Source organism: Cetorhinus maximus, chromosome 24, assembly GCF_964194155.1.
Source record: "Cetorhinus maximus chromosome 24, sCetMax3.hap1.1, whole genome shotgun sequence".
Lineage (NCBI taxonomy): Eukaryota > Metazoa > Chordata > Chondrichthyes > Lamniformes > Cetorhinidae > Cetorhinus > Cetorhinus maximus.
The window spans coordinates 11,589,190-11,661,278 of NC_135902.1; the positions used below are offsets into that span (position 1 = coordinate 11,589,190).

Sequence of the window (72,089 nt, forward strand, 5' to 3'; positions counted from 1 at the left end):
AAAGTTTGCAATATCTCCTAATAAAGCTGGCAACACCATTGATAGAAGTCAGTCCTCAGCACATGCATTACTAGAGGTAATATAGAGTCAGAGTTACACTAACATCAACACAAAACATTGCCAAAATAAGCTGAATAGTAACATAAGTAACACACTGTCTCTTTAACCATGTCTAGACCAAGGACAGTTTCACAAGTGAGATTAAGGATGGCATTTCTGTCTTACATGTGCTAGAGGCTTGACTTGAACACTAATAGTTGGACGATACTGGTGAAAATCTGTTTGAATCACACAAACTTTCCTCTCCATCCTCCCAGACAGTAGCCTCTCATCCCGCCATCACTCAGGCATGTAGAGGAAGCGTGCGAGACCAGCACTGGCAGTTTGGTGTTACCTGACCCTTCAGAAGTACTGAGAGCGAGAGAGAGAGAGAGAGGAGTGGTGAGAGAGAGAGAGAGAGAGAGGGAGAGAGGGGGGGAGGGGAGAATTGCTGAGAAAAAGAAAAGCTTCAGCCAAGCCCTAAAGCCAAATTGGGTGGAGAAAGCCTCCCTCTGCCTTATAGCTTAAAGAAACCCCGCCTGCAAGGAGCCAGCCAGCCCAGGCGTTCAATTCCTCCCTTATCTGATCAAGAAACCTCAGTTGTATTAGCTTTGCAGCAGAGCTGACGTTTGTAGCCACACGTACTGCACTGTATGCTTCCGAACAGAGGAGCAGGAGAGCTTTCTATACAGTGACCTGCGTAACCTTTTCAACTGCCCCTTTTCACTCTAGCCCTAACAGTCAAGGAGGGAAAGATTGGCAACCATTTCCCTGCCTCACTGAAAGGGTTAAAAACAGGACAGTAGCTCTAAGCTTTCAGAGCTGGCTGGCTGTGGGTTGTTAGCAGGCTGCCAAAAAGCGTAGAAGAGCAAGAATAGAATTAGGAGCGAATCTTTTACTGCCAATGTTTTTCCTTCTCTTTAAAAGGCTGACTTAAAAGAACAGTCCTAGCTACAATGGGTGACCCAGCCAACCCCATACACTCAATTACTGATAGTTCTTGACCTCAACCACAACTCACAATTTTTGGTACAAAAACAAAAATACCTGGAAAAACTCAGCAGGTCTGACAGCATCTGCGGAGAGGAACACAGTTAGCGTTTCGAGTCCAAATGAAGAGTCATTTGGACTTGAAACGTTAACTGTGTTCCTCTTCGCAGATGCTGTCAGACCTGCTGAGTTTTTCCAGGTATTTTTGTTTTTGTTCTAGATTTCCAGCATCCACAGTATTTTGCTTTTATCATCATTTTTGGTATTTTTTTTCGAGATAGCTGCACCTGGCTGTGAGTGTCCTTGATTCACTTTGTTAATTGGATAGATGAGTCAAGAAATTACAGTACAGTATGTGATCTTGGGGCAACATTTCCTGTATTACAGTAATAACTACTAAGATGACTACACTTCAAAGTACTTCATTGGCTATAAAGTGTTTTGGGACGTCCTGAAGTCATAAAAGGATCTCCACAAGGGAAAATGTTTCATTCTTTCCAAATCTGTGCTATAGTTAGATATACTGGTATGTCTGTGCTCCTCCAATTCTAGCTTTTTGCAGAGCCCTGACTTCCTTCCTTTCATCATTGGCAGATGTGCCAGTGGAGGGCTGTAAACTCTGCAACTGATTTCTTAAACATCTCCCTACTCTCTCTTACCCTTTAAGTTACTATTTAAAGCTTATTTCTTTGACAAAGCCTTCAGTCACTTATCCTAATAACTCTTTTTTATATTTTTGGTTATTGGGTTCGCTTTGCCCGGCGAATGCTAGCTGTGCCCTTGATATTAACACATTAGTTGGTGCTTGAAACAATATAGGCAGAGGGATTGATTGACTGAATAAACTCTGGTGGTTTATTGGAACTAAGAACAGAACACTAACACCATGTGTGCTTCTTCAATCACCTCCAGCTCTCGACTTACAGTTACCTAAGTAGCCCACGCTGTGTAGTGAAGCCCCTAGTCGTGAGGGCAGACACGGGAGCCTTGACCACAGTGGTGGGGGAACACATATTTCAATACCTCAGTGAATGTATCCAGCCACTGAATCTGGAGCAAACCCCGGCTCAGCTGAAGATGTACGCTGGAGAGGCAATACAGATAAAAGGCAATGCCACTGTTGTCAAGTGAGAACAGGAGGAATTCCTAAGCTGTTAAGGAAGTATGACAGCATATTTTGTGATGAATTGGGAAAGGTAAAAGGCTTACAAGGAAAAATATATGTAGATTCGGAGGCAACACCCTGTTTTATTAAGGCCAGACCTGTGCCTTATGCCCTAAATGAGAAGGTGGATGCAGAATTGTGCCACTGAGAGAAGTTAGGCATCATCCAGCCCGTCCAATTTTCAGAATGGGCAGCACCCATAGTCCCTGTGATGAAACCAGGCCAAACTATTCACATTTGCGGAGACTACAAATTAACTGTGAACAAGGCTGCTAAATTAGATAAATATCCTATCCCGAGGATAGAAGATTTGTACGCTAAGCTAGCTGGAGGAAAATCCTACACCAAACTGGACATGAGCCAAAAGCTAGAGCTAGACAGCATACCTAGAGGATATATAACAATCAACTTGCACAAGGACCTGTAACTACACAGACACCTAACCTTTGGTGTATCATCTGCATGTGCAATCTTCCAAAGGATCGTGGAAAGCCTATTGCAAGGACTTCTCCGAGTAGTAGTGTGTTTGGATGATGTCCTGATCACAGGATCAACGGAAGCTGAATATTTGGCCAACCTAGAAGAGGTTTTAAGATTTTTGGAAGCTGGTGTTCGACTGAAGAAAGAGAAATGTACCTTCCAAATGACTTGGGTCACCGAGTGGATGCTAAAGGGTTGCATCCAGTAGAGGAGAAAGTCAGGGCTATCAAAGAGGCGTCCTACCAGTGTCACTGAACTCAAGTCTTTTTCAGGCATGATAAATTATTACAGTCGCTTGTTGCCGAACTTGGCAACAGTGTTAGCCCCTTTACACTTGTTACTGAAAAAGAGCCATAGATGGTCATGGAAGGCACAGCAAGAAGAAACCTTTGTAAAAAAACCAAGAAACTATTACATTCATCGTGTCTACAAGCACATTATGACCCAGAAAAGAATGAATATTAACCTGTGATGCATCTCCCTTTGGTGTGGGAGCAGTGTTGTCACACAGGATGGAAAATCGTTCCAATAGGCTATGACTCCAGAATCCTCTCTGCAGCCAAGAAGGGTTATTCACAACTTGAAAAGTAATATTTGGAGTGAAGAAATTCCATCAATATCTGCATGGTCGACATTTCACCATAATGTCGGATCATGAACCACTCATGGGTTGATAGTAAGAATAAAGCCATTCCGCCAATAGTCTCAGCAAGAATTCAACATTGGGTTTTGATTTTATCGGTGTATGAGTGCACCTTTATGCACAATCCTGGTGTGCATATTGCAAATGCAGATGCACACAGTCATCTTCTGTTATCAGATAGCATTGTATATGCTCCAGTGCCACAAGAAGTTGTGTTTGTATCGAATTTCTTGGACTCTTCACTGGTCTGTGTGAAGCAAATAAGGAATTGGACAAACAGGGATCCAACTTTGTCAAAAGTCCGGGACCAGGCATTGCCTGGATTGTCGAATTCACCAGTGTCTGAAGAGGTAAGACCATTCTGCGCCTGTAAAACAGAGTTAAGTTGTCAAGGTGGAATCTTGTTCTGGGGATCGAATCATTGTCCCTTTGCAAGGAAGAGAACCACTCTTGACAGAGCTTCACAGTGCGCATCCAAGCATTTCAAAGATGAAGATGCTTGCGTGAAGCTATGTCTGGTGGCCAGGTATAGACAGTGATATAGAAAAAATGGTCAAGCACTGTCTCTGGTGTCAGCAGCAAACAGGAGTTGCCCGTTTCAGCTCCACTGCATCCATGAGAGTTGCCTGGTCAATCCTGGGTTAGATTAGATATAGACTATGTAGGTCTATTTTTAGGTACCATGTTTTTATTGATCATCGATGCGCATTCTAAGTGGATGGATGTGTATGAAGTTAGATCACCGGCCATGTGTGCAACTATTGAAAAGCAGCATCAATGTTTTAGTCTACATGGCCTACTGGAAGTCATTGTTTCAGATAACGGTACTGTCTTCACCAGTACTGAATTTCAGAGATTCATGAGTTTAAATGGAATTAAGCGCATTAAAACAGCACCATATCATCCCTCATCAAATTGCTTAGCAGCAAGAGCAGTGCAAACTTTAAAATCAGGAATGAAGAAGTTATTCGAAGGTACTTTAGAAACTCGACTTTCACGTTTTCTTCTCAATTATCGTATGATTCCTCGTGCAACTACCAGTTCAACACCGTCTCAATTACTGATGAAATGCTGCCTTCGTACAGGGTTAAGTCTGGTGTTTCCAAACTTAGAGGGGAAGGTAGAGAAGAGTCAGAGTAGTCAGAAATTGAATCATGATATTCATGGCAAAGCTCGAAGATGTACTGTGGGAGATCCAGTTTTCATGCAAAATTTTGGAAATGATCCTAGTTGGGTTATTGGAAAAATTGTCTCTGAAACTGGATCTTTGTCATTCCAAGTGGAAATGGAAGACCAGATTTTTTGAAAACATGTGGACCATTTAAAGAGTGGAGGGACACTCCAACAATCAGCTATTCTGCCTGTAATTGATGTCAAACCTTTAATCCCTGAAGTGCCAGATAGACCGAGAATAGACATACCTGATGTCTCTATTGAACTACCTAATCCTGAACTGCCATTGTCTAAGGATGTCCCTGACACTGCAGTTCCTGATTGTGTCGATCCAGTGGGGGAACCTCAAGTGATAGAGCTACGCCGCTTTAACCAATTTATAAAAACATCTCAGAGACTTAATCTTTAATCACAAGACCTGTGTATATATATGTATATGTTGTGGATTAAAATATTCTTTGTAAATGGGAAAGGTAAAAAAAAAAAATTAAGGGGGAGGAAATGTAGTGATTGAAGGTATAGTCTTTCCTACTGCCTTTAGGGTTGACGTGATTGTTCTGACGAATGAGCCCTAAGCGTGGATTATCTTAGGGTCAGAGCTTTCCAGTCATGGACCTGGCTCAAACATGCAGCTTCAAAAAGAGCTCTGTAATAAAGTTATCGCTTTCAAGTAAGAACCCTCTCCGGTACACCAAGTTCATTACACAATCTTAGGTTGATAGCCTCTAGTTTTGCTGTTCCTCACAAATTGGGAGCACTCTCTCTGTGTCAACTCTATCAAAACCTTTCATAACGTTAAAGAGTTTGATAAGTGATCCAATTTGTTCATCCTTTCATGATGGGTATAACACTACTGTTCTGGTATCATCCTTGTAAATCTTTCTTGCATCCTCTCCTGTGCTTCTTTATCCTTTTCACAATTGTTAGGACCAGGTTAGGAGCAGTGAACTTAGTCCTCTCGTTGTCCCAGTCCTGGGTTGATTATAACAGAGTTTGAATTTTAAAAAAGATGTGACATTACCAATTCAATAAGTATTTAGTTGTGTATACCTCAGTGTAAGAAATAAGCCAGCCAAGTTCCTTAAGTTAACAAGAAAAAAGTTAGCTTTATTGCTAAAACTCACTCAGGTAAAGATACAGAAAACATTAGCAAAAGGTTTAAAATGTACAAATATGTCCAACTAGCCACTAATGCAAAAATAACACACACAACCCCCCGCCCTCATTCCAAGCAGGCAAGAAAGAAATAAAACACAGCAGAGTGTCAGATCTTAAAACTTGACCAAGAAACAAGTAAAGTCAGAAAAGGAAAAATTATGGATTATCCAGATGTTTGTTTACAACTGAAGGGTCGCTTTCCACGGTTGGTACTGGTACTCTTGGAGACAGAGGGGTTGATTCAGAATCCATCTTTAAGAACTCTCAGTTTGCAGCAATGAGGTCTTCTGATAGGTTTTCCAATCACAAACAGCTCATCTTTGATGAGAGAGGTTTCAGATTAAAAGAGAGAAAGGGTAAGGTTGTTCTCCCTGTGGCAGTCCCTTTGACAGTTAGTTCAAATCCAGTATTGTTTATGCCCAAGAGCTGGGTTACGTGACCTCTCTCTGGTTTCAACCTAGGCTTATCTTAGCCACTGTCTCTGGGAGCTCTGTAGAATCTGTGCCTTTAGAAAGCAGCTTGTGTCCTCCGCAAATGCAAAATAGTAGCTGCTGTAGGCCAGTGTCCTTTGCTTAGCAAAAGTGTTCTTTTCAAAAAGTTCAATATTTATATGTCCAGCTGAAGACATTATGAAAAAAATATTCTATATAAAGCATCTTCATAACACAATATGGTAACCAGAACTGTACATGCTGCAAATGTGGTCTAACCAGTGTTTGATACAAGCCTAACATAACTTCTCTACTTTTAAATTCTATCCTTTTGTTATAGCCTGATTGACTTGCGTCAAAACTTTTAGTGATTTGTATATTTGTACTCACAGATTTCTTTCCTTCTCTATCCCATTTAGACTCACATTTTCCAAGTAATATGTGACTTCCTTCTTTTCTTATCAAAATCTGACACATCACACTTATTTGTGTTGAAATTTCTCTGCCCATTCTATTCTGAAAGTTTATTAATGTCTTGTAATTTATTGCAGTCCTCCTTAGCATTGGCTACACCTTCTAATTTACTATGTTAAATACACTATATAAATGCAAGTTGCTGTTGCTATAGCTGTATATTGGATCTAGTCCAGTACATGTACAGCACAATATAAGCTAGAAAAAAGGTATTGGCATTGCTGATGTGCACGATGGTGCTCCTTTTAATGGCTTCTAAATATAAATTGATTAAATTCAAATATTATGGCTCTAGCCTCCTGCCTCTTGCCTTCATTACAGTCTAATTGATGACCTGATGATGCATTGATGCCCATGCAATACTGCTTCACATGGCTGCATTAATGTTAGCCACAAACCATGACTGACCTTTTTAAGAAGTCTGGATCAAGGTGCTTTGTTGGTGGTGTCCACAAGTTCGGGTGGAGACTGTTATTATTACCTTGTCTAGAGCCATTTCATATTATTCTTTGGTCACCCACTCCTGTGTCAGCATCTATTGTAGTCAGCGGCCAGATGAAGTTAAAACTTCCTTACTTTCTTATACTGGTGCTCAGGAAGGCTAATTTTTCTCAGGGTTTAGTGTTTGCTACCAGTATAAGTCTACTTTGTGAAAGTGCAGCAACAGCAGCGGCACAGTTTTACATTTGCCTTCATTAGGTCATCGTGTACCAATGCCAGAGTCATTGGTTTGTGGCAGACTTCATTAATTGATTAAATTATGGTGTAATTACATTGCAAATGCACTGTGGCCAAATTGTGATAGACAATCTGCATATGCAATTCTCTCCATGGCCAGCTCATAGTGAGAGCTTTGACCCAACCAGGAATGTAAAAGGCTCCGAGGTGTACTAGTGGGTCAAGCTCTCCCACCCCCACCAGCCTATCTGCCCCTCTGTGTCAGTGATAGCACTTATACTTATGAGTCCAAAGGTTATGAGTTCAAAATCCATCCATAGGCCTGAGCACAGGCTGTGACACTCCCAATGCAGTAATTCAGTTGAGATACTGAACAAAGGTTCCATCTGCCCTCTCAGGTGGCTGTTAAAAGATGCTTTGGCATTATTTCAAAGAAGAGCAGGGGAATTCTCCCCAGTTTTCTGGCTGATGGTTATCGCTTAACCATGTCATTAAAACAGATTGATTTGATTCAGATTCCAGTTTGTATGGGCTCATTTCCCAATCTACAAGCTGGAAATGCCAAAGGGAAAATGTATCAACAATGTTCCACCATAAATAAAAGGAGTGAAATGGAACATACCAACTGATTTTCTTTGCATTCCTCCAACTCTGGATTCTCATACAAACCGCAACCCCTCCATGGCCCACCCTTGGTGGCCATCTTCAGCTGTCTACGCCCTAAGACCTGAGAATTCCCTCCATAAGTTTTCCTATCTCTCTATCTCTCCATCCTAATTTAAGACCCTGCTTAGAACTTGGTCCTTTTCAAGTTTTTTTTAGTTGCCTGTGGTAATGTCCCCTGCTTTGACTTGGTTTGAAATATTGTCTGATTATCCTTCCTTGAAGCCCCTTGGGACATTTACCTGTAACAACGGTGCTACATAAATGCGATCTGTTTTTGTATATACTCCTCATCTTCCTCTTCCATCTTAAGTGGAAGTTCGGAGGGGGAGTGGGGCAGGATGGGCGGAAAGTTCAAAAGTTGAGTGACACTCAGTTACTAATTAATGATAGAACAGCATTAAAGACTGGATGAATCTTTAGGGGGTCAATAATGCAGTTCTGGTGCTAGGACCATAGCTCCTGGGATGTTGGTCACTCTGCGCCTCTTATGACCAACTCTGCCCCATTTGAGATTAGCTCGTTTATGTAATTTGGTGGCATTTTTGGCCTGTAGCACTTGACATTCAGGGAGGATAGGGAGCCACAATGTCAGTGGTCATGAAGCAGTGAAGTTTGGCCAATTCACTTACCTCTGGAGAAGCCAGAGCCAGGAGCAAATTGCCTCCCACAAGAGCAAATATCAACTCATCCCCAATCAAAGTGCTTCCCCTAAAGTATTGTTCCAAATAGATGATTAGTTCAAGAGAGCTGTACAGGCGCCCCAGCCAACTTTTGGAAATCCCTTCTAATTTAAATCATTTCTGTCCTCGATGGGCTTGGCACCTGAGTAGAATGGGTGCCAAATAGTCTAGTTACTGACTTCCAAGTGTTTGTTCAATTACTAGTGGTATCTGTAGACTGTTATGAAACAGCAACTGGTCGTTTAGTTTAAAGAGGTTTTGTTTATTCACTTTTCTGACAAATTGCTGCCAATTCATCACATGGAATAAAACCATAGCTAGATTATACTAACAAGTGTTTAACTCATGAAACACTGAAGAGCTTGGATTTCACATAAATTATTGGACATCCACAGTGAGTTTTCTTTGGTACAGTGTCATTATTGGCCACCCAAATTAGCCAACAATGTTCAACCTTAATAATAGTGTTTCACCATTTCATCCTCCAACCCCTCTGCAAGATCTCAGGTACAGATCCTTCAATATTGGAGCAGATAATAGAGCAGATTTGATATTAGAGCATTAATAGAGCAGATTCTGAGACTGCACTTTTGTTTATTTGTTTACGGGTTGTGGGTGTCACTGGCAAAGCCAGCATTTGTTGCCCATCCCCAATTGGCCTCGAAAAGGTGGTGGTGAGCTGCCTTCTTCAACCATTGCAGTCCACGTGGTGTGGGTACACCTACGATGTTGTCAGGCAGGGAGTTCCACAATTGTGTTACAATCCCCGTAGAGAACGGTGACTTAAAAAAAATTGAATTCCCAGTGACCAACTTAAAGGAATTGCATGTCAAGATTTCAAGTTTGAAGGCTTTAATAATCAAACTAAAATCAACAGTGACTAAATATTATTTAGTTGGCAATTAATACCCTAAACTACAGAAAAGACCATTAGCACACTCAAAAACCCCAATGTCACTCTTACATGTTACAACAAGTTAGTCCCAGCTTCCAACCGGCTCACTTCTCCTCATTTCACTGAGTTGCAACATCCTGTGACAGTCAAAGGTCCTTTTCTCAGTCTCCCAAGCAATCCTGAACTGACCTCCAGCAGCACAGCTCACTCCAATGATTCCTTTCTCTGGCCACACCAGCAGGAATCTACCAGAGTCTTTAAATTTCCATGTGTTCCCTATCTCTTTGACCAGAGAACATCTGACCTGCATTCTGTCTGCTAGCCAACAGAGAAAAAAAAACCTTTTTCCTTCAACCGACCATAGCTCCTTGTCTCTCTCCTTGTCTTTCTCCCCAGGATTCTCTCTGAGACGGTAAGTCTGCAACAGCAAAAACATTTGCTTCTCTCTTTGTGTTCAAGTGTTAGATCTGGCACATGCATTTCAATAGCACTAGACTGGTGTCCCCAGTCCCCATGGTAACCAGGTTTTTCGTTGGGCAGAACTTGTAGCAGGTCACAAAATTCCTCTACATTATCCCATTTACCATGAATTAAAGAGACAGTGTATAACTTTATATTTGTAACAATTTTGATCCATCCATAGTGAAGGAATGGTGACATAGTTCTAAGTCAAGATGGTGTGTGACTTGCAGGTGACGCTGCTCTTGTCCTTCTAGATGGCGGAGGTGGTATGTTTGGGAGATGCTGTCAAAGAAGCTGATGAGAGAACTTTGCCTGTCAGTTCAGGAATCTGGGCACGTTATGGATATGATTCTCTGACAATTAATCTTCGTGACTGGAAACTCATGTAGCATAGGGCCAGAATTTCCTATGTGCCTATCTCTGGGGGCCCATTTTGATTGTAGCCAGGACAACCGGTGGAATCCACTGGCCACCTGCCCGTTCCATAAGCAAACATGCCCCCAGGTTTGTTTGTGTACCTTGCTTCGGTCAGTACCCACAGTCATCAGCGCCAGGCTTCACAGACAGAACCACATCACTTTTAGGGGGGCTCACGGTCAGGTCTCTATCAGATCAGCTATATGTGGCTGGCTTTTCAACGGCTGCAGGGCAAGGTCTTGCTTGGGAAAGGAGGAGGAGTGGCCTCAGGCAAGGGAAGAGGCTGCAGGTTGAGGACTGTACTGGGGAAGGAGAGTATCCCAGGCTGTGTTTGGGGCACATGTTGATCTGTGCAAGTGGCCTCAAAGTGGTGAGGGCTGTGGAGGCAGATTCCAGAGGAGATGAGTCCAGATGGACATGTGAGGGCATGTGTATGAGAATGGGTGGTGATGTCCCTTGAGCTGACAGTGAGTGAGATGCCAGTGAATGTATGACGGGCTTGAGTGTGTGAGATTAGAGTTGATGAGATGGTTGCCATACCTTGGCTGCTCAGATAAGATCATTCATTCTCTATCTGCATTGGATAGCCAACCTCTTCTGTGCAGCATTGGCAACGTGAAAGGGGCCCTGAGAAAGGCTCAGCACTGCTGGTGGGGGTGGGAGGAGGGCAGGTGCTGGTGAGCACGTCTACTGAGCTCCCTGAAGGCAGACAGATGCAGACCTCCAAATAATAAGAAAGCACAAAAATGCTGCAAAAAATGTCCATGCAGTACAATCAGTCTCCTGAAAGTATACCTCATAAAAAAAAACAGTCCCCAGATATTTATTTTAATTTTAAATCCTAACGGAGATTTCATCCCACCTTGGATGAGGCTTCATCAAAAATGTAAAGCCGGCCTGGTAGATTGGCCCATCCGCGAAATGTAAGGTTGGACAGGCCCTGAAAAATCGCTCACAATTGGGCCATTAATGAGCTTAATTGCCTGCTTAATTGTCCACGAGCACTGTTCTGATTTTGGAAATATCGCCCGTGTGCGCGACGACATTGCGACGCTCACCTGACATCTCGCGCAATTTTACGCACATTCGGGTCAGCATGCACCCGCCTGCGGGATGTAAAATTCTGGCCAAAGTCTTCTCCCCACAGCTTTCACTTAACTGGGACATGTTCCTGTCCCTGCCTCTGTGACACTTGAAGGCTGACTTTCTGAAACTGACTGCCTCAAGAAGAGCTGTTCACTGATCCTTGAATTGATCTGGGGAGCTACCTAAACACTCCAAGAGAGTCGCATCCATGTTACTAGGCAGGAACCAAGGTAAAAAGCATTGGAATATCCTGTACCTTAAATGTTACAATCTTTACAGACTTCTAATTTAACACCCAGGGACACACAGATCAATGGATTTCATGACAACCTGAATATAAGCTTTGATGTGTGATGATAAGTAATCACACTGGAAGTGCAGCAGGACATATGCGGTTGTTGGAACAGTATCCATCAACCATGGTGGAAACAAGAGAGCCCAAAGAGGGAGAGAGAGGCAGAGCACAAGATTTATTTTCTGTGCAGAGGGGGTTCCGGAGGCATGTGTCCCCTCTTTTTCCCTTTTTATCCGTCTTGGAAAATATTTAATCAGCCTGTCGGGTGTCTCACCCACTGGTTGGAGAACTGGTGCGATTCCTCCATGAGGGAGACCAATAGTATTAAATGCCCTCAATTCTACCTCTTTGAGCTAATCTGTTTTAACCTCTCCTTAAATGGCTCATGTCAAATTTTATTTGATAAGGCTCCTTTGAAGCACCTTGGGACATTCTACTATGTTCAAGGGGCTGGATAAATGCAAGCTGTTGTTGTAATTGGGTCAGCCTATGGCCTAACTATTTCATTCAGTGTCTTTAATCCCTTACACAGCAACTAGCATCATCAGCAAAGTCAAGGGCGCTGCTTCCGATGCCTTCATCCAAATATTTTGGGGAGATTTGTTCTTTAGTGATTTGACCATGGATCCCTGGGGCACTCCATCAGTGACCAGGCCTTGTGCAGGGCTGCCCACAATAGCCCTTGTCTTCCTATGCAAATGCAAGCCAGCTCATAATGCAACTTCATGATAAACCACCAATCCCTCACCAAATCTCACAACCCTCCTTAACAGCCATTTACACTGTCCTTTATCAAAGACTTTACTAAAATCAAGGTCCTCATATCTGCTGGGCTACCCTAATTCTCTCAATTCACGATCACTTCAGAAGGTCCAACCAACATTAGAAGAAGAGGAAGATGTCAGGTTAAAAGAGAAGGTGGAGCAGCAAAGGAATGGCATAGAAAAATGGGCTGCTGGACCTCTTTCTGAGCTGTAGCTTCTGTGTTACAAGTTCAAGCCAAGACAATTGATGTTGTAGGGGTTGAGGGGGGGGTCACATATACGAATATGTATCAGGATTGGGGAATCGTGCTTCCCGACAGCATACAATCGGTAAATCGAGGCTCTATACTTGTGGCATTATGGTTTACATTGGCTATGGGGTACTTTTCACATCGCCAGAGTCATTATACCATTATGTCTTTATGCTAAAAAGATAAGGTTGAGGGAGTGGCCTCGTAAAAGTTTTTAAGATGGGGTTTGATGGGGTAGATGTGGCATGATTCCTCTTTCAGGGCACTCTAAAGATAGGGGACGTAAATATAAGATAGTCACAAATAAATCCAGCAACAAATTCAGGAGAAAGTTTTTTACCTAGAGAACGGTCAGAATATTGACCATTGCTACCAGAGGGAGTAGTTGAAATGAATATCATTGATACCTTTGAGGACAAGTTAGGTAAGAACTTGAGGAACAAAGGAATAGAAACAAAAGCCAATGTGGTTGGATGTACTTGAGTGGAAGGTGTCTTGAATGCAGCATCAACACCTGCACTGATAGTTGAGCAAATTATTGTTTTTTATGCTGTAAATTCTATATTCCCTCTCCTGACTCACACTGAGCTTTTGTTCCATGAGCATTGAAGTGAGTGCTACTATATCCAATCTCTACTCTTCATGCACAAGTCCAGACAGTAACTAACAGCAGGCTACTGAGGATTCAGAAGAAGCTGTTTGAAGAAGCCTTGGTAAGTTGCTGCAGTGCAGTTTGTAAATGGTACACAGTGCTGCTACTGTGCATTGGTGGTGGAAAGGGTGAATGTTTAAGGTGGTGGATGGGGTGTCAATTAAGTGGTTTCTTTGTCCTGGATGGGGTCGAGCTTCTTGAGCTTCATTGGAACTATGGTCATCCAGGCAAGTGGAGAGTATTCCAGCACAATCCTGACTTGTGACATGTAGGTGGTGGACAGGCTTTGGGGAATTAGGAATTGTATTATTTGATGTAGAATCCTCAGCTCTTGCAGCCACAGTATTTATGTGGCTGTTCCAGTTAAGTTTTTGGACAATGGTAACCCCCAGGATGTTGATAATAGCAATTACAAGAATTACTATGACTTTGGGACACTTATAGTTTTAAAGTAAAGATGAGAAATCAAGGATCCTAGTACTTTGCATCTTCTGCCAATTAATCTATTATTGCTTTAATGTTACATCTGCTTCAAAATGGGAACTGGAATCACACCTTACATTGGTTTTGGAGAGTCTAGGAGTGTATTATGACATTGGTATTATTTTCAGTGCCTAATTCATCAATAAAAAGGTTTATCATTTGCCCTACAACCCATTATCTTAGCTTACTTCATGCATTAAAGCCACATTTTGTTCCACTGGGCGCAAAGGTTTTCCTGTGAAAGAACACTTCTGTGTTAGAAAGGAGTTGTGTTTCGTGCGCACCCAAATCATCTTAACACTTTCTTATTTTTCTTTAATTATGTCCCTCTGTTGTTAAAGCCATACAGCACAGAAGAAAGCCATTCAGCCCATCGCACCTGTGCCAGCTCTTTGAAAAAGCCATGAAATTAATCCCCTCCCCTGCACTCCATTCTTTCCTTGTAGCCCTGCCAATTCTTCCCTTTCAACTTTTATCCAATTTCCTTCTGCAAGACGCTATTAAGTTTGCTTCGACCACCCTTTCAAGCAGTGCATCTCACATTAGAACAACTTGTTCATATTTCTGTCTTTCATTTTAATTCACATTTTCACCTTCCTCTCTTCTGATTCTCACACTGACTACAATAGCAATGTGGAGGAAACTCATTGGCAACCCCACAGCACTGTTCTGTTCTTTGCTGGTAGGGGTCTCTCTCCACAGAGACTCAAGCACTTACGCTAGGCTTGCAATTCAGTGCTGCACTGAGAGAATGCTGCATTGTCAGAGGTCTGTCTTTTGTATGAGGTGTTAAACTGATGCTTCATCTACCCACTTTAGAGAGCATTAAAGATCCCACAGCAATGCTGAAGAACAGCTGGAGAGTTGTATAAAAACAGAAAGTGCTGGAAGAACTCTGTAGGTCAGGCAGCATCTGCGGCGAGAGAAACAGAGTTAATGCTTTGAGTCCAATAGGACTCTTCTTTGGAACTGCTGGAGGGTTTCCCCAGTTTCTGGCCAATAGTTACCCCTCACACAACACATAAAAACAGAAGACCCTGCTATTGGTGATTTGTCTGCTGCATTTCCTACATTATAACAGTGACTACACTTCAAAAGTATATTATTGGACCTGAAGTGCTTTAGGGTGTTCTGAAAGGCACCATATAAAGGCAAGTTTCATCTTTCCTCTAAATGTATAGGTGTTGTCTTGCATGCAACAAGGGGCAGAGCAGGGGTGGGGAGCAGAACTAAACATTTGTCAGATTTTCCCCATCATTAATATGCCTGAATTAATTCCCTCCCTGCTGTTTTCCTCCACATTACACATTTAAGACAATAGTTCTGACTTTGTGTTAGAAGTAATGGAGAGGCTGTTAGCGCTCACTGTATAATGGAGTAAATCAAACAGCAACTTCTGACATTTGCACATGTGCAGCTAAATACTTAAATCCAGAAATTGTCAGAGATACTCTGATCTCCCACGGGGTACACTAAAACCGTCCTCGCCTGGCATTGAAATCACTGCAATGGTGAGATGTTGCACTACTTGCCCACTAGCTCCCCAATAAAGACACCAGAAAAAGTTAGGATGGTGCTTTCAGGTGTAAGTTAGTTTTTAACAGTGTGATAAGTGAGTTACTTCCAAACAACCTCTCTGGTCCTGAAAATTTAATTTTACAAGTATGGAGTCTCATTCCTTCAGAGCTTATCGAGTGTTGGGGACTTAAAAAAATTATAAATGAAAATAATTATTAATATCTTTTCCTGAGTCTCTCTCTTACCTCTCTCTTAAATCCAAGTCTTTATTTCACTTTCTGTACATTATTTCATTCTAATTTATATATCCCACTTTATATTTCCTGGGTTAGGCTCTGCATGGCTCAGTGAGGATTTTTCAATCTGATTGGTCGAAGAATTTGTTGTTTCTTGTTCACAGATGCCAGAGTTGCCCTGTAGTGGGCACCACATTGGATCAGATACCAAACCTCAGCAAATCCTCACTCAAAAGCCTATGAGAACTTTGCTAGCAGCAGTCAGTGAGGTGAGTGGCGAGTGCCGTTCCTTCACCAGATGTAAAATCTGGTTTAATATTGATAGTCAATTTAAGGTGAGGGCTAAATAATTGATTTCCTCAGGGAGCCTCCCTCAGCACTAACCATTTCCAAGTTCTGCACTAATGACATCATGCAACCAAATGCAAGTGAACATTGCACATTTCTTTTTACAACATAAAATGTAATATTTCATTTTAGTGCATAATCCCTTACTAAAATATCAATACCACTTGCTGTAAGCCCGGAGATAACATCACTTTAATGATCAGAATGTGCTTCAAACTGCTGGAGATCTCAAGATTAAAAGCAACTATTGGACCTTGACAATTTCATACATAGTAATCACACTTGTTTCTGTATTTCTGCATAATCATTCGCATTTAGTGTAATAGCCATATATTTAATGAGACCATATTTATAGTTCACTAGCAAAAACAGCTTGAGTCTTGGTGTTGAGTCAGGGTGCAGATATTCATTAGCTTCCACACTATTGATATTCTTATATTTATTATTTTAAAAATCCAACATCTAACAATGCACACTCTCCCACTGCTACATCTGTGGGCTAGTTCATTATTGCAAGGTTAAAGTCATTGAAGTTTGGATATGTGAAGAGACAGTTATCTAGGACCTTGATATGGAGATGCCTATGCACATCTACAAAAAGAAAGAGGTTAATTGTGCTCTGTGACCTCTCAGTCTATTTGATCTGTCAGCCAGTCCAGTATGATGTGGCCAGCAACAGCTGCTCCATGCTTTACCATACATCCCCCGAGCACCTACATGCAAATAGAATTGAAAGTTAATAAGCAGTCTCCTTAGGAAGTTGCACATCATGAATACAGCCTGCAAAGACTTCTGCACAAACCAGATGCCCAGACTACAGCTTAAACCAGGAACCTGGACATAAACCAGGAACCTGTACTTAAGCAAGACTATCATGCAAACCAGGAGTGTGAACTATCACACAAGCCAGCAGTCCACACTACTGCACAAACCAGGAGGCAGACTAGGGCTCAGGACTGTGAGCCAAGCCGGGGCTTCAGGACTGTGAACCAGTTCAAATGGACAGAAAAAAATCCAGGCCAGCGAGGATTAAATTAAGCTGGAGGTCAAGACTAAATCGAGCCAGGGATCAGGACTGTGAGCTAGGCCAGGGACACAGCAATGAGCTGAAGCCAATCCACTGACATATGCAACTTGGGGTGGGGGTGGGGGCGGTGGTACAGTGGTGTACAGCCGCCTCCCACTTCTCCACCTTCCCCCAAGTTGTACATATGGTGACATGAAATGCCAAATTGTATTTATGTAGTCCCTTGAACATAGTAAAATATCCCAGGGTGCTTCACAAGACCGTCATCTCTGAAAGGTGACACTGAGGCAAAGAAGGAGATATTAGGACAGGTGACCAAAGATTTGCTCAAAGAGGTTAACTTTTAAGAACCATCTTAAAGGGTGAGACAGAGATCGAGAGGTGGAGAGATTTAGCATGGGATTCCTGATCTCAGTGCATAGGCAGCTGAAGACGCATCTGCCAACAATGGTTTGAAGGAAGGAGCGATGGATAAGGAGTTAGAATCAGAGAACATAAAGTTCGTGGAGGTTTGTAAAGTTGGGGTATGTCATGGAGATGGGGTAGGTGGAGGGATATCAACACATGGGTAAGAACCTTAAAATGGATGTTCTTGGGGACTGGGAGCTAACATATGTCAGTGGGTACAGAGCTGATGGCTAAACCGAACTTTGTGTGAATTAGGAACATAGGACTTAGGAGCAGGAGTAGACCATTCGGCCCTTCGAGCCTGCTCTACCATTCAATAAGATCATGGCTGATCTGGTTGTGGTCTCAACTCCACTTTCCTGTCTGCCTCCCTTAACCCTTGATTCCCTTATCTATCAAAAAATCTGTCTAACTCTGCCTTGAATGACCCAGTCTCCACTGCTCTCTGGGGAAGAGAGTTCCACGTACCTTCTGAGAGGAGAAAAAGAGGCTCCTCATCTCAGTCTGGAAAGGGAGACGTCTTATTCTGAAACTGTGTCCCCTAGTTTGAGTCTCTCCGACAAGTGGAGACATCCCCCCAGTATCTACCCTGTTAGGATTTAGGCGGCAAAGCTTCGAATGAACCTAAGTTCATTGGTGGGGAGGGACGGAAGAATGTGGGAGGGCAGCCAGGAGAGCATTGGAATAGTCAAGGCTAGTAGTAACAAAAACATGGGGCAGAAATTTGCCCTTGAGGGGCAGGATCAGCAGGGGCGGGCGGGATTGGTTGGGAAGTAAACCTCCGCCCGTGATCGGGAATGCACCGCGATTTTACGCGGATGGCTCGCCTAGCGTAAGACGCGGCTGCGGAATGAAGGCGGTGGACAATTCAGATGTGGCCTCGACAGCCCTTGGAAGCCTCCCACCGAAGGACACGGAAGTCGTGATGGAGAGCATTGCGGGTGGACACGGCAGACGGGAGGGCAGATCTGAGGTGGGGCAGGGGCCGAAGGTGGAGGCCCCCCCACCTCACCAAAGAGGCCTGGGAGGAGGTGGCATCCAGGGTCGGCAGCCATGATGTGGTGAGGTGTATATGGGTGCAGTGCAGGAAGTGCTTCAACGATCTCCTGCAATCGGGAAGGGTGAGAACCGTGTTGGCATGGGTAACTTAGCACAGCAGTTAAGAGCTGTCCATCCCCTCATGGACCTCAGAGTGCGAGTGGCAAATGTCAATGAGGCAGCATCTGGGAAAGGGGGTGAGACCTGGCTGTTTGGACTGAGTGGTTCGAGGGTCACAAATCGGCTGAGCCCTGCAAGGTCTCCCTCAGGTGGGGTTGGCCAGGCTGCAATGGCAAAGCAGGTAGAGAGTGGACTAATCAATGCTCCTCTATCCTCTCAGGAGAAAACATCCCGGAACAATGCAGAGAGGTTGCGTACTGGTGGGGGACCTCCATACCTACTAATCCTCACTCATTATGAGCAGGAGGCCCTGGAGCTGGAGAGGCTCCATGCACCTCAGTCAAGCGGCCGCGGAGAGGTTGGGGTGTCACAGGGAGGTAAGAGTGCAGTGCACTGAGGTGAGAATGTCGGTAATTGCAACCATTCCACTGTAGTCTCTACAGTGATGTGAGCCTCGAACCTGTAATCCCCATTGATAATGGAAAGACGAGGGCACCCTGATGCATATCTCTGTCTCATGAGGCTGCCAGGCATGCACAGTAACAGAGTGACAACTTCAACTAATGACATGTCCTTGTTGTTCCTTTTAGGCTCATCACCAGCCCCTCAGGATGAGGAGCCTGAACGCTCACCCTTGACTCCTGAGGACTGATCAGAACGACCTGAGTCACACCTGCTCTCTGAAGCAGGCACCAGCACATATACCAGCATCACGGTGGGCATTAGATCGCCGGCTACTATCTCAGTGCACATTGGTGAGGGCACTCCACACTTGCTTGAGGTGCAGGCGGAGGCAGAGAGTGCCCAGGGCACCGGCAGTCGGGGGAATGCTGGGGATCAGGACAATGCTCAGTTGGTAGCTGATGATGAGCCTCTGGAATCGTCCCTGAGGCAGCAGATGCTGGACATGCAGCAGGGTGTGCGGGAGGATCTGGGGGAGATACATGAGAGAATGCATCCCATGGTCTCCATTGTGTAGGAGTCCTTGCGGAGTGTGAGCACTATGTTGACTCTCATGACCAGGTGTTATGCCTCCTCCATTGAGAGAGTGGCGATTCTCATGGAGAGGCTCCTCCAGGAGCTCAATCAGGGATTCCTGGGGATGCGCTTGGACCTGAAAGCCCTCACACCGGCAATAACTTCAGGTGGTCAGTCCCAGTGTGGAGATGGATTGGGCACTCAGTAATCCAGCTAGGTGCCCTTCCATCAATGGTGAGCAGGAAGGTCCAGAGTGACCTCACTTTGGTGCACGAGCTGCCTGTCATCTCTGCGAGCTCCTCTCAGGACGCTCCAGATGAGGGCAGCAGCTCCTTCGCCCCTCTTCCAGTGACTGTGGCATCCGATGAGGCTGCAGTGACTAGGGAGATGCCAGCTGTGACACTGGCTGCTTCCTCTTGCGGGGCCAGCACAGGCTCCACGTGGTGGCTCAGTTGGCTAGATGGCTCGATTAGCGTCTGGTTCAGAATAATGCCAACAGTCTGGTTTTGGTTCCCATTTCAGCAAGCTGCCACTGACAAAACCTGCCAAGAAAATGACTCAGGATGGAGCGTCAGCAGACAACGAGCCAAGAAGCTGCTCTCAGGTAGAGCACACATGACATGAGAAATCACTATGGTTGGATTAGAGTAATCCATAAAAATATGAAAACAATGGAATTTATATTAATAAGCCAAAATTAAAAATTCTACAGTCTCTTGCGGCCCAACCTTACCATCAGTCCTTCATCTTGATTTACCTCACTTGCTTCCTGAATCAATCCTTCGTTGGACGGGATTTTCCGGACCTGCCTGCTGCCGGGATCAACAGGTCCCGTCGAAAATCAATGGACTTTTGGCTGGGCTGCCGAATCTCAAACAATGGGTCCTGCCACATCGAGACTGGAAAATCGCAGCCATTGCCTCGCAATGAACTTTGGCCTTTCACCCAGGGAAAAAAAAACTGCAGCAATTTAAGAAAATGAGAAAAACCCATTAATTTTGTATAACTTGCATCTTTGTCCTCCTTATTTACTTTGTTCTCACAAATAGTCCAAAATGAACCATTTAAAGCACAACATCCTCTTTGTTGCACAACTCTAGAGAGGAGCCAGCATAAAAATGATGGGCTGAATGGCTGTCTTTGCTGTAACCTGCAATACCTACTGTTATCCTCTCTTAAAAGCTCACAACTTTTTAAGCCAATTCAGTTTTAAAAAGTGAGCATTGCATTGGTGGCTGAAATGACCCTACATGCACACAGCAAAAATCTTGAAGTTAGGGTTGTGGGAAGTATGCACATTAATAATATTTGACCTGGAGGTCCAAATGACTCAAGGTTAGGGGTGTGGCCTATATGTACATTAATACGGTACTGATTTTGCTGCCATTTCCAGTCACAGGCTCCATAAAAGATACTGCAAAATCCTATTTGATTTTCAAAGAAACCATGTAAAAACTGAGATAGACGAGGATGAAGGTGAAAAAGAGACCACTAGATTCATCAGTGTTCACCAGATCCCTTGGAGAGAGCATTTATGTGGAGCACCCACCCAAAAATGCTGCAATAACTTTTGGGAAAATTAAAAAGGTCAACAACCAAGAACTGCAGCCTGGTTACCTCAGGACAGAATGTTCAATTAGAAACATAAATCTCAGAAATAATTTTTAAAAAAGCACTTGAAAGAAAAGTAATGCAAATAGACAGGAGCAAGGGTCAGTTGCCAGGGTTACCAAAGTTCTCACAGGTCAGATCCTTGAAAATTCCCCTGTGTTTGTAATAACAAAAGCTTCACCTGAGATTTTGGGCAGAATTTTTATTCCTGGGTCCTAATCCCACCTTCAGATGCGGGTCAGGAACCAGGAGAAGCCGGTGGCGGGATCCTGAGGGAGATTTTGGAGGAGGCCGCCTCTGGGAGCCCCATCCAATTCAGGACAAAGGGCGGGCTCCCACATTTGGAGCACCGGTTGGTGGTTCTGGGCAGCGGGCAGCCCCACCGCTGCCAGTGTAGGTGAGAGAATGAGAAGGCACCTCAACAAGGAAATCCTCCTCCCCCAAACATCTTTCAATGAGTGAAGTGTGGCGAGGTGAATTCAATAGCAGAATATCAGAGTCGTTGCAAGGTTCTCTTGAAGGGTTGGGCTTTTTGCTGGTCACGAGGGTAGTTACTTGTAGTCTTGTTACCAGGAGGTTGTTTTACTGCCTTGGTGGACTTGAAAAGGAACAGCTCTTAAGGTATAGGTTTTGCTGCCCTTTCTGCTGCTGCTGTTTCTGCAGTTGTTGTGTTGTTACGTCCCTCTTACAGACAGCACTTAAAGAATAAATAAAGAGGCCAACATGGCTGCCTTACCATGTGGTTTCTCACAGCTCCTGCTTACAAATATGGTGGGCTTACATTGATTAGCCACAACCTGGATTATTATTTGTAGACATTCACCCTGAGGGTTTGAGACAATGGTGGTTCTCTGCCACCTTCTCAAGGGCAATTGCCGATGGGCAATAAGTGCTAGCCTAGTCAGTAATGCCCACATCCCATGAACAAATATATTTAAAAAATCACCAACTTGGTTTCAGAATGACCCACTCAAGTCAGGAAATACCTTTTTGGATGTTAGTGACACCGTTAGACTGAAATGAATCCCTTTTGTCCCTTTGAGAGAGTGTGGCAGTTTTTGAATCCACAGACCAAGTGAGATGACACTCGGTGGCCATCTTGTGCAGCCCAGCAGTGTCCATTTTGAAAAGGAGAGTCATTTCCAGAAGATTCCACACTCAGTACAGTTTATGTTTTGAAATTATGAATATGATGTGCCTTTACCGGGCATGACAACAGTAATCAAGGGAAAGGAAAAACCCGACTGAGTGAACGAGATCTGACCAAGTGTTGATAGGAGGAACCTGGCGGACTGTTGGAAGAACTCACCGTAGATGTCGGTATACAAGATGACTTTTGAAACCTCGAAAAATCCCTTCAAAAAATAAAAGGGGGTTGATTTATACGGCAAGTATAAATGTGAACCGCTGGTGTGGGTGTGTGTGTGGTTGCCATCTTGAAATGTCATCAGCACCCCATGCAGAGAGCGAGCATATCTTAAACTCCTCTGCATCTTTGCAACACAGCCTGTGACACCTGCTTGATCCCTCGCATGCAGTTACAAGGTACCAGTAAGTAAAGCATGCATTTGTGGGGTGAAAGATTGAGGCTGATTACTAACGTATGTAATAGCATGTCGTGGCTGAATAGAGGGGTTGACTTATATGCAAAACCATGATTTTTGGAGCGGTCTTATACGCTGGGTCGACTTATACACTGTAATTTACAGTACCTGTAATCAACAGAAGGTGGTCACTTCAGTGATTGTAGGACTAAGTTTACTGGGTAACATATTCTATAGTTAGTTTTTTGTTTTATTCTTCCATGGGTTGTAAATGTCGCTTGCAAGGCCAGCTTTTGTTGCTCATCCCTAATTGCCCTTAAGAGGGAGGTCGTGACTTGCCATCAGGTATCTGTAGCAACTAAATGGCTTGCTAGGGCATTTAAGAGTCAATGACATTGTTATGGGTCCAGAGTCACATGTAGGCCAGGCCAGATAAGGATAGCAGATTTCCTTCCCTAAAGGAGTTTAGTGAACCAGATGGGTTTTTACGACAATCAATCGTTTCAGTGATACTAGCTTTCAATTCCAGGTTTATTAATTAATTGAATTTAACTTCCACCAGCGGTTGTAGCAGGATTTGAATTCATGTCCCCAAAGGATTAGCTTGGGCCTCTGGATTACTAGCCTAGTGACATTACCGTATTGCCATAATCAGCCCCTATTTGCAGGTATTGAAGTAACAAAGCAGCATTTCTTTTTTATTATCACTTTCTTTTCTCTTCCTCCTTCTCAATCTGTCAAATCTGTAACCATTTTAATTTTTCTGTCATCATTTTAAATAAACAATTACCCAATTAGGCATAGCAACCTTTTGTTAAATCATCAATCTGATCTTTTTTAATTCACGTGTCAAAACAAATTATATATTCAGGTGTGCTTTCAATTCCGATGGTAGGAAGCATCAGAGCCAAGCTCTCAACCTCATAGACACTCGCTTTCCAACAAGGGTCACTGAACAGCTATCAAGGAATAAGAAGCCTGTGTGAGCTTTCTGTTCCCTAGTCCAGGGATGGTTAAATTATGAAGACCGGTTGCATAGGCTGGAACAAAAACAAAAATTGCTGCAAAAACTTAGCAGGTTTGACAGCATCTGTGGAAAGGAAGACAGAGTTAACATTTCGAGTGTATGACTCTTCATCAGGTCTAAAGAGGAATAAGAAATGTGGTGAAATATAAGCTGTTTAAGGGGGTTGGGACAGGTGGAGCTGGATAGAGGGCCAGTGATAGGTGGAGGCAAAGGAGAGATTGCCAAAGATGTCATAGACAAAAGGACAAAGGGGTGCTGACGGTGGTGATATTAGCTATGGAATGTGCTAATGGTGACATTAAGGGTAGAAAGCAGGACGAGCAAGGTACAGATATCCCTAGTGGGGGTGGGGTGGGGGGAAGGGATCGTAATAGGTTAAAAGGTGGAGATAAAACAATGGATGGAAATCAATTTTAAAAATAATAATAGAAATAGGTGGGAAAAGAAAATGTATATATATATAAATATATAATAATTATTAGAAAAAAGGGGATCAGAAAGGGGGTGAAGATGGAGGAGAGAGTTCATGATCTGAAGTTGTTGTACGCAATGTTAAGTCCGGAAGGCTGTATAGTTCCTAATTGGAAGATGAGGTGCTGTTCCTCTAGTTTGCCCACATGTCCGTCCTTGGCCTGCTGCAATGTTCCAGTGAAGCTCAACGCAAACAAACGAAATATTTCACCACATTTCTTATTCCTCTTTAGTCCTGATGAAGAGTCATATGGACTCAAAATGTTAACTCTGTCTTCCTTTTCACAGATACTATCAGACCCGCTGAGTTTTTCCAGCAATTTTTGTTTTTGTTTCAGATTTCCAGCATCCTTACTACTTTGCTTTTATTTTTGCATAGACTGGACTTGTACCCAATTCAGTGTAGGGGATTAAGGGGGATTTAATTGAAGTGATTAAGATGATTAAAGGGATTTATGCGGTTGATAGAAGGAATTTCTTCTGGTTGGGAACCCAGACCAAAGGGGCATAACCTTAAAATTAGAACTAGACCATTCAGGGGTGATGTCAAGACGTGTGAGGGGCTGAATGGCCTTCTCCTGTTCCTGTGTTCCTAAGGCAATGATAGGACCCTTACAATTGAAACAGCTGAGATCAGCAAATTCAACACAAAATCTTCCTGGTGTGATTCAATTCCACACTCCCCAACTATTCCTTTGGGAGAGCTTATTATCCCAACTCTAAACGAGAACACAATCCCACAAGGTGAACTCTTTGTTCTCAGTCATTTGTGGGCTGTTGTTAGGATGAATCAGTTGTAACTCTTGTAGAGTTAAAACAATTAACTAAATTAACAAAAACAAGGGATAAATCAAGCACAGCCCCTAAATCAGGTCAGCTGTAAAATCAAGGAAAAACTTTAAAGGAACCTTACAAACATCAAACCAAAATGTGATTAAAGGGGTCAACAAACCACCCCAGTCCCCGCGGTGCCCACCAGGCACGGAATGAATCAATTGTAGCTGCAGCCTCCTTACCATCATATCAGTGTGTCCAAAATGGCCAAACACAAATACAATAGAGCAGAGAAAGGATGATGGTAATCAAATTGAAAGAAGGAAAAAAACCTTTAAATAAATGGGGGATAAAAACCTCACATAAATCAGATGTACACCTTGAACAAGACTTCCTTAGGAAAGCTCAAACCTGAAGAGACTTTCAGCCAAAAATGTCAAACCAGAGGACGTCTAATGGCTAGGGTCCAAAACCATTCCAAATCCAAGGATTCTAATCTGTAATTGAACGCTGCTGTACATAGGATCGCTGTTATTTTTGTCCTCTCATCCAGTCTTCAAAATTCACATCTGTGCAGTGTTCCACTAATAAACACCAGAGCGGACAATTCCACGTTAACAGAGGGAAGCACTTTGTAGTGCATTACAAATTCAGTCTAAGGATAAGCAGGATGAAGCTCAAAGTGTAAGTTCGTATTTTATAAGAATTACCAGCTCACCTAGAGCCAAGATTTTCATTAAGCCTAAATTCAGTGCAACACCTGGCTTTCTAAGGAATCCATGCTTTATTTTTATACTCACTCTCCTTCAGGTACTAACTCATCCTGGGATAGTGCTATCAGTACTTGTTGCCTTCTTGTACATCCCCTACTTGGCCACCTTTCAATTCTCAGCCAAAGGTGATGAGCATTAGCAGGTTATTTGTCTTTGGGGTGTGGTGCAAATCACAAAGGTGTCTAAACACTTATGTCTCCTCTCACACCTTTTAAGCTTCAGTTACCTCAGTCCCAAGCCTGGAATTCCTTCCCCACGCCTCTCTATCTCGCTTTCCTCAAGACGCTTCTTAAAATCTATTTCTCTGACCAAGCTTTTGGTCATCCGACCTAGTGGTCTGGATTTTCACCAAGTTGGGTTAACTCCAGGATTCCCAACACCGTTCTCAGGTGACCTAATTTTCGAGGCTGCCTTTAAAGGGTGCGAGCTGCTTCCTGTCAGAAGCCCGCATCTGGCACTCCCAACCTGGCCGGCTCCATTGCAGAGATAGATATTTCATGGAGTCTGGCCAAGTTTTTATAGATTTGTGGTTCATGGCCCCTTCAAGGAGCCATGAACCCGAGTGTGCATGAGGGGAGCTTTTAAAAGGTAGGTTCAAAAAGCACCCCCTCATGCCCCCTACGCCAAGTTACACCTCCCCATCCACCCCCTCAGGCCCTCTATGCCAAGCTCTGCCTGTCCACCCACACTGCTCATGCCCCCTATACCAAGTTCTGGCACCTCCATGCCCATTGAATTAATGCACACTTTCTAGAACCAATGAACACCATAGCGAATAGTGGTATTTCTAAACAAAAATCTTTGGAAAAATGCAACCCATTGATAAATTTCTCCTATGAAAAAAAAGTCTGGACAGCAAGCTAATAAAAGTGTCAATCATCCAGGCCCTTTAAAGCCTCAAAAACCACAAACACTTGAAATCACTTGACTTTTGTCAACAAACATTGTGAAATTGACGGCAGAGATCAGAGAGCCTGATCTGTCGATCAAACAATGTTTCCTCTGGGGAGCAGGTGTTCTCGTAATTTAATAGCTGTCTGGGCTCTCAGCCAAGTTTGGTGCATTACCAGGTCCTAACCCCATGTTGCATCACATCAAATAATGGCCAGCATGCACGTTAAGGGGCTGTGGCAGTGAAGTCGCCCAACACCTCTGTGTGCCTCAGGATCACTAGCCTATATTTGTACTGTGTGCCTCTCCCTGAGCAGCTCTCTATCAGTTGTTGCCCTTTAATTCCTCCTCCTCATACCATGTCCTAAGAGAGTATTGGCAACCGTGGACTTCCATTGGATTGATCCATGATTATACTTGGCAAAATGCTGCAGTGTGGTATGCCATAGCCTTCAGGAGCATGGCTGACCAGAAAACACTCCCGCTCTTACCACCTGTCATAAGGCATATTGCAAGGATTTACAGGCTGATAGTCAACTTGTTTGGCTACATTATGAACACAACTTCCATGGCCATCAAGTTATGAAGTGGGACTTGAACCCAGATCTTCTGACCTAGAGATAGGGACACTATTCACTGCACCTGAAGACCTCTCTGTTGCCCTTTAATTCACTGATTATGATAGACCGGTTAAGTGACTGGCTCCCTGCTTAGCTGCCACTAACATTTAATTACTTAGTTTGACTCCTCATTGTCCCTGTGCCTAAGAGCTTTCAGCCCTTTAACTGGCTGTTAATTGTCTTATTGACATGCTCAAGTGCTGAGCCTCTGGATTCGGGCGGCTTGCAGACATCCAGGTCCTGATACCTGTTCAGAGGAAAGAAGGGAGGCAGGAACAGGTCGGAGAGCTGTTACATCACAGCTCACTCAGGGGGTCTGAGTTGCTCTAGCAATATGCAATTTTAAATGCATGTTGTAGTCTGGAGCTATGGATAGTAATGATCAAGGCTCCAACTTTCTTTCCATCACATGGCTGACCAGGAATCTTTCCCACTTTTACCACCGCATGTTGGAAGGGTATGGAGGTTAATACAAAATCTGTTTGGATATGTTATGAACACACCTTCCTCAACCTTCAAGTCCTGGTGTGGGACTCAAACCCAGAGCTGCTGGCTTAGAAGCAGGGACACAACCTACTGCACCACAACACCTCCTGTAGACTTGGTACGCCGCAGTCTCTGGCATATTGCGCGCTAGGGAAGCCTTCCATTCAGGCAAAACCTGATGCTCTTTTGTCCTGCTTTGCTCTGCCCATAGAGGGAGGTGGTGGCATGGTGGTATTGTCACTTTGTATTCTGGAGACCCAAGATAATGCCCTGGGGACCCAGGTTCAAATCCCACCATGATGGTGAAATTTGAATCCATTAAAAGTCTGATGATGCCCTTTAGGGAAAGAAATCTGTTGTTCTTACCTGGTCTGGCCTACATATGACTCCAGGCCCACAGCAATGTCGTTGATTCTTAACTGCCCTCTGAACAAGGGCCTAGCCAGTAACACCCACACCTGCATCCCATGAATGAATATAAAGGAAAAGAGGTGTATCTGTTTCTACTGGTGTAGAGAGCCCAGGTGACCTCCCTGATACATTGTTGTGACTGAGAATTGGGAGATGTCATTGATGTCACCTGAAAGGACTCTGAGGTATATCATGATAGCATTGCCATGCACAGGCACTGCTGTCGATGTCCTGGTTCAATGTTCAGGTAGTGGCTGCAGTGGGTAACATAGCCTCGGTGGCAAATCTCCTCAGTGAAGTGAAATCTGAGATATTGCGCCTGAGTGAATTTACTGTCAGAGAAGTGGTGCCTGTATACCCACTGTAAGGGTTTTTAAAAAATGTATTCATGGGATGTGGGCATCGCTGGCAAGTCCAGCATTTATTGCCCATCCCTAGCTTCCCCTGAGAAGGTGGTGGTGAGCTGCCTTCTTGAACTAGTCAGTCCATGTGGTGTAGGTACACCCACAGTGCTGTTAGGAAGGGAATTCCAGGATTTTGACCCTGTGATAGTGAAGGAACAGCGATATATTTCCAAGTCAGGATGGTGTGTGGCTTGGAGGAGAACTTCCAGCTGGTGGTGTTCCCATCTATCTGCTGCTCTTGTCCTTCCAGATGGTAGTGGTCATGGGTTTGGAAGGTGTGGCCTCTTGCTCAGTACTGTCCTCCTCCTCCCTCCTATGGCAGCTACTCCTGCTCTCTGCTGTCTTCCTGCTGCTCCCCTTCACTATTCAGCCCCAAAGGCAGCTCAGGAAGCCATGAGATCACCAGGACTGCAGCCAAACTATCTGTGGGGTAGCAAACAAAAGAACAAGGTAAGCAAAATCTTGCTCAGTTTTGACAAGATGAGCTTCTCAGAGTGATTAAAAGAAACGTTCACAAGTTAACTATCAATCTGAACTGAGAAACCAGCAACTCACCCACTTGCACTGCAAGGTCCCTTCAAATATTATTGGTAAGGGGACCCTCCTGATGGTTAGAACCATGTTCTGCTGTGCAAACTTAAGCAACTGATCACAATGAGTCTCAAAAGAAGCACAGGACTCTAATTTGAATAAAATAACCTGTTGTTTAAACAATCCCCAGATTTCCACTTTCACCAATGCTGGATGGCACACCACTTTCTGGAAATGTGTGTGCACCCTGCCCGGTATACTGGGGTTTCAGTGGACCAGTCAGTACCAGTGAAACAGGCACCGTGTTCTAAACCCAGACTCCCTTTCCCCGGATTAACTGGAGATCCCATGGATTTGTACAGGGTTCTCCGGTCCCGGACGCAGAAGCAGAGATGAAGGATTGAAAGGCGGAAGAAAAAAAAACATTTGAATGGAAAACATTGAAGGAAACACAAATGATTAGAAAAGGAACGAGAAAACAGAGTCATGATGGGGGAGGGGTAGAAACCAGCAGCCATTAATTTTCACTTCACACATCCATTCCATCTTAAACAGAGACCCAAGGTATTTACAACATGCCTGTACTCAGCCGCAGATGGTTCTCATATACAGATGTGTGTAGGCAGATAGATTCGTCTCTGAGCAGGCGCTGACAGATACTGTCATTAAACCAACAAAGATTTCAGTCAGGTTCTGCAGCCATCTGCTGACTGGCAGGAACCCAATGGGGAAACAGGTGGCTGACCCTCTCCCACTGCTGTTTTCTTCTTGTAAACAGAACATTCCCTCCATGGCAAAGAGGAGGAGGTGGGTGCATTTCCAGATTAACTACTTGCATCTGCAGCTCATTTTGAAACTGTGCAAGGATGAATGTGATCTCCATAGGTGGGGTGGCAATAAACTGAACCGAAAAACCTCTTCTGATTTTATGTGTGTAGAAAGCAGAGCCATTTTGATTTTTAAAAAGTGTCACGTCAGCAAGGGACAGGCGGTTGTACTATTAGTTTTTGTGTCAGCACACAGCATGTGGTCTCTTGTGAAAGTTGATACCTTCAAAGCACAGGAACATATGGAATGAGAAAAACCTATTCACACATTAAGCCTGTCCCTTCCAAAAACCATCTACGATCTACCTTATCATTCATTCAACCCCGTCGTTTAATTTACTGAAAGGCAGAACCTGCAACTATCTAGCGCTTTTCATAACCTCAGGAAGTCCCAAAGCATTTTACAGCCAATCAGGTGCTTTTGAAGTATTGTCACTGTTGTAATGTATGAAACTCAGCACCCAATTTGCACACAGCAAGATCGTACAAATAGAAATCTGATAATAACCAGATAATCTTAGTTTAGAAACATAGAAAATAGGAGCAGGAGTAGGCCATTCGGCCCTTCAATATGATCATGGATGATCCTCTATCTCGACGCCATATTCTTGTCTCTCCCCATACCCCTTGACACCTTCGGAGTCTAGGAATCTATCTATTTCCTTCTTAAATATATTCAGTGACTTGGCCTCCACAGTCTTCTGTGGTAGAGAATTCCACAGGTTCACCACCCTCTGAGTGAAGGAGTTTCTCCTCATCTCAGTCCTAAATGGCCTACCCTGTATCCTGAGACTGTGACCCCTTGTTCAAGACCCTCCAGCCAGAGGAAACAGCATCCCTGCATCCAGTCTGTCCAGCCCTGTCAGAATTTTATACGTTTTAATGAGATCCCCTCTATTCTTCTAATAAAGGGCTAATAGACTCAATCTCTCCTCATACAATCCTGCTATTCCAGGAATCAGTCTGGTGAACTTTTGCTGCACTCCCTCTATGGCAAGTATATCCTTTCTTAGGTAAGGCGACCAAAACTGCACACAGCACTCCAGATGTGGTCTCACCAAGACCTTGTACAGCTGCAGTAAGACATCCTTGCTCCTGTACTCAAGTCCTCTCGCAATGAAGGCCAGCATGTCATTTGCCTTCTTAACTGCTTGCTGCACCTGCATTCTTGCTTTCAGTGATTGGTGTACAAGGACACCCAGGTCCCTTTAACAATACATCAATATTTCCCAAACTATCACCATTTAAATAAAACTTTGCACCCTGGTTTTCCTGCTGAAGTGGATAACTTCACACTTATCCATGTTATAATGCATCTGCCATGTATTTGCTGCTCACTCAACTTGTCTAAGCCGCCTTGAAGCCTCTTAACATCCTCCTCACTATTCACACTTCCACCAAGTTTCTTGTCGTTAGCAAACTTGGAAATATTACATTTGGTTCCCTCATCCAAATCATTGATATATATTGTGACTAGCTGGGACCCAAGAATTGACCCCTGTGGTACCTCACTAGTCATCGCCTGCCATTCTGAAAAAGGCCCATTTATTCCTGCTCTGTTTCCTGCCTGCTAACCAATTCTCAATCCATGCCAATATATTACCCCCAATCCCATCTGCTTTAATTCTGCATATTAGCCTCTTGTGTTGCACTTTATCAAAAGCTTTCTGAAAATCCAAATACACCACATCCACTGGTTCTCCCTTATCTATTCTGCTAGTTATGTCCTCAAAAAACTCCAGTAGGTTTGTCAAACATGATTTCCCTTTCATAAATCCATGTTGACTCTATCTAATCTGGCTGATATTTTCTAAGTGTCCTGTTTTAACATCCTTTATAATAGACTGTGGCATTTTCCCTACTACTGAGGTTAGGCTAACCGGTCTGTAATTCCCTGTTTTCTCCCTCCCTCCTTTTTTAAATAGTGGGATTACACTTGCCACCTTCCAATCTGCTGGGACTGTTCCAGAATCTACAGAATGTTGGAAGATGACAACCAACACGTCCATTATTTCCATGGTCACCTCCTTTAGTACCCTGGGATGTTGATTATCGGGCCCAAGGGATTTGTTGGCTTTCCGTCCCATTAATTTCTCCAGCGCTTATTTTTTCTAATTTTCTTCAATTCCCCATTCTCACTAGGCCCTTGCTTTCCTAGTGTTTCTGGGAAGTTATTTGTGTCTACCACCATGAAGACAGAACTAAAGTAGTTATTTGATTGCTCTGCCATTTCCTTGTTCTCTATTATAAATTCTCCTGTTTCAGATTGTAAGGGACTAACATTTGTCTTCAATAATTTTTTTTCTTTTTACATACTTGTAGAAGCTTTTATGGTCCACTTTTATGTTCCTTGCAAGTTTACTCTCATTTTCTATTTTTCCCCTTTTAATCAATCTCTTGGTCCACCTTTGCTGAATTCTAAACTGCTCCTAATCCTCAGGCTTGCTACTTTTTCTAGCAACTTTATATGACTGCTCTTTGGATCTAATACTAGCCTTAACTTTTTTTGTTAGCCATGGTTGGGCCACTTTTCCTGTTGTGCTTATTCACCAGAAAGGATTGTATAACTGTTGCAATGCATACCTTCGTTCCTTAAATATTAGCCATTGCCTATCCACCATCATGCCTTTTAATGAAGTTCCCCAATCTATCTTAGCCAACTCATGCCTCATACCTTTGTAGTTTCCTTTGCTTTGGTTTAGGATTGTAGTTTCAAACTCTTTCGAGTTATCAACAGTCACAGATTGCAACTCTTCCGAGTACAATCACAGTTCTTGGTTTCCGGGAGTGGGACATGAACCCACAACCCTCTGGTTCAAAGGTGAGGGTGCTATGAACTGAGCCACAGCTGACACCTCCTTAGGATTGTAGTTTCAGATTGGACTACTTCACTTTCCATCCTAATGAAGAATTCTATCATGTTATGGTCACTTTTCCCTAAAGGACCCCACATAACAAGATTATCAATTAACCCCTTCTCATTGCACAATACCAAATCTAGTCTAGTTTGTTCCCTAGTTGGTTCCTTGATGTACTGGTCTAAAAAAAACATCTTGTACACACTGCAGGAATTCACCTGCCACAGTATTATTACTAATTTGGTTTGCCCAGTCTATATGTAGATTAATGTCACCCATGATTATTGTAGCACCCTTGTTACAAGTATCTCTAATTTCCTGTTTAATGCCATCCCCTACCTTACCACTAATGTTTGGAGGCCTATAAACAACTCCCACCAATATTTTCCACCCCTTTTTGTTTCTTAGCTCCACCCAGACTGATTCCACATCTAGATTTTCTGAGCCAATATCCTCTCTCACTATTGCACTGATTTCACTCTTAACTAACAACACCATCTCACCTCCTTTTCCTTTCTGCTTGTCCTTCCTAAATATCAGTACCCTTGGATATTCAGGACCCAGCCCTGGTTACCCTGAGGCCATGTCTCCGTAATCACAATCATATTGTACCTGTTTACAACTATTTGCACTATTAATTCGAATACCTCATTGCGAATGCTCTGCATTAAGATAAAGTGTCTTTAGACTTGTCTTTTTAACATTTTTACACATTTTTTTTGTACTATGGCCCTATTTGCTGCCAGCCCTTGTTTCTTCTGCTTTCCACTTTTTCTTCCTACTTTTCTGTCTTTCATTCCTGTCTTTGTTTCCCTCTCATGTGTCTCCCCACTCAGGTTCCCATCCCCCTGCCACTCTAGTTTAAACCTTCCCCCACAGTACTAGCAAAGTACTAGGTCTTGGTTGATGGCTAAATATTGGCCAGGAAACTCAGTTCTTCTTTTAAATAGTGCTATGGGATCTTTCACGCCCACCTGAGAGGACAAATGTGACCTCGGTTTAATGTTTCAATCAAAGGAGGCACCTGCTCCAACAGTGCAGCACTCCCAGTGCTGCTCCAGAATGTCAGCCTGAATTATCAGCTCAAATCTCTGAAGTGGCAGTCATCCTTCTGACAGGCAACAGGTCACTTAGTCATAGCGGAAAGAAATTTTACAAATATACTTCCTGATCCCCAGCCTAATTGGGTAAAACTGCAAATTATCCATGTCATATCTCCACACTCCGTTTCTGATTATCCCAAAAGTTGCACATTCCTATGGCCTTGAGCCCATTTCTAATCAGAAACATCTTCAGCCTCTTTCAGATAGCGCTAAAGGGCACAGCATCCACCGGATAGTGAGAGGTGAACTGGTAAAGGACCCCTTGAGGGGAGTTGAAGCATTTTTCTTTCAATCGCTTGGAGTGCTTCACCTCTGCTCTGCAAATCCCCGGCAGCAGCTGCAATTGCAAATTTAGCTAGCGGGGTGCTGCAGTGATAGAATACACTTCCTGCCTAGGCTTGTCAACCTTGTAGAATCTCAGAAATTCAAGAACAGTCACCATAATACTACTGCAAGTGACTCAGGAGAAAAACGATAGGGGCATTAAAAAACTGTGTCTGTTTTTTTCATTTTCTATGAACATTTATTAGTTTTAAAAATATCGGAGATCTTATAAAAGGCTAATTACCAAACAGACAAGAATCATCCAATCTGTCAATGAAGGTTCTGTTCGCTTTCCATTTGGAGGATGGGAATGAGTATATGTATCGGATGACTAATGGCGGGAGCATGGGGGCAGGGCAGTTGGAGTTGAGAAGTCATGTGATGAACCCTCCCCGAAAAGATCCAACCTGAGTTTGTGACAAAAAAATGAAAATGCTGGAAATACTCAGAAGGTTGTGCAGCAACTGGGGAGAGAGAAACAGAATTAATGCTTCAGTTTGATAATCTTTCATCAGAAGTGGGAAAAGCTAGAGATGTAACAGACACTAAGCAATGCAGGGAAAGTGAGGAGGAGATAAAACAACAAAAAAATACGGACAAAAGTTTGCCCTGGAATTAAGACAGGAGAGATTAAAAGGCAAAAGCTTTGGTCACCTAACACTGGAATCAGTTCAGAGAAGGTTCACTCAGCTGATTCCTGGGGTGAGGGGTTTGTATGAGGAAAGGTTAAGCAGTATGGGTTATACTCATCGGAGTTTAGAAGAATGAGAGGTGATCTCATTGAAACATATAAGATTCTGCAGGGACTTGTGTTATGGCACAGCCGATGGTAAATGCTGAGTTGTCCAAATCCCAGAGAGAAACTTGAAACAACTGCCACAACTAATTTTGCAATTTGTATAAATTTCGAGATGTGTGTCATGAATTCAGTAGTAAATTGACCCCCAAGCCTTATAAGTTTCTTACCAAACTAAATTAAACCTTCATGAATAGAAGAAATTATTTTAAATACATGCATAGATCTACAAATTACTACAAAAACAGAATTACCTGGAAAAACTCAGCAGGTCTGGCAGCATCAGCGGAGAAGAAAAGAGTTGACGTTTCGAGTCCTCATGACCCTTCAGCAGAACTGAGTGAAGTTAGGAGAGGGGTGAAATATAAGCTGGTTTAAGGTCGGGAGGGGGTGGGGGGGGGGAGGGGCTGGGGGGGAGAGAGAGAAGTTTGGGGGGTGGTGGTTGTAGGGACAAGCAAGCAGTGATAGGAGCAGATAATCAAATGATGTTACAGACAAAGGAACAGGGAGGTGTTAAAGGTGATGATATTATCTAAGAGAATGTGCTAATTAAGAATGGATGGCAGGACACTCAAGGTACAGCTCTAGTGGGGGTGGGGTGGAAAGACTGACAGGGTATTATAGTTATAGATTTAAAAATAATGGAAATAGGTAGGAAAAGAAAAATCTATATAAATTATTGGAAAAAACAAAAGGGAGGGGGAAGAAACGGAAATGGGGGTGGGGATGGGGGAGGGAGTTTAAGATCTGAAGTTGTTGAATTCAATATTCAGCCCGGAAGGCTGTAAAGTGCCTAGTCGGAAGATGAGGTGCTGTTCCTCCAGTTTGCGTGGGCTTCACTGGAACAATGTAGCAAGCCAAGGACAGACATGTGGGCAAGAGAGCAGGGTGGAGTGTTAAAATGGCAAGCGACAGGGAGGTTTGGGTCTTTCTTGCGGACAGACCGCAGGTGTTCTGCAAAGCGGTCGCCCAGTTTGTGTTTGGTCTCTCCAATGTAGAGGAGACCGCATTGGGAGCAACGAATGCAGTAGACTAAGTTAGAGGAAATGCAAGTGAAATGCTGCTTCACTTGAAAGGAGTGTTTGGGCCCTTGGACGGTGAGGAGAGAGGAAGTGAAGGGGCAGGTGTTGCATCTTCTGCGTGGGCATGGGGAGGTGCCATAGGTGGGGGTTGAGGAGTAGGGGCTGATGGAGGAGTGGTCCAGGGTGTCCCGGAGGGAGCGATCCGTACAGAATGCCACCAGGGGGGGTGAAGGGAAGATGCGTTTGGTGGTGGCATCATGCTGGAGTTGGTGGAAATGGTGGAGGATGATCCTTTGAATGCGGAGGGGTGATAAGTGAGGACAAGGGGGACCCTATCATGTTTCTGGGAGGGAGGAGAAGGCGTGAGGGCGGATGCGCGGGAGATGGGCCGGACACGGTTGAGGGCCCTGTCAATGACCGTGGGTGGAAAACCTCGGTTAAGGAAGAAGGAGGACATGTCAGAGGAACTGTTTTTGAAGGTAGTATCATCAGAACAGAAAACTCCGCCATTTCCGCCAACTCCAGCATGATGCCACCACGAACACATCTTCCCTTCACCACCCCGGTGGCATTCCACAGGGATCGTTCCCTCCAGGACACCCTGGTCCACTCCTCCATCACCCCCTACTCCTCAACCCCCACCTATGGCACCTCCCCATGCCCACGCAGAAGATGCAACACCTGCCCCTTCACTTCCTCTCTCCTCACCGTCCAAGGGCCCAAACACTCCTTTCAAGTGAAGCAGCATTTCACTTGCATTTCCTCTAACTTAGTCTACTGCATTCGTTGCTCCCAATGCGGTCTCCTCTACATTGGAGAGACCAAACGCAAACTGGGCGACCGCTTTGCAGAACACCTGCGGTCTGTCCGCAAGAAAGACCCAAACCTCCCTGTCGCTTGCCATTTTAACACTCCACCCTGTTCTCTTGCCCACATGTCTGTCCTTGGCTTGCTGCATTGTTCCAGTGAAGCCTAACGCAAACTGGAGGAACAGCACCTCATCTTCTGACTAGGCACTTTACAGCCTTCCGGGCTGAATACTGAATTCAACAACTTTAGATCTTAAACTCCCTCCCCCATCCCCACCCCCATTTCCGTTTCTTCCCCCTCCCTTTTGTTTTTTCCAATAATTTATATAGATTTTTCTTTTCCCAACGATTTCCATTATTTTTAAATCTATAACCATAATACCCTGTCAGTCTTTCCACCCCACCCCCACTAGAGCTGTACTTTGAGTGTCCTGCCGTCCATTCTTAATTAGCACATTCTCTTAGATAATATCACCACCTTTAACACCTCCCTGTTCCTTTGTCTGTAACATCTTTTGATTATCTGCTCCTATCACTGCTTGCTTGTCCCTACAACCAACCCCCCCACAACTTCTCCCAGCCCACCCCTGCCCCCCGCCCCCCGCCCCAACCAACCTTAAACCAGCTTATATTTCACCCCTCTTCTAACTTCACTCAGTTCTGCTGGAGGGTCATGAGGACTCGAAATGTCAACTTTTTTCTTCTCCGCCGATGCTGCCAGACCTGCTGAGTTTTTCCAGGTAATTCTGTTTTTGTTTTGGATTTCCAGCATCCGCAGTAGTTTTTTGTTTTTAATCTACAAATTACTACTATGATAACTTCTAAAACCTCTAATTAATCTAACTCCCAGTTACACTTTTGTTAAGGCAATAGTATGTACATAGATTGTAAAAGACCCAGGCAAAGAAACATGGTACCCTGAACAATCCAATTCAAAATGAGCTTTCTTAACTTCAGTTCGTTGTAGACAGCAGCTTGAGGCGTAGATGCTGAAGGCTTTTCACACTTGTTAGACCTTAAAACGTCTACCCTTATACACAGCCTTCACTCCTTTATACATATTTTCACCTTTGAATGCAAATTCCCATTGTTTCATCATGTCTTTGGACTTTCCCTTGCTGATAATAAAAATCTCTCATAGTGGAGGCGATGGGGTAGTGGTATTGTCACTGGACTAGTAATCCAGAGACCCAGGGTAATGCTCTGGGTTCAAATCCATGGCAGATGGTGGAATTTAAATCCAATAAAAATGTGGAATTAAAAGTCCAATGATGACCATGAAACCATTGTTGATTGTTGTAAAAACCCATCTGGTTCCCTAATGCCCTTTAGGGAAGGAAATCTGTTGTCCTTACCTGGCCTACATGTGACTCAATGCTCTCCAAAATGGCTGAGCAAGTTCCTCAGTTGCAACAAACCAACACAAAGAAGGAATGAAGCCGGACGGACCACCCGGCATAGACCTAGGCCCTGGAAACGACAACGGCACTCGCAGCCCTGCTGACCCTGCAAAGTGTTCCCCAATAACATCTGGGGGCTAGTACCAAAATTGGGAGAGCTGTCTCACAGGCTAGTCAAGCAACAGCCTGACATATTCATCCTCACAGAATCATACCTTACAGACTCCACCATCACCATCCCTGGGTATGTCCCATCCCACCGGCAGGACAGACCCAACAGAGATGGTGGCACAGTGATACACAGTCGGAAGGGAGTTGCCCTGGGAGTCCTCAATATCATCTCTGGACCCCATGGAGTCTCATGGCATCAGGTCAAACATGGCAAGGAAACCTTCACATAACGCGCTCCCTCAGCTGATGAATCAGTGCACCTCCATGTTGAACATCACTTGGAGGAAGCACTGAGTGTGGCAAGAGTGCAGAATGTATTCTGGGTGGGGGACTTCATTGTCCATAACCAAGAGTGGCTTGGTAGCATGGCTACTGACCAAGCTGACTGAGTCCTAAATGACATAGCTGCTAGATTGGGTCTGCGGCAGGTGGTGAGGGAAAAGTTTACTTGACCTCATCCTCACCAACCTGCCTGCCACAGATGTATCTATCCATGACAGTATCGGTAGGAGTGACCACCGCACAGTCATTGTGGAGACAAAGTCTCGCCTTCGCATGAGGATACCCTCTGTTGTGTTGTGTAGCACTACCACTGTGCTAAATGGGATAGATTTCAAACAGATCTAGAAACTCAAGACTGGGCATCCATGAGGCGCTGTGGGCCATCAGCAGCAGCAGAATTGTACTTGAACACAATCTGTAACCTCATGGCCCGACATATCCCCAACTCTACCCTTACGTCAACCCTGGTGCAATGAAGAGTGCAGGAGGGCATGCCAGGAGCAGCACCAGCCATACCTAAAAATGAGGTGTCAACCTGGTGAAGCTATAACATAGGACTACTTGCGTGCCAAACAACATAAGTAGCAAGTGATAGACAGAGCTAAGCGATCCCACAACCAATGGATCAGATCTAAGCTCTGCAGTCCTGCCACATCCAGTCGTTAATGGTAGTGGACAAATAAACAACTCATTGGAGGAGGAGGCTCCACAAATATCCCCATCCTCAATGATGGAGGAGTCCAGCACAGCAGTGCAAAAGGTAAGGCTGATGCATTCGCAACAATCTTCAGCCAGAAGTGCCGAGTGGATGATCCATCTCGGTCTCCTAGGAGGTCCACATCATCACAGATGCCAGTCTTCAGCCAATTTGATTCATTCCACGTGATATCAAGAAACGGTTGAAAGCACTGGATTCTGCAAAGGCTATGGGCCCTGACAACATTCCGGCAATAGTACCAAAAACTTGTGCTCCAGAACTTGCTGCACCCCTAGCCAAGCTGTTCCAGTACAGCTACAACACTGGCATCTACCTGGCTATGTGGAAAATTGCCCAGCTATGTCCTGTACACAAAAAGGACAAATTCAACCTGGGCAATTACCGCCCCATCAGTCTACTCTCGATCGTCAGTAAAGTAATGGAAGGTGTTTTCAAGTGGCACTTGCTGAGCAATAACCTGCTCACTGGTGCCCAGTTTGGGTTCTGCCAGGGCCACTCAGCTCCTGACCTCATTACAGCCTTGGTTTGAACATGGACAAACGAGCGGAACTCTGAGATGAGGTCAGAATGACTACCCTTGACATCAAGGCAGCATCTGACCGAGTGTGGCATCAAGGACCCCTAGCAAAACTGTAGTCAAAGGGGGAAAACTCTCATACCTAGCACAAAGGAAGATGATTGTGGTTGTTGGAGATCAGTCATCTCAGCTCCAGGACATCACTGCAGGAGTTCTGCAGGGTAGTGTGCTAGGTCCAATCATCTTCAGCTGCTTCATCAATCCATCATAAGATCAAAAGTGGGGAAGTTCACTGATGATTGCACAATGTTCAGCATTCCTCCTCAGATACTGAAGCAGTCCATGCCAAAATGCAGCCAGACCTGGACAATATCCAGGCATGGGCTGACAAGTAGCAAGTAACATTTGTGCTACACAAGTGTTAGGCAATGACCATCTCCAACAAGAGAGAATCTAACTATCGCCCCTTGACGTTCAATGGCATTAACATCACTGAATCCCCCACTATCAACATCCTGAGGGTTACCATTGACCAGAAACTGAACTGGACTAGCTATATAAATACTGTGGCTACAAGAGCAGGTCAGAGGGTAGGAATCCTGCGACCAGTAACTCACCTCCTGACTGCCCAAAGCATGTTCACCATCGACAAGGCACAAGCCAAGAATGTGATGGAATACTCCCCCACTTGCCTGGATGAGTGCAGTTCCTACAAGAAGCTGGACACCGTCCAGGACAAAGCAATCTGCTTGATTGGAACCACATCCACAAACATTCACTCCCTCCACACCGACGCACAGTAGCAGCAGCGTGTACTATCTACAAGATGCACTGCAGGAATTCACCAAGGCTCCTTAGACAGCAAGTTCCAAGCCCATGACCACTACCATCTAGAAGGACAAGGGCAGCAGATAGATGGGAACACCACCACCTGGAAGTTCCCCTCCAAGTCACTCACCATCCTGACTTGGAAATATATCGCCATTCCTTCATTGGCGCTGGGTCAAAATCCTGGAACTCCCTCCCTAACAGCACTGTGGGAGTACCTACACCACATGGACTGCAGCGGTTCAAGAAGGCAGCACATCACCACCTTCTCAAGGGCAAGGCCTATCAAGGTACGGGCAATAAATGCTGGCCCAGCCAGCCAAGCCCACATTCCATGAATGAATAATAAAAAATCTTTGGGAAAAGTAAATACACTGTTTCTGAACTTCACCTGGCTATGTGACACATTTCACTCCCTCTTTTGAAAACAATCTAGCCTGGTTTATTTAAAAATGCAAAAGTTCCCTTGACGAATATGTTTACCTACTTAACATTTCAAACCTAGCTTATCTTTTAACACATCAAAACCTTCAGACCAGCTGCCTTTAATTCAATTGAGACACACACACACACACACACACACACACCACAATTTCACAATAAATTCCAATAATATTACTGTATCTTCCTGACATTTGACAGGGTAGATGCCAAGAGGATGTTTCCCCTCATGGGGGAATGTAGAACTAGGGGGAGCAGTTTCACAATAAGGGGTCTACCATTTAAAAATGACATGAGGAGGAATTTCTTCTCTCAAAGGGTCATTAGTGTTTGGCATTTTCTTCCCCAGTGACCAGTGGAGGCTGGGTCATTGAATACATTCAAAGCTGAGTTAGAAAGATTTTTGATTGATGAGGGAGTCAAGGGTTATGAGGGACTGGCAGGAAAGTGGAGTTAAGGCACCATTATGTCAGCCATGAACTTATTAACTGGCAGAGAAGGATGGAGGGGCTGAATGGCCTACTCCTGCTCCTATTTCTTATGTCCTTAAGGCGGTGCAAGCCAAATGGAGATGACAATGGGGCAAGTAAAGAAATAAAAGACATGCTTAGAGGTGGTATAAATGTGAAAAACATAATCATCATCAACAGTTGCCATCCAAAAGCAAAAATGGAACAGAATTTACGGTCTGAAATTGTTGAACACAATGTTAAATCCAGAAGGCTGTAAAATACCTAACTGAAAGTTGAGGTGCTGTTTCTCAAGCTACCATTCAGCTTCATTGGAACAGTGTAGGAGGCCGAGGACAGAGAGACCAGAGTGGGAGTGGAATGGGGTAATGCTTGCGGACTGAATGGAGGTATTCTGCAAAGCGATTACCTAATCTGTGTTTGGACTCCTATTGTAAGGGTAGCTGTGTTGTGACTATTAATATTAGAGTTGATCTGCAGACACTTCTTGGGTGGAAACTTTAAGTTTATTTATAATGTACTCAGCAGCTACTACACGTGTGCTTTCAACTCCAACTCTACCTCTGCACTGACTGCTGAGGTAGCCCGCGCTACACTCCTATTGGTTACTACAGATCATGTGATCTTCCTGAGCAAGTATTATTCTTAGGCACATTACACACTAACTAAAACCATAATTACTACAACGCCCCAGTGTAGAGGAGACCATATCAGGAGGAACGAATACAGTGTATTAAATTGAACGAAGTACAAGTAAATCATTGTTTCACCTGGAAGGCATGCTTGGGGTCATGTACGGTGAGAAGGGAGGAGATAAAACAGCAGGGGTTGCAACTCCTTTGCTTGCATGGGAAGGTGCCATGGGAATGGGGATGGGGGTGATTAAGGAGTGAAGCAGGATTGTATGGTGACAACGGACCCTTCCTAAGGCTGAAAGGGGGAGGGAGAAGATGTGTTTGGTAATGGTATCATGCTGGAGGTAGCAGGAATGGTGATCAGTTGAACATGAAGGCTGGAGGGGTGGAAGGTGGGGGCGCAGGGAATCTATCGTGGTTCTGGGAGAGTGGGGGAAGAAATGAGAGCAGAGGCGTGGAAAAGGGATGGACATGGCCAAGGGCCCTGTCAACCATGGAGGCCTGGGCGGAATCCTCGGCTGAAGTTAAAGGAAGACTTTTCAGAAGTGGTGGTACGGAAGGTAGCACAATCAGACCAGATATGATGGAGACGGAGAAACTGGGAGTAAAGTCTTTACAAGAAGCAGGGTTTGAGGAAGTGTAGTAAGGTAGCTGTGGGAGTCAGTGGCCTTATGGTAAATATTGGTCAATAGCCAACAGGGAAGGGTGGAAATTGGAAGAGTTTGCAACACTCTTCCTGCCACTTGGTGGCTGTACATTGTTCAGACATTGTAGGAAGCAAGCTCTTTCACATCTGCTGGAAAATGGTTCATTTGAGAATGTGGGCTTTTTCTCAACTGCATCCAATGATAGTGCATTGCCTGGATCTCCAGGATCCCTCTGCTGCTCCCCCTAGTGGTCAATTAAATTGAATGATCAGTTTAACATTACGGCTGGCACGATGGCGCAGTGATAAGCATTGCTGCCTCACGGCTCCAAGGGCCCGGGTTGGACTCTGACCTCAGGTGTCTGTCTGTGTGGAGTTTGCATGTTCTCTGGGTGCTCCAGTTTCCTCTCACCCATCCAAAGACGTGCTGGTTAGGTGGATTGGCTACGGTAAATTGTCACTTAGTGTGTGTGCCCTGTGATGGACTGGCATCCCGTCCTGGGTGCACCCTGCCTAGCGCCCACTGCCTGTCTGGATAGACTCTGACTCCCTGTGACCCTGACTTGGATGAAACGGTTCTGGAAAAGCAAGTGGGAGATTAGCGTTATATGCTAAGTTATCCAAGTAATAATCTTTTGTATTGCTGAAAAAAAAACATCGAAGCTTTTTGTCTTGCACTCTTCAGGACACTTTGCAAAAATACCAATATAGGGGGAAGGCAACAATATGGCCCAAGTCATTTGCTCACCATGCAAGGTCGATGCTGAAATTGGGCGCATCAAAGGCATCCGCAGGATAACGGCTACCCTGATCAGGCCATTTTGCATTGTATATTGCGCAAACTCATGAACGGGCCTAAGGCTGTCACTTTAGGCCCTGAAAAGTGCCCAGTTTACCTCAGATTAACCTGGAAGGGCAGGGTATCTCAAAAATTTGAGCCACAGGTGAAGCTAGCTGTTGCACGCTGCTACTATGAGTGGAATTCATTACTCTCAGGATGCTGCCAAAAAGATGGTCTGCCTATCACACAAATGAATACTGTGGTTATGAATTTCAGTGCCAGTGTGATGCTAGGTATGTAGGCTGTGCATCCCAAAGATTGGCAGATCATATCGAATAGCTTGTCCCAGCCGCTGTTCACAATGTGCAGGGTACAGACTGTACCCAACCAGCCCATGCTTGCAAAACTCAAAACACAGTGCCCAACATTAGATGTGACTCCGTGACTGGACAACATTTGCTAAATAATCCTCAGTGTACTAAGAATTACACTGACAACCAAATAAGATTGTCAGTTGGGCTCACAGTGTGGCACATTTGCGTGTACTGGAAGCTACATATATTAATACATAGGGCCCTGTTCTTTGCAGACAGAAACAACACATACACACATTGTGCCTGTTTCAGCTAAACAAAATAAGCGACAACCATTTGCTTGCTCATTCCTCAGGGCAATGCCCTGATCAATCAGGGTCAAGTGGCCTGGTTTAAATTTCAAGCAATGCTTGGCAGTTAACTGTCAGTCACCATCACCGGTGCATTCTCTATGGCAACACCTTTATCAATCAGAGTCCACTTGCCAATCAATCAGCACTCTCTTCATATACAGTATAAATTGTTGTCTTCCCCCTATATAGGTATGTCCTGATAAGTGAAAGACAAAAAGCTTTGACATGTCTCTTTTTTCAGCAATACTCAAGTTCTGTGCTACCTAGTGACTATTAATAATCTTTTATTGAGTATCATTAAACCAGCGCATAAGACGCATATATGAATGAAAAAAACCCAGAAAATTAAATGGACTGTGAATATTTAATATTTTTTCAAAAATTTGCATTACACACATACAAAAATAAGAGTGGAAAAAGACTATTAGGCCAATCAATACTCATCTAATCCATTAGACAACGCAACTTCACACACCACTCTTCTTCAGTAATTGTAAAAATCCCTTAAACTCCCTTTGAAATTTAGCAGTTGGAAAGTCAATGCCTTACCTAATGCAAATTTTAAAACCCAACCTACTTGCTTGTAAATCCAGTCCACCAGAGCCTCTCATTACAAATGCGTGCATCCAGCACCTTTACCTTTCCTCTCTCAACTCCCACAGACAAGCTGTCTTTACTAACCTTCCCCCAGTTTAATTAATTATGGATGCACACACAGAATACCATCATATTCCCCAAAAATATTAAAATAATAATATTCATCTTCACACAGGAACACTCCAATACAAAGATAAACAAATGCAGGAGACATTATTTGTAGCCCACAATCAAGAATTTTCCCTATTAAGTAGAAAGGCCTCAACCTCCTTCAGAAAATTGACGAGGTCAACTAGCAAGGGTCTGGTTCCAAATTTAAAAATGAGTTTCCCAAACTCTTCACTGGATTGAGGCGACTGAGAACTGCATACAGTATTACATTAAGGGAGGCCCATGTGCCTTTTCACACCACGGAAAATACTTTAGCCGCTCATGAAGCAAATACAGCAACAAGTGGACGAGATGACCAAAATGGGGTGTCATGTCCCCCATTAAAGGATCGAGAACAAGAGGGCACAGATTTAAAGTGACTTGCAAAAGAAGCAAATGTGATGTGAGAAAAAACCTTTTCACACAGTGAGTGGTCCGAGTCTGGAATGCACTGCATGGAAGTGTGGTGGAGGCAGGTTCAATTGACGCATTCAGGAGGGCATTAGATGATTATTTGGATAGAAACAATGTGCAAGGGTACGGGGAAAAGGCAAGGGAATGGCACTAAGACATAATGCTCAGTTGGAGAGCCGGTGCAGACACAATGGGCCAAATGATTTCCTTCTGTGCCATAACAATTTTGTGATTCTGTGATTAACTGTAGGTTATGCTAATTGCAAGGGGGAGGAAAAGACTTGTGGTGAAATTTTAAAATGCACTCTTGAAAATTCCTCCCTGGCTCCTTAAAGCAATTAAATGAATTTCAGGAGGCCATTGTTACCCTTGACATATCTAAGTTATGACCCATCCTCATGAAGACCAGTTTCCTGAGGAACAAAGGGTTAAACAGGACCAGATATTCCCAGTTCCACCAACTAAGTCGGGCTCAACAATGACAGACTTTTATCTCCCTTCACCTCCAATAAGTAATCATTTTGTTTTCCAAAAAATGTATCTACCCCTCTTAAAAAGTATAACATTTTCCACTTCTATTGCTTCCCTGGAGGAAGATGGTGTGAGTGACTTGGTCAAAGACTGCGGAGAGAGGGAGAAGGCCGAGGAGGATGGTCATAGACACAAAGGATTGTGTTAGTGCTGTGGTAAAAGCAGAAGCCGGATTGAAGAAATTTAAAAATGGAGCTGCAGAAAAGATGGGCACGAATTCGGAAGGCAACATGTTCAGGGACTTTGGAGAGGAAGGGGAGGTTGAAGATGGGCTGAGAGCTTTGAAGTTTACTGAGGTTATCTCCTAGCAGGCCTGCCAGAAGGGAAGGTCAACAAGAGAGGAGTTAGGTAGTAGGGGTTGCTTCTTTTAAGGAGGTAGTGGCGATTGCCTTGATAAGTCCTCTGGCTTGCTGAGAGAGAAACAGAGGGGAGCCATGGGCTTGTCCAGGGGAGATTCAAACCTCAATCCTAGCAGTTGTGTAGGAAAGTTGATAAGTAATGATAGATTGGGTTAAGGTTAGGTGGTGGGCAGGCAAAATACTTGACAGGAGAGTAAATATGGATGGCATAATTCAGTGAGAAGAAGAGGAGGAGAGATCGAGAGAAGGACCCAAGAGAGGTGAAGAGAAATAAGACAGGTATAATATCTGAAGTGGAGGTCTGGTAGCACAGCGATCGTGCCCCTACCTCTGGGTCAGAAGCTCCATGTTCAATTCCCACTTCAGGACTCGATGACCATGGAAGATGCATTTATAATGAGGCCAAACTGGTTGATTATCAGCCTGTTAATTCTTCCAATACACCTGATGGCAGGCAGTAAGAATGGGAGAGTTTCCTTGTCAACCATACTGTAGAATGCAACAGCAAACTGCTACAGTAGTTTGCCAAACATAATCATGGACCAATCCACTCGAAGTCCATGGTTGCTAATGCTCTCTTAGGCCATGGTACCTGGAGGAGGAGGAGGAATGTCCGTGGAAGCCATTAAGGGCACAACAATGGACACAGGGGAATCGTCTTAAATAGAAATGGCAGAGATGAGATGGGATGTATCCTGATCATATAGAGAGCAGATGATAAGCGTGAATTCAAAATTTTAGGTCCTTTGCCGAGTTGAGGTTGACATGGAGATAGGGTGAAATCAGTCCGAAGCATTGGCAGGCTAATGTCCAGGCTTAAAGACAGTTGTGAATAGGTTGTAAATCCAAGAAGTTTTAATGGGACAGAATATTATTTAGTGTGCTGTTGGAGGTTATCGAATGGAAAACTGGGGCAGAGGAGGGCGTGGAGTGCACTGCTGAGTGTGTGATGGAGGCAGATTCAATCATTGCTTTCAAAAGGGAAATGGGCAAAGCACCTGAGGAGAAAAATTGGAGGGCTCCAGGGAAAGGGTGGGAGAGTGGAACTAGCTAAGTTGTTCTTGCAGAGAGCCAGTATGGACATGATGGGCTGAATGGCCTTTTTCTGTGTTGCCACCGTTTCCTGATATTATGAATAATTCTCCTTGATGAAGGTGAAATTGGAAAGAAAATGAGTTCATTGTGCTGAGCTCAGTTTCAATTAATTCCTCTTGGTTTTGATTCCAAGAAGCTGATTTTATTGCTCATTAGAGAGAAAAAATGATCAACAATAAAACTAATGCCTCTACATATGTTCAATCCTTCATGTGTGTTTTTTCTGAAGGCAGGGCCTTGACTTATTTCCTGCTGATGCTTCACTTTAAGCTGTTCCCTTGGCCGTTCTTTTTCCAGTGATGGTTTGCCATTGCCTTCCACTCTCAGGCGCAGAGCAAGGAGGCAGGAGCTAAGTCTACCTCAGTTGGAACAGGAGTCGAGCCCACACTTTTCGTGTTATTCTGAACGCGGCAGTAGCTGTCTAAGCTAACCAGCCCCATCTCAATACACATAACCTTGTTTCTACTGCACCATCGCCTGTCTGCTTTCAGACCTGTTTCTCCCCCTTTCTATTTTCTTGATCCTGTGATAACTCACTTCTTCCATCGCACCTCTGTTTTCATGAACATTAGTTTCCGATGTGTGTTGCTGGTAGCTGCTTTTCAGGATTGTTTTCAAGGAAAATATTTGGGAATGAGTTATATTGAATTGATTGCGTTTAAATTAAAGTGATTCCAGAAAGGGTTAAAATTTAGTATAGAGCTAGAGTTAGAGGTAGGAAGAGATGTGTAGTCAGACTAGAGGTGGCATTTATCCCTACCATTTCCCAGAACAACTAGGGACAATGGATAATTTGACATGAACACAATTCTCTTTATATTCTGAAATCGTTGAATTGGGATCCCTTAATTTAGTCCTGCATTGTGCAGGTGAAGGAAAGCACTGTCCCTAATATACTAAGTTTGCCAAGTGTGCATCACAGCTCACTAACATATGAGGCTGGATTTATAATTGTACAGTCACACTTATTTGTTCATTGAAGTCAGGGCCAGCTTCAAAAATAATGCAAATGGCTGCTGCTTAAATGCTGTGCTTAGGAGAGACCTGATATGGAACAGCCATGTTATCTCTGAGCTTTACGCTCAAGGGTAGATTCCTGAACTGTATCTCATGTCATCATCAAAAGAGTATTGATAAGTGCGTTGGTCGAAAGGTGCCAAGTTCAATGAGAGATTTGACAGGTGCAATTTGAGACATGCAGTAGGTTAAGTGGGGCCCCCCTGGCCAATTGTTCATACATCGTTTGTAATTTTTCCCTTGTTCATGAGTAATGGAGATATGTATATCTGTGATCTCCTTGAATGCCTCAATGCATCTGACAACAGTTCAAGTAACCCCTCTGTTTCTCTGAAGATGAAATAGGGCTGAATATCAAACCCGATTTTTAAACACCAGTACAGATGAACTCCTCCGATGAAGGATTTCAGCAACTTTAATCCGTTTGCCGTCTCCATACACTAATGGTTATCCATCCATGTGTCATCTGTTCCTCGTCTGTGCAGATATTTTTGTAAGGCTGATGAAAACATTATTTGTTGTGAGAAACTTTCATGGAAGGAATTATTGTGCTCTGCGGAGAACCCTTTAAGAATGATTTAAAATGTTGTGAAATGGGTTGGTTTCCAGGAACACTGAGGCCCAAATTTTTGACATGACAGAGATGCCATTTAAACCACCCAGCTGCCTCCACTGACTTTTGATTTTTGAGCCCTAGCCGCGTAAATCCCAGGCAGCAGGCCACGTAAGAGGAGGTCTGAACTTGGTACATTCTTTGGCTATTCAAGGTACCCTTTGGATATGGTCCCGGGACACCTTTTGGAGAGGTAAGGCACTCTTTATTAGAATTAAACATGATTATGCACTTTTGTGCAAAAATGTATTGGAGTTGCCCAGCTGACTAGGAACTGTCAAGCAAGTGTTAAAGTTGTCATAGCTGTCACAGATATCTAGGCAGTGTCCACAGATACTAGTTGAGAGGGTGGGGGAGAGATAAGGGCCAAGGATGTTGTGTGGGGGGCATTGAGTTGGCATGAAGTTGGCACCGGGTATAGGGTTCATGGGGTTGGTAGAAGGGCATGGGTTGGCATGGAGATGTGAGGGGCCATGTAGAGTGGGTGGAGGGGCATGGGTTGTCATGGGCGTAATGGGGTGGGTGGAGGGCATGGTTTGGCAAAGGTTGGCATGGATGGGGCATAAGGAATGTTTGGTGGTGAGGGGTGGGGGCTGGAATGGTGTTTTTTTTGTTTTATTATTATTATTTATTTAAACAGTTGCGCCCATCCCACCTCTGCACCTGGCAGGCTCCATATTCATTCCGATGTTGCCCACCCCGACTTCTATTTCAGCCTGCACCCCAACCCCCACCGAGGTGTGGGCAGATATTTTTAAAGGTTGAGTTTGTCGACCTGGGAAATCACTTGACTCTGTGCACCTGACCTGGGGACGAAAATCTGGGCCTACTTTTTTCCTCACAACTATTAGATCGGTCTCAATAAATCATTAAAGTGCAATTCTGACAAACCATGAACCTATCCTGATTTTTGTTGACTGCCAAAGACATACAAAATCTAAGCTTTGACAAAACATCGTTTATCCTTTCCTTAAAATGTTATTTTTTTTTGTACCTTAATTATGATCGAGCTCATGTGGGTTCAGTTCAGTCTGTTTGCAGTACATTCCCTGTTTGTTTTTTCAACCAACCACACTTCACGCCGTTCAGTTAATGAGCTGAATCTTTAACATGATGCGTTGAGAAATATTTCCCATCATCGATATTATTAACTTATCCCCAGTCAGTGACTCAATGTCGATACTGCATGTGAAGAAAGGAAGAAAGAGTTTGCAAATGCATAGAACATTTCAGATCCTCAGGACATCTCAAAATGGGATCAATTGATCCTATAGGTTAGAGGATGAGCAAGAAAGGTTAGGGCTCTGCAGCCATGAAAGGGTGGGAAATCAGAAGCTTAGAGGTCCATGAGATATCAGTAAGTGAAATAAAAAAAAGTTCATATATATCCTATCTCAAGTGAAACCAGAACTGAAGCTTAAAGAAACATGAACAGAAACTGGAATAAGTGCAAAATACTGGAGATCTGAAATAAAAAACAAAAAAACTTTGGAAATAACCATCAACCATGCAGCAACTGAGGAGCGAATGTATCGGATTCATGACCTTCCTTCAGAACTGGAACAAGTTAGCGATTTAATAGTTTTTAAGCCAGTAGGACCAAAGGAGGCCCAAGAAACTGATTAAGAAAGTAAAAAGAGAATATGAATGCAAACTAGCGAGGAACATAAGGGAGGACTGTTTCTTTAGGTATGTGCAAAGGACAAGATTAGCTTAAACGTGGGCCCATTACAGGTGGGGACAGGAGAATTTATAGTGGAGAACAGGGAAAATGGCGGGGAAACAAAACAGTTCCTTTGCATCTGTCTTCATGGAAGAAGATATAGAAAATCTCCCAGATATACTAGGCAACCAAAGGACTTGTGAGACCGAGGAACTAAAAGAAATTAGTACTAGTAAAGAGGCCGTACTCGAAAAGATTAACTGGATTGAAGGTTGATAAATCCCCTGGACCAGGTGAGCTTCATCCCAGAGTGCCGAAAGAGGTGGCTAGAGAGACAGTGGCTGCATTGGTGGTTATCTTTCAAAATTCTACAGTTTCTGGAAAGATTCCTGTGGACTGGAAAGTACCAAATTTAATCCCACTATTTAAGAAGGGAGGAGGAGGGAGAATGGAGAACTGCAGGCGTGTTGGTATGATGTCAGTAGTAGAGAAAATGTTAGAATCTATTATAAAAGATGTCGAAAAGAATGGGAAAGTTAGGTAGAGTCAGCATGGACTTATGAAAGGGAAATCATGTTTTACAAACTTGTTGGAGTTTTTTGAGGATATTACTTGTAGCTTTGATAAAGGAGAACCAGTGGATGTGGTGTATTGGGATTTTCAGAAGGTTTTTGATAAGGTCCCACACAGGAGGTTAGTAAGTAAAATTAGAGTGCATGGGATTGGGGGAAATATACTAGTATGGATTGAGAATTGGTTAGCAGACAGAAAGCAGAGAGTAGGAATAAATGTATCATTCTCAGGATGGCAGGCTGTTACTAGTGGGGTACCACAAGGATCAGTGCGAGATCCACAGCTATTCACAACCTTTATAAATGATTTGGATGTAGGGACCAATTGGAATTTTTCCAAATTTGCTGATAACACCAAACTGGGTGGAACATAAGCTGTGAGGAGGATGCAAGGAAGCTTCAAGAGGACTTGGACAGGCTAAGTGAATGGACATGGTAGATGGAATATTACATGCATAAGTGTGAAGTTATTCACTTTGGCAGAAAAAAACAGAAAGGCAGAATATTTCTTAAATGGTGAGAGGTTGGGAGGCGTGGGTGTCCAAAGGGACCTGGGTGTCCTTGGTGAGTCACTAAAAGTTAGCATGCAGATGCAGCAAGCAGTTAGGAAGGTAAGTAGTAAGTTGGCCCTCATCACAAGGGGATTTGAGTACAGGAGTAAAGACGTTTTGCTGCAGTTATATAGAACCTTGGTCAGGCTGCACCTGGGGCAGGATTTTTACCTCTTCAGCAGGCGTGGTGGGCAGGCCCAGGAATCAACCACTGCCCGCGATCGGGCCCTGACTGTGATTTCACTCTGACTGGCCAATTAACAGCCAGGCAGCGTGAATCACGCGCTGCAATGCTGAGCGCCGCCCGGGTGGGGGCGGAAGGAGGGCGAGCACGGAAGATTGCGCAGGTGTGGGGGAGCCGCGCACTGAAAGCTCCCTGAAGGCACAGAGCTGCCTCAGCAAGCTGAAGATTTTTAAAAACATAGATATGAATCGAAAAATGTTAAAAACATGTCCCCTATGTGACTCTGTCACATCAGCAGGGACATGTTATAAATGAGATTCAAACATCCTCATTTTATTTTTAATTCCTGTTGGAAACCTCACCCCGCCCATGGATGGGGTTTCATAAAAAAACAAAGGCCGCCTGGCCGATTCACTTGCCCGCCAACCTTAAGGTTGGACGGGCAGCGAAAAAGTGCATTTAATTATTACTTTAATGGTCTTAATAGGCCTGTTAATTGTCGGCGGGCATACTGCCGACTCCTGCACGTGCCCATCGATCGAAATATCGCGCAAGCGCACAATGACATCGGGACGCTAGCCCAGACATCATGGCGTGTCGTTTTATGCTTGAGTCGGGAGTGCGCCCGCCCGCTCAGTGAAAAATCTTGCCCTGGAGTATTGTGTACAGTTTTGGCCCTCTCATCTGAGGAGGGATATATTTGACATCGAGGGAATGCAACGGAGGTTCACCAGATTAATTCCTGGGGTGGCGGAATTGTCTTATGAGGAGAGATTGGGCCTGTATTCTCTAGAGTTTCTAAGGATGAGAGGTGAATTCATTGAAACTTACAAAATTCTTACAGGGTGTGACAGGGCAGATGTTGATAAGATGCTTTCCCTGGTTGCAGGGTCTAAAACCAGGGGACATAACCTCAGGATAAGGCGTAGGCCATTTAAGACTGAGATGAGGAGGAATTTCTTCACTCAGAGGGTGGTGAATCTTTGGAAATTCTCTATCTCAGAGGGCTGTGGAAGCTTAATCATTGAACATGTTCAAAACAGGAATAGATAGAGTTCTGGAGACTAATGACATCAAGAGATATGGAGATAGTGCCAGAAAGTGGCATTGAGGTAGATGATCAGCCATGATCATCCATGAATGGCAGAGCAGCCTTAATGGGCTGAATGGCCTACTCCTATTCCCATGTACCTATGTTTCTAAGCACAACTGCAAGGAAATTGTGCATATGTTTTTCAAAAGCAAATATCAATGATGAATTTTTAAAAAATATATTCTCTCCTGGGATGTGGGCACCACTATCCCTAATTGTTGCCCTTGAATAGAATGGCTTACTAGGCCATTTCAGAGGGCTGTTAAGAGACAACCACATTGCTGTGGATGTGGACTCACATGTGGGTTAGACCAGGTAAGGATGGCAGATTTCCTTCCCTAAAGGGGATTTGTGAACCAGATGGGCTTGCACAACAATTGAAGCTTTGGATGAAGGCACTGATGGTATGGTTGCTATATTTGCTGATGACATGAAGATAGGTCAGAAAGTAAGCTGTGAAGAGGACATAAGGCAGCTACAAAAGGCTACAGATGGCTTAGGTGAGTGGGCAAAGATCTGGCAAATGGAATATAATGCGGCAAATGTGAGGTAGTCCATTTTGGCAGGACGAATAAAACAGAAACATATTATCTAGATGGTGAGAGATTGCAGAACTCTGAGATGCTGAGGGATCTGGGAGTCCTAGTGCATGAATTGCAAAAGGTTAGTATGCAGGTACAGCAGGTAATTAGCAAAGCTAATAAAATGTTATTGGTTATTTCGAGGGGAATTGAATACAGAAGTAGGGAGGTTATGCTTCAGTTATACATGGCATTGGTGAGACTACATCTGGAGTACTGTGTACAGTATTGGTTTCCTTAATTAATAAAATAGTAAATGAATTGGAAGCAGTTCAGTGAAAATTTACTAGATTAATATCTGTAATTCACATGTTGTCTTATGAGGAAGGTTGGGCAGGCTAGGCTTGAATCCACTGGAGTTTAGAAGATTAAGAGGCGACTTGATTGAAACATAAAATATCCTGAGGGGACTTGAAAGGGTGAATGTGGAAAGGATGTTTCCTCTTGTGGGAGAATCTATAACAAGGGGGCACTGCTTAAAAATAAGGGGTCACCCATTTAAGACATAGATGAGGAATTTTTTCTCTCAGAGTGTTGAGAGTCTTTGGAACTCTTTCCCTCAAAAGTTGGTTGAGGCAGAGTCTTTGAATATCTTTCAGGCAGAGCTAGATAGATTCTTGATAAGCAAGGGGGTGAAAGGTTATTGGGGTAGGTAGGAATGTGGAGTTGAGGTTAAAATTTGCTCGGCCATGGTCTTATTGAATGACAGAGCAGGCTTGAGGGGCATTTGTATGTATATATGTATAGTTTCATGGTCACTATTACTGAGATTAGCTTTCAATTCCAGGGGGAGAATTTTCACCCCCTCGGGGGAGCTGAGTGAGAGCGGGCGTGGGTGGGCGCGCATCTGATCGTCGCCTGTGATCAGCTGCGCGCTGCTATTTTACGTGGGCGGGCCAATTAAGCCCCACCCAGCGTGACGTGCACCCAGAAGCGCTGAGCACTCCCTGTGCGGGCGGGGAGAAGAGGCTGAGTTGGGGCCTGCACTCTTTCGCGCATGCATGGATCTGCCTCAGCGAGATTAATTTAATTATGTAAAATTTAAATAAAGAAAAAAAGAATTTCAGATATGTCCCCTCATGTGACAGCGTCACCTGAGCTGGGACATGTCAATGAATTTTAATTTAAAAATTTATCTGATTTATAAATCCTTCATGAAACCTCATCCCACCCGTGGATGAGGTTTCGTAGTAAACGCGAAGGCCGCCTGGGCTCTTCACCTGCTGCCAACCTTAAGGTTGGACAGGCAACTCTGTTAATCCTTTTAATTTGTATTTAACTAGCCTTAATAGGCCTTTGACAGTTCGGCGGGCACACAGCTGACTCTGGTGCACATCTGCCGAGCTGAAGATCTGAATGATGCGCATGACTTCGGGACACACGCCCAACATCACCGTGTGTCATTTTATACGTTGACGAATGGGGCCTGGCCCTGCTCACCGACCAGAAGATTCAGACCCAGATTTTTTTTTATTAATTGAATTTAAATTTCACCAGTTGCCATGTTGGGATTTGAACCCATGTACCCAGAGCATTAGCCTGGGTCTCTGGATTCCTAGTCCAGTGACAGTATCATTAAGTCAACCATCTACCCTTGGAAGGCGTAGTGAAAGAAAGGAAGGGAATATCTGTGATAGGGTGGAAAGCAGAAATGATTAAATGACAAAAAGGATGATGGTGCAAGTCAAAAGGGGAGTGGTAACGTGACAAATAAAGAAATAAAAGATGAATCAAGAGAGGGTGTAAATGCAATCAACAGGGCCAATACCAGCATCTGCTGTCCACTAAAACGGGAGCAGTGGTTATGACCTGAAGTTGCTGAAACTCACTGTTGAGCCCAGATGGTTGTAAAGGGCCTAATTACAGGACACAAAAGAGTGTCAATATAAATGTGATGAACCAAGCCCTTTTCTGCACGGCAAATTCAGTTTCTATCGTCAAGCCACAAATGTTTCCGGGAAAGGTTTTCCATGAGACTTGCCACTTTGTTCTGATCAAACACTAGCTTCAGGAAGAATTACTCCCCGCAACCTCCTGCTGCACCCACCCACCCCACCCACCTTCATGCTTTCGCCCAGCTTTTGCCCCCTCAGACGAAAAAAAATGATAACATCTGTTCAGGGGGTTCGCCCTATCAGTAAATGTGTAAATGGGGTTTCTGATGATTTTCACCTAAGCTACGCCAGATAATCACAAAAACCTGTGAAGATTTTCCTGGTGTCTGTTGCTGTTAACTCCTCAGTTTAGATGTGCACTAAAAATCTTAACAGTAATTCATCCCGTGACCCAAATTCACAGCAGAAAACAAGAATTACAAAGAACAATAGCCAAAGTTTTATAAAAGCAAAATACTGAGGATGCTGGAAATCTGAAACAAAAACAGAAAGGCTCAGCAGGTCTAGCAGCATCTGGGGAGAGAGAAACAGAGTTTACGTTTCGAGTCTGTATGACCTGAAGACCTACTAGACCTGCTGAGTTTTTGCAGCATTTTCTGTTTTTGAGCCAAAGTTATTATATTTGGTTCCAGATTATCAGGGGGCATTACCTTCATGAAAACCCTTTGCCAACTTTTCCTTGGCCACGAGTGCACATTGTGATGGTGCAAATCACTATCAAAGTCGTCAAGGTGTCCTTTGCTGGTCATGTGAGATCTCTGTGTGAAAATGACGCTCAATTGTTCTTCGTCCTCCTTAAAAGAAAATGGCCAAATATTGTTTATGAAGGCAGTGCCCCTTTTTAAAAAAAATACAAAGAGAGTTTATGTTCAAGGACGTTTATTGACGTTCAGATGTAAATTAAATTCACAGTGGAACAAAAGAGGCTCCGACTTTGGCTTCAGTCGATAGCAAGTGAATGTTTCGATGAAACAGATAAAAAAGAGTCAGGAAGATCAGCGCACCAGCTTCACGGAAAGTCTTACCATGTGACCACTGGAATTCTTTGGCAGCACATTACAGGAAAATACTATACAGCGTGCAGCCTCTGCTTCACTGGATTATCCATAAAAATTCCACATAATCAGCTTGATTTCCTCTAACAACTTCACTACAATCTCCTACAACCTCCTGCCTCCCCCAACAATCTACATGTACACCACCAAACACAAAAAAGTCTTCACAAGCAACTTGCACAGGTATAACCTTTCACCATCTATGTTCATCTATATTTCAAAGGCAGCCTAACCAAACAAGGGAGGAGGGGGGCCCCAATTAAATGGCATGTTGAACTGATCTCTTACCACATGGTGTTAAAACAAATTGAACTGCATGACGTTACTCTTTCAGTAAAAAGAGGAAATCAATGAAATATGATGTTCAGTGCTAGCAGATGGGGAGAAATTCACAGAGATCAGTCAAAGATTAATGCACAAAGACTGCAGGCAGCAAATCAAGAGTAACCTTCAGGCAGTTATTAGCTGTCAGCTTGTTCCAGGCTGCAGAGAGGACTAAAACAATGAAAACACTAATGGTAATGAAAACACAAGTGATCACATATCCGCCCCTGTTTAAATGTTTGAAGAGGGGAATCTCTTCATTGGGATCATGTTTAAAAACAAAGTAGTTAGAATGGTGGGTAACCTCATTGGTCTTTGCTTTTGTTGAAATCATTTCTGTAGCTGATATTTTGTTTAAATAGAGAGTGCTGATGCCACTATGTGGGACACTTGTTTGGTAGAATTAAAAATTGTTATAAACTTGCTGAATTATTGGTAGAGAAGCAGTGATAAGCCCTGGGTTAGTTTAACACGAAGAGCTTTCCTTATTTGTGGTGATGCAAATCGAATAATTTCCCTCCTAATGTCTGCCACAGTTGTTCTTCCAAGCTCATAGCTGTGACAACAGCAATACTTATTTACATGGAATAAAGATTAATGAAGAGTGCAGGAGGGCATGCCAGGAGCAGCACCAGGCATACCTAAAAATGAGGTGTCAACCTGATGAAGCTATGACACAGGACTACTTGTGCACCAAACAGCATAAGCAGCAAATGATAGACAGAGCTAAGTGATCCCACAACCAATGGATCGGATCTAAGCTCTGCAGTCCTGCCACATCCAGTTGTGAATGGTGGTGGACAATTAAACAACTCACTGGAGGAGGAGGCTGCACAAATATCCCCATCCTCAATGATAGGGGAGCCCAGCACATCAGTGCAAAAGGTAAGGCTGAAGCATTTACAACAATCTTCAGCCAGAAGTGCCAAGTGGATGATCCATTTCGCCTCCTCCGGAACTCCTCAGCATCACAGATGCCAGTCTTCAGCCAATTTGATTCACTCCAGGTGATATCAAGAAACGGCTGAAGGTATTGGATACTGCAAAGGTTATGGGCCCTGAAAATATTCCGGCAATAGTACCGAAAACTTGTGCTCCAGAACTTGCCATGCCCCTAGCCAAGCTGCTTCAGTCGAGCTACAACACTGGCATCTACCTGGCTATGTGGAAAATTGCCCAGGTATGTCCTGTACATAAAAAGCAGGACAAATCCAACCTGACCAATTACCATTCCATCAGTCTATTCTCAATCATTAGTAAACTAAAGGAAGGGGTCATCAGCAGTGCTATCAATCAACACTTGCTTAGCAATAACCTGCTCACTGACGCCCAGTTTGGGTTCCACCAGGGTCATTCAGTTCCTGACCCCATTACAGCCTTGGTTCAAACAGGGACAAAAGAGCTGAACTCCCAATGTGAGGTGAGAGTGACTGCTTTTTACATCAAGGCGTCATTTGACCGAGTGTGGCATCAAGGAGCCCTAACAAAACTGGAGTCAATGGGAATCAGGGGGAAAACTCTCCACTGGTTGGAATCATATGAGCACAAAGAAAGATGATTGTTGTTGTTAGAGGTCAGTCGTCTCAGTCCCAGGACATCACTACAGGAGTTCCTCAGGGTAATGTCCTCAGCCCAACAATCTTCAGCTGCTTCATCAATGACCTTCTTTCCATCATAAGGTCAGAAGTGGGGATGTTCGCTGATGATTGCACAATGTTCAGCATCATTTGTGACTCCTTAGATACTGAAGCAGCCCATGTCCAAATGCAGCAAGATCTAGACAATATCCAGGCTTGGGCTGACAAGTGGCAAGTAACATTCGCACCAAACATATGCCAGGCAATGACCATTTCCAACAAGAGAGAATCTAACCATCGCCTCTTGATGTTCAATTGCATTACCATCATTGAATCCCCCACTATCATCACCCAGGGGGTTATGGTTGACCAGAAACTGAACTGGACTAGCTATATAAATACTGTGGCTACAAGAGCAGGTCAGAGGCTAGGAATCATGGGACGAGTAACTCACCTTCTGTCTCCCCACAGCCTGTCCACCATCTACAAGGCACAAGTCAGGAGTGTGATGGAATACTCCCCATTTGCCTGAATGAGTGCAGCTCCCTCAACACTCAAGAAGCTTGACACCATCCTGGACAAAGCAGCCTGCTCAGTTGGCACCACATCCACAAATATTCATTCCCTCCACCATCGACGCACAGTGGCAGCAGTGTGTACCATCTTCAAGATGCACTGCAGGAATTCACCAAGACTCCTTAGACAGCACCTTCCAAGTACTACCATCTAAAAGAACAAAGGCAGCAGATAGATGGGAACACCACCACCTAGAAGTTGCCCTTCAAGTCATTCACCATCCTGACTTGGAAATATATTGCCGTTCCTTCACTGTCGCTAGGTCAAAATCCTGGAACTCCCTTCCTAACAACACTACACCATGTGGACTGCAGCAATTTAAGAAGGCTGCTCACCACCACCTTCTCAAGGGCAACCAGGGATGTGCAATAAATGTTGGCCTAGCCAGCGAAGCCCACATCCCATGAATGAATAAAAAAGATAGAATTTTTTGATACATGTTAGATATCATACAGACACATTCTGCATGGCGTACTTTTGCTTTCCTCCTGTCCTGAAGATGTTGGAATAAAGTGCCACCCATTGGCACTGCCAACCTTTGCCCAAGTCACCAACCCTTAGACATGAGTCTAAGCAGTGGATGTCAACTGGTGCGATGGCCCTTGTTCGAAAATGGACTGTCTAACCCAGTGCTTCCCAAACTGTTTTCCAATGTGGCCCAATTTTAACACTTGAAAATTAACATGGCCACAGATGTCAGCAATAACAAAACAGCACTAAAGCAGCATGGTAACATTCAGTATATAATTATTAAAGTTTGAAAATTATGGATCAACATACAGCATTTATTATGAAAATCAGTATTTTAAAGTACTTTATAGAACCGTTAATATTTTATACACTCATGTAAGTTTTAGCCAAGCTCTTTATATTCCATAGTTACAGAAGACTCAGTGAAGCCCCCATCTCCCCCCAACACACAATAACCAGCCCTTCTCCTGTCCACACAGTAATTGGCCTGTCTCCCCTCCCCCACGCACAGTAATCAGCCCCTCTTTCCCCCACACCCAGCAATCATCCCCACTTTCAACAACAACCTTCCCCACTCTTCCTCACCCCTCACTCCTTCCCCCCACCCACCGGCTATCACTGCCCCTCTTTGCCTCATTACTGATGCCTGCGAAGCGGAGTTGCCAATCTGGGGTAAGGAGCTTGTGCGACAGGAGCAGAAACACGGTAAATTTTGACGCCACCACACACCTCCCTGGCTCAGTTGCATTGACCTCCTGTTTTTTTCTACACTCAATGACTGTTATGTTTGCTTGCTTCTGCTCTGACCAGGTCAGCGCACAAACATTCTGTTTGACGCTCGCTGCCAAAAGTGTTTTCTGAGGTTAAAGAGTGATTTGGGCTTACTGTCCTAACCTTGCTGTTGGGCAGCAACACCCCAGTGAGCCAAGGACTGTCCTGCCAGCTCGTGTCCTGTCCAAAGTCGCCATTGTTGCCTCAGGGGTGGGGGAGTTTATGGCCCCAAACGCTAGGGTTGTGAACCACAATTTGGGAACGCTAGCCTAACCACTGAGGGCGATTGTTATTTTATATTGATCAGGGACCTTGACTCATTCAGCCCTGTGTGTAATCCCTTCATAAAAATTAGGGGGAAAAGCCTTCAGAATAATGTGCACAGTGCATGATCAATTTTCCAGTATAGTTGAGGATGCTATTTAGTTGAAGTTATGTTGTCTACTGAATGAACACAGCTTGGATAAAGAGTTCCCATGAGTAGAAAATCCCTATTACTTTTAGATAGTTATCAAATAAATACCACTAGGTTAAAAAGTTTAGTTCAAAAAAATCTAGTAGATTATTGTAAAGGCATTCACTTCACATTCCCTCTGGGGAACGTGCACTGGTTTATGGATTGTTAACCATTCTGTGCTATTGCAGTGAAGCTGTTAATCCATTAATTAAGCATGTTAAATGACAGCATCGACACATTACTGGCAGGAATTTAATTTGAGCACATTAACTGATGCATGATAAATAGAGCCCAGAGGGAGTTAATCCCCAGCAAGCGTTAGAGGGGTCAGAGATATAAGATTCTGGTTACTGTTTTCATCCGTTGCTATGGTAACTTGAAAAAAAAATCTTTGACTGATTTCAACGAAAGGCAACAGCAGGTTCAAAGGGTCAGGTTTAATTTCAGGTCCTATCTCATTACATCGGGTTTTTAGGAAGCTATGTTTGAGGCCCATATCTATTTAGTTCTGTTTTACCCTCATCACATTCTAAAAGTTCATCTCACCCTTAAGAGATTCAACTCTCTGTGTCACACAGCACTCTCTAACTGAGATGAAAAATTTACCCTGTAAAGAATTTCAGCTGCCAAGTACTTTAAAGCAAATGTAAAGTTTAGCAATTAATCTTACTGGGATTTTTTGGGATTCACTGTAATCTGAGATTTAACTAAAAACGAATATAAAGTAATTCAGATTTCAAAGACCTTTATTGACAGCAGCATTCAATTGCTGCTTACTTTTGTAATATGCCTTTAAGCGATAGTGGCATGACATCACTAGAAGGGAAATGTGTCATGCGATCCAGTCTTAGTCTCACTTTTGCTATTGAGCAGAGCACACACATATACAGCTCTGTTGCTGGTGACTTCAAGCTTTCTATCTATGTATATCTGTTCTCAAGTGCCTCGTCTAAATAAACAAACCCATAACACGTTTACTCAATCTCTTATGAGTGCTTGGTGCCGTTGTATAGCATATATTGTAAGTGTAAGTGTTGTATTGTATAACAGCACAACACTTCTCAACTTCCTTTTCAGACCACCTGGCTTTAGCCTGGATCAAAGTAGCTATCCAACTGATATAATATCTGACAGAGACTGTGAACAGATCATATGTGATCGCATTGACATTTATTGAAGTAAAGGAATGTTTATAGCAAGGCAACATTGTCATTCTAAAACCTTGTAGCGCATGTGTGTATGTGAATGTACAACCACAGGGATGTACTTTATTGGGCTTTAGATGTCAGACCAGTGGCCCTGTATACAGATCAGATTCTGTGCATAAACTGGCCAGAATATTACATCCCACAGGCGGGTGCACGCCTGACCCATTCGGCTGTGAGAAATAGCACGAGATGATGTTGGGTGAGCGTCCCAATGTCATTGCTCACTCGCACGATATCTCGCATGGTGGGCGCGCATGTCAGTCGGAAGCGCGCCCACCGACAATTAAGCGGGCAATTAAGCCCATTAAGGAGGCAGTTGAAAGCGACTTTTTGTGGCCCGTCCACTTTTCCAGTTGGCGGACGGGCCAATTGGCCGAGCGGCCTTTACATTTTTGCTCAAACCTCGATCCGGGGCGGGATGAAATCTCTGTGGGGGAATAAAATAAAAAGAGATGTCTGGGGACTTTTTTTTATGAGGTTTGCTTCCAGGTGCTTGATTGTGCTGCATGGACATATTTTGCAGCATTTTTTGTTGTTTCGTTTATTCTGTGGATCTCTGCAGATCCCTAGGTCAGCCGTCTGCCTTCAGGGAGCTCAGTGGAAGCGCTCACCAGCACCCGCGGTGACATCGGCACTCGCACTCTTCCCGCCCCACCGGCTGGTCTGAGCCTTGCTCAGCGCTCGTTTCACACTGGCCATTAATTGGCCAGCTAGTTTGAAATCGCGGTCGGGGGTCCGTACGCTCCCAGGCCCGCCGATTGTGCACGCCCGATAAGTGAAAAATTCAGGCCACTGTATTTAAATCCATACCTGACTTTAATACAATGTAGTGATGCAAATTGGGGTTCCAAAGTGGTTTGTTATGTTACGGCATGTGCAATTATGTAGCTGTAGTTCAGACAAAAGTACGTTCCTAATCTAAGCCTTTTTATAATGAGAAAACAAAGAATTAATTTTCAGACTGCTGACTCCTGGTGGGGGGCTACACCCACTTGGACCACATTTTGGAAAATTGGTTACGTGTTGCACACAATGACCTGGATTTTCATCTGGAGGCAGGTTCTGTACGGGGCTGAGGAGCTGTTTGGAAGTTGGTAACTCAGAGAAACGAGTTTACCAAACATCCTGCAGTTTTACATATTTTTCCTTTTGGTTTCCCTCCGCCACAGACGTCTTGATTGACAGGCTGGTGGCCGGGTGAGTGAAGAAGCCTACAGCACAAGGCTGCAGCCCTGCACCTGAGGAAAGCAAACAGGTCAGGCGAGGGGTGGTATGGTATTGGGACAGACTGCGGATTGTGGAGGGGCAGGGGCAATCAGGGGGTCCGAATTATGCAGGGTGGGGGTTGATAGCAGGAATAGGTTTCACAAATCATGTGGGTGTCTAATGGTGGCTGTGGAGCCATCCAAACACACTGGATGTGGAGGTGCTTCGATGGTGGTGTTAGGAGTTTGGTGAGAGGCATTCCAATGATAAGTGGGTTGGGGGGGTGGGGGGCTGGGGGCGCGGGTGGGGAAGGCAGATTAATTGCCGGGTGGGCGTGGGGGAGGGGGTTCACTGGATAGTTTGTTGGGCCAGGGAGAAACACTCCTGCTCCTTGTGACCCACAAGCAATCCAAGCTTATCCAAGAATTTTTCCGCATGTTTTAAGGGCTCCTAGCTCTGTTTACCTCATGGATTCAGTCCTTCAGTCCCTCTCGCCTGCTTCCAGCTGCCTGGTTTCTCAAGGCCTGAGAAATCCAACCAACAGGTCTTAAAAGTAGAATGACTGTTTGGTACACAGCCTCATTATAACATTCATTTTTCCCCAAAAATATATTTTATTCATAAATATTGAAATATTTTATTTGAAAAATAAAATTGAATATTACAGGAAGTGCAATAAAATTTAACTTATCACCATAAGGCAAGTTCCACCTTGAAGTGCCTCAATACAATTGCAATGCTCTTGACATTTACAATGTAAATTCCTTGTCAAACTTACAGACTATGGGGTTCTGCAAGAGTTTTCAGCCCCTTGGTGTACTACGGCTGAAAGATTGTGGACGTGGACTGTCCCCATTGTGCCTCTGCGGCAGCTGCCCCAAGCTTTACTGCGTACTTCATCATGTAGTCCTGGACCTTGGAATATGCCATCTGCAACACGCAGTCACGGACAGCACTTTGCGCTGAAAAACCACCAGAGCAAAGAGCGTCTTTCACTGAAATGATGGTTCTCCAGACACAGTTGTTGTTTATCTCATTGTGTGTCCCTGGGATCAGCCATTGGAGCACACAATCCTGAGTCATGGAGCTTTGACAAAAACCACTGCATCTCTCTCCAGGCCTTCTTTGCAAAGGCACATTTCAGAGGGAGGTGGACAATGCTCTCTTCCCCACCACAGCCACCTTGCTTTTTAATTCAAATTACAAACCCGCTTTCTACAATCGATTGATTGCTTGCCTCTCACCTAATCTTCATTAAAATCTGACATGGACTGAGTTCCTGTTTCAGTTTTTTAAAATTTTAACCTCTGACCTGGTGTCAGCCCAGCCATTTTTGGAGTTCAAATTTAATCCAATAGTCCTGATTAAATTATGTGTGAGAAAAGAACATGCAGGTCCATATAGGGGGCCAATATGTACTGTAACACATGGAAATATCTGTCCATTATCCACCCAAGAATATTATCCTTTATCCTACAAACTCCTTTCAAATATAAATGCATTTGGATTTGTGTTACTAAAAGCAAACTTGCTGTCAAACCTATTACTTCAAATATGTAGGTGGGAGCCCCTGTCTGGTACTGCACTGATCTTTGCATTTTCTATTTATTTGCTTTAGTTTAACAAGATTCTATAATCCAACTCAACCAGCATAGGTAACCATTCTCAACAAGAGTCATCAAACAAAGCTTTGCTGAAACTGGTTAATCATGTGTTGTGCCTGCACCAGAAATCTATATGTACAGGCAGAGTTCAGCAATCATTAATGGTCTGTGAAGACAGCTGTAATGAGTCATGGAACTCCGTTCTCTATGAGCGGATTATTTCTTCAGAATGATAAGGTATAGCGCTACATGAATGTTGTAGTGTGTGCATGATTCCCATTTATCCATTCTTATACTATAAAAATATTCCCTCTTTAATCTGCTTTTCTCCCACAAACAATTCAGCTCAGTGAATCTTCTTTCGTATTTAAACTTTTGTATGGAAAGAGGTGTGTCTTTTCTTACCTTTGGAATGTGTATTCCAAGTAAATAATTCAACAGCAAGCTTTTGTGAGTTTAAAAATAAAGGTAATTTGTTCTCACACGCTAACCGCAAATCAACACGCCACACACTCGATCTCATTCATGAACGCGCGTATGTATACACACACACACACACTCACACAAAGATTGAATACAGATAAAGATGGTGATCTTTTTCAGATTACAGTTAATTCCGTCCCTAATTTACCATTTCCAGTCTCCCACATGGCAGGCCTGTGATTCCTTGAGTGGATTTGATATTTTAAAGCTGAAGTAAGGTATAAGTTGAACTATAGAGTGAAGTGTTCACAACGGGTTGTGAGGTTTCTTGTAATCAAATATCAGGGAGGTTGATTCTCAGGTGAACTTTGAAATGGTAACGTGTTAAGTCCTTTGGCTGCTTGTTGACTTGCAGCTAGTTTCAGAGTTTGGTTCTCAGACTGGCTGATAACTGATGGTTCTGATAGATTTGCTGGGTCCTGGGTTAATAAGGGTGCAGTCCCTGAAACCAGCTTTGATCATATGACCGCTGGGTTAACACTTCTGAGGTCCACCCAGTCTGGTTTGGATGGGGGAGATAATCATAATACAATGGGACATTGTTAGTGGGTATTGATTTTCAGTCTTCCTTTTTGTCCAGTGTGAAACATGGAGACAGGCAGTTGGAAACCCCATAGCCTTTAGGTGTTGGCCCATCCTTAAACAATGAGATGTGTGAATTCTACAAATGGCTGTGGGGTACCTTCACCTATGTCATTATTTAATTAGGTTTTTGCCGGAGACTTGATACTGTTTGTTAAGAACATTGAAGATGACATTATGTTCCTGCCCTATGCTCATTCTCAACTCCCACCTCACCCTAATCCTGCGATCTGGCATGCTGAGCAAGCTGCAAATGGCGTGACCATGGACATCTCGCTTTCCACACCACCCCAACCCCTCACACCAACCTTCTTCTTCCTGATTTCCTGTTTTCAGGCACCCAAGCACTGCTGCCTGCCCAGTTACAGCATACATAGGAGAAGGAAAGAGAGCAACATCACAGCACTGATGAAGAGGCCCTATCACTTGATTTCACGCTCACAACCACCAGCTCAGATATTGGCACTACACCTACTTTGGAGGCAAGTAGACAGTAGGGATCAGCATGTGCCAAGTCAGCGGGCATGAGTGGGTTGCAACCAGGCCAGGGATAAAGAATGGTTCATTTGTTCCCCATAGGACGAAGGCACCTCTATAGCAAACTCAGATGAAGGCTTTGATGGAGCGGCATACAGGAGAACATTGATGGATATACACACCGAGATGCTGGAGGCATAGCTAGCCTGCCAGACATTTGTCACTGTCAAGGAACGTGGAGGAGGCTGACTCTTAAGCTGTCACAGGGCATTACGCAGAACTTGCCCTCTCCATAACTTCTGCTCCATTTCCCTGTTGTGCTGCAGACCCAGAGACACTGCCACTGCTGTCCCCATACCGGGTGGAGCCTTTGTGTGGACACATCACCAAATGGCCTTCTGTCCCTGTGAGAATGCAGCAACAATCACTGCTAACTCCCAAGAGCTCATCACAACATCTCGAAAAACACCCTGCAGTATTCCCAGAGAATGGCAGACATTCTTTGACGTTACTTTAACTGCAATTTGGGTGCCTGGCCCTTTAAGTAATGCTAGCGCTGGGTCCCTCTTGCAGCTGAACATGATCTTTGGTGAATACCAAGTGAATTTGTCCAATGGAGCTGGGTGCTTCCAAATTTGGAAGTTGAGCTTTAGATCAGTCATTTGGACTGTGTGATGTCATGATAGCAGTCCTTCAGGTCGAAATGAATGCCCTTCTCAAAATGGTGCACCATACAGGCCACACTGGAAGAGGCTGGTAGCAAAGTGCACACCTCTGGGCGGAGTGGGAGGGGAGGAGCACTGTGGCACCATGGATCTGAATTTTGCATCCTTAGGGAGCTATTTAATGGAGGTGACAGGGGTCTCACCCCTTGGCTGGAGAGCCGGTGACAGCTCTGGTTTTCCCCCTTTCAGTAAGGCCTGTTGAATTATGTGCCAATCAGGTACTTAACTGGGCAGCAGCAGGCCTTCCAATGGATCAAGGATCCTCAGAGGAGAAATCTGGGAAGTCAGTGGCCGCTGCCAGCAATGCACCCACCTGAGGCCCAGGATCATCGAGAGACTCAGGTCACAGGTGAGTGATGGCGGCAGGGGGATCAGAGGATGGGGATGGCAGGGGTCAGAGAGGAGTCGGCAACAAGGGCAGGGGAGTCGTTCTCAGTGGGCCCCCTCCCTTCCCGATGCCAGGCCCCTCAATCAAGAACTGTCTGCCTTTGAACAAGGTGCCCTCCCACCCCGCCCCCACCCCACCAACCCCTGCCAGCAGCCTGCAAACAACCCTGACAAGGTTTGTTTATCCACATTGCTGATTGAATACCAGCGGTGGGAATGAGGTCCTGAGCTGGGCATTAATTGCTTACTTAAGGGCCTCAATTTGTGGTGGGTCAAAAGGCCACCATGAGCCCGCCCAGCCTGGACTCAATCGGGGCAGAGGCTGGGAAGTGCTGGGATCCCCACCTGCCATCCTCTCGCCCAATTAAATGTCCCTCCCATCACCAAACATGCCTTGGCGGGGGAGGCATTAAATACCACCCTTAGTTCCTATCCTTGCTCATCCTGCAAGTAGGTCTCAGTAGTAGCTACTCGATCAAACCCATTTACCTCTAATTGTGCCATTCATTTATTTATCTTGTTTCAAATGCTTCATGTATTCAGATGTGGTGCCTAATTTTATTTTTTTTACTTTTTTTCCCCTGATGTGGCTATAGTTGCTGATACCCTGTTACCATTAGTAAAATCATTGTGCCTTTCTGGAATAACCAGCTTGATTTTTACCCAAATCGCTATTCTGTTCCCCAGCCCTGTCTTTACTCTCCAGGCTATCCTTATCTGAAACCTTTCGCCCTGGTATTAGTTTAAAGTCCTATCTGCTGCTGTAGTTATTTGATTCACCAGCACACTGGTCCCAGCCAAGTTTAACTAGAGTCTGTCCAAACAGAACAGCTCCCACGTTCCCCAGTACTGCTACCCTTGAATTCAAACCACGGCCTCCCACATGACTTTCACTTATCTCTATGCCAGTTAGAATAAACTATAAGACAGCCCAATCCACCACTTTATAATACTCATAAATACTATGTAGAGGATTGAGAATTTAAGGAGCTCAACCTGACAGTGTTTGATCTATGGACTTTAACACAAAATTAAGAGTGCAGTGGACCTTTCAGTTTTATCCTGTAATTTAAGGAGACCTGCATTTTGCAATGTGTTGTAATTAATTGTACACTGAAATGTTCATAATTGTGCACTCCTTTTATTATTTCATGCTTTATTTGATTTTAATGATTGTCTCCAACTGTTATGAATTGTGATCACTTGTTTATTTGTATTGTCATCAGAGTTTGATACCTGATGCCATGATGAATTTTCAATAAATCAGTTATCTATCTATCTACCTATCTGTCTGTCAATCTACATGTGGCTCAGGTAGTAATCCAAAATCACTATCTTCTTCTTTTTAATTTGTACCCTAACTCAAACTTGCTTAGCAAAACCCTATTCTTAGTTCTACCTATCACAACAACTGGATCTTCCCCTTCCTTCCCCAGTCACAAGGTGATGCCCTTAGCCCTTCACTGAACAAGCAACACAACCTTCAGCACTCCTGGTTGTGACTGCAAAGATCACTATCGTTCCCCTGAAGATACTGTCCCTTACCACTACCATGTAATCTTTCGCTAGTCCCACTTGGACATAGTACAAATTTTACATACCCTATCAGTGTACTAAATGATAGACTTAGTTATAAATAGATTAGATATCCTGTAATATCACAATGCATAAAGGTCTCATCTATTTAGTGAAACACAGTAGCACTTTTTTTTAAAGAAGCACACAGGTGCCAGTGATGGCTGTGTCATCCTTATCGCTGAGTCAGAAGATTGTGGGTTCAAGTCCCATTCTAGGGCTTGAGCAGAAAAATCATTGCTGACAATCCAGTGCAATACTGAGGGATTGCTGCACTGTCGGAGGTGCCATCTTTTGGTTGAGATATTAAAATGAGGCCTTGCCTGCCATCTCAAGTGGATGGAAAAGATCTCATGACACTATTTTGAAGAAGTGCAGGGGAGTTATCTCCAGTGTCCTGGCCAACACGTATCCATCATTCAACATCACAAAAACAGATTATCTGGTCATTATCACATTGCTGTTTGTGGGAACTTGCTGTGTGCAAATTGGCTGCTGCTTTTTGTACATTTCAACAGTGACTACTTCAAACGTACTTAATTGGCTGAAAACTGTGTTGGGGTGTCCTGTGATCATGACAGTCGCTATATAAATCAATTCTTTTCTTACATGAAATTATTACATCATCCACTCCTAAGTGAAAGCAACAGATTTTTACTGAACTCAAAAAATCAGATTGGCAATATGTTTTCAATAGAGATATAAAACATTTTATATTCCAGTTTTCTAGTCGCTGGGGCTCCAATTCTGTAAGGTTAGATTTGGATAATAAATTCTATGTGATGCAGATGTTAAATTCTGACATGTTTAGTGTGTGATGATGATAAATCTGCCAGGTTTTCATAAACCCAGGAGTTGTTTCAAACACCTTTCCTCTCTCCTGAGCAATGCGTCAATCTCGTTTAAACAATGAGAAACCCACATCATATTTATGACCTGTAATGCCGTTCCATTCTGAATAACCAGGCAGAAGCACCAAGGCCAGGAAAACCAGAAGGTCATGGCGAATAGAATGGATTTATTGGAAACTGACCAAAGGATCCTATCCTTCATGCATGATGTAAATGTATAAAGTCAACATGGGGCAGGAACCGAGTTTCAAATGAATACCTTGATGCTCAGTGGCAGATTCATTGATGAAGTGACATACCTGTCTTCCAATATGCTCTGTGATTCAGTGTTGTTGGTACATAGGTGTTTGCCACAAACAAAGGCTTCTGAAGTTGCTTCACTGGTCAGACATTCAACCAACACAAACAGATGAAGGGGAAATTACAGACGGCATCATCCTTTCTAATGAATCATCCTTATTTTCTCAGAATTAACACTGACAGCTGATATTGTCCCACTGACAGTAGCTTGCTTAGATAGGCAGCAACAGGAGCAACAGCTTCATTGAGCAAACATCAGCTTGTAGAACTTCATTCAGGTATGTATTTGTTCAAAGGCCAATGGAATAGAGACTGGGTTTTTCTGGGTGAAGTAGAAAATTAAACAATTCTCTGAGAGACTCAGGGGGCCTGGAGGATGATCTTTTCTCAATGTGAAATCCTCATGCAGGAAAATGCCCAGTGAATATTACCTTTCCTCACAACTGTAACAAAGTAGTCCAAAAACAAAGCAGCACCTAAGAAATCAACTTCCGTTTCATAAAGTTTAGCGGTAAGTTGGGTCGCTCAATCTTTGTGGTATCTCTCAATCTGATTGATGCTACTATGGTCAACACTCCTCTGACCTCTCAAGTTTTGTTCCGACTAAGTTCCATCATATCGATAATTGAACAGCTACAACAAAAACAGGGAAGAAGCAGTATTTATATTTGTGATTCTATAATCTGCTGGTACTGATGAGAGAACTTATATAATAACTTTCAAACCCTCAGGACATCCTACAGTCAATTAAGCCCTTTCTGACATTTACTCCCTTACCAAAGTACAAGAGTTTTCCATGTAACCAGGGCTATGATGATAAAATATGTTACAGTTGAGAATAGGGTTGTAGCACAGGTCCATTGAGCACAGAAACAAGCAATTCAACCCATCAAGCTGACAATGATGCTTTGCTCCACATGAGAGTGTCATCGTCATGTGTATGGGATAGGTAATGGGATAACTCAATTTCTATGGCAATTGATATGGTTTCCAGATTTTCAAACCAACCTTCAGTGCCAAGTATTCCATCTAATGCTGAACAGCACACCATTCAAAGAGAAGTTGTAGCAAGGGAGTGCGATATCCTCTCCAATTCAGACCTTTTAAGTGTTTGAATTGCACGTGAGCAACCATTCCACACGGCCTTTGATGATCTAAAACTCCTTACGACCCTTTCTAATTTCAGCAAATCCTTTCACCGTGCTTAAGTTCTGACCCTCAGCAGGATGGAGCTTAGTCATCAAGTGTATAAAGCACTTAGCTGCAGATTACTGAAAATAAGCGCTCTTACGCTGACAAAAACTATAACCAGTTACTGTAACTCAGGGTAAACTGCATTGTCCGACCATATAGTGGCTGCAGGTTTGTACACAAAGTAAACAGGGTAACTGGCTCACAGACCCGAGACATCGCATGAATTTTTGACTCAGGAACAATACTCAGTCAACCTTCTCTGTTCTGTTGTGGTGGAAGGCATTTGTAGAAAACATTTAAAACAACTACCAGCATGGCCTGCACATTTTGCCTGCTCATAGATCATGCACTTTATTATCCCTTGTTAATACTGCTTGTAATCTGAAGGGGGCAGAGCTGGCAGGTAACACTTTGTCTTGAAGGCTTGTGTTTCACTGTTGGATGGAATGGGGATCAGGTGCTATGGAGGTTCCAAATGGGCCTCTGCTCTGCATTAAGGGGCTGGATTTTGAGACCCTGCCAGAGCTGGGAACTGGGGTAGGCAGGCGCTAAACATAG

General features: G+C 43.9%; 1 protein-coding gene and 1 long non-coding RNA gene across 2 annotated transcripts in view; both read right to left on the reverse strand.

Annotated features, from left to right (window-relative positions):
* The window catches only part of LOC144699643 (putative uncharacterized protein MYH16), a 298,882-nt gene extending 298,485 nt beyond the window's left edge, over positions 1 to 397 (reverse strand). Inside the window, exon 1 of the mRNA XM_078570735.1 lies at positions 226 to 397. Within this exon, the coding sequence (XP_078426861.1) occupies positions 226 to 309 (84 nt within the window). The 5' untranslated portion in view covers positions 310 to 397. The remainder of the gene's footprint in view (positions 1 to 225) is intronic.
* A 19,954-nt stretch (positions 398 to 20,351) lies between these two features.
* LOC144699557 (uncharacterized) lies at positions 20,352 to 50,317 on the reverse strand. Its single transcript, XR_013580560.1, has 3 exons — positions 50,164 to 50,317; positions 48,917 to 49,055; positions 20,352 to 20,493 (listed from the first exon to the last, which is right to left on the reverse strand). It is a non-coding gene; the product is annotated as an uncharacterized LOC144699557 (long non-coding RNA).
* Positions 50,318 to 72,089: the final 21,772 nt, after the last annotated feature.